Source organism: Netta rufina (genome assembly GCF_964035555.1).
Source record: "Netta rufina genome assembly, chromosome: 5".
NCBI lineage: Eukaryota > Metazoa > Chordata > Aves > Anseriformes > Anatidae > Netta > Netta rufina.
Window position 1 is genome coordinate 25,867,636 of NC_140128.1, and position 72,089 is coordinate 25,939,724.

Consider the following 72,089-nt stretch of genomic DNA (forward strand, 5'->3'; position numbering starts at 1 on the left):
GTGATTTGGATTCTCTATCTCATAGTGCTCCTGTGTTTGTAAGGAAGAATTCCAGCTGGCAATTTGCAGTAATGATGAAACTTGCTTTTTATGACCATGACCAAAATAGACAAGGCAGATAACAATACAGGAAAATTTCACCAGACAGGACAGATTCCAGATACATCCCAATTGTATTGTCTCATTTGAAAGTGTCGGTGTCCAAAAGAATTGGACAAAAAGCATAGGCCTACATGACTGTTACTACTGTCTTTATGTAAATTAAGGAAATAACTTCTAATTACTTGTGAAACTTTAAATTTTTAACTTCTGTAATTCTGAAATAGAACAGAACTTGTCTCCCCTTTCAGATATTTTGATGTTCAGTACCTCACATAAAAAACACCTTTAAGATACAGTATTTTGAGTTTTGCTGTAAGGTAAATAGCAAATTTTCAGGCTGCTGTGATGCTGTCTGTGTAATAGCCAGCCTTAGTAGAAAGGTTCTTTGTCATGCTGTTAAATCTATTCAGAATTAGTAGAAGATCGTGCTTTGCAATACTTGGAACATTAGAGTGGCAGAAACAGTGTCTGCAGTGTCTCAACCACTAAAATACTGAAAGAATAATCTGCACAGGCCTAGCTTCCTGAGCATTCTCAATATTCTCAGGTGCAAGAGAGAGTAGAGACTCAGACACTAGGTTAGTCCAGCAGAAGTGTCACAGATAACAGAATCAAGGGAAATGAATTTAGGTTAAGATTTTTCAGATACAAACACAGAGGTAATGTGCAATTTTAATATTTTTTCAATTATAAATATTAAACGAAAATCTTACACTTTTATATATAAATCTTTACAATCTGTACACTTTTTCAATCTTCTTTAATATCATTAAAACAAAAACTTTTCAAGTTGCTGCAGAGAACAGGTACAACAGAATAACAGACTGCTTCTATAATAAAGAGTTCCAAAGGGTAGCTTTGTTATTTTCAGAAGCTACTTTAAATGCGGTTGTCTTTAATTTGAATATTAAAAGTAGCTCTGCCATTTTAACTTTCATATTATTCAGTCTACTTTATCTTTAGAAGATCAGAATTTATACTTAAAAATAAACAGTAGTTGGGGCAGGAGTGTTCATTTTTTCTTCCTTCCCATACTTACATGAAACACAGCTGAGCCTGGTGAGAGCATGAAGGTAAGTGCTTTTCATTTTTATTAACAAGATAAATGGTAAGTGGTGTTCAATATCACTGTTTGCTGATAAGACTTAAACAGCATTTGGTAGTTTAACTCTATTTTTTTCCTAGCATAGAGCATTAAGATTAACAGAGATGCATGTGATGTTTGCTCATAGCTTAGTCTGTTTCAGCAGTATCCCACTACAGTCTGTTTTTGCTATTAGCACAAGTCTTTCATGCATCAAAATTGAAGTTCCAAAAGTAATAAGAAGGAACTATCACCAAAACAGAACAAAACAGACAACATTGTAAAGGGATTTTGGCAAACAAAGAACCTGAAGGTAGTTGAAGAGCTCTCAAGTTTTCCAGGTATCAACCAAGTCATTTGAAGCAGGAAGCTTTCAGCACACATGAAGCACCACTTGTGATGTCAGATGTTCCTGCAAATAGGTGTTGTTTGTACATTTAAGCTGTTTGTAGGAACAATAGGATGACAAAGAGAAACATTAACATTTACAAATATGGTCTTAACTCAATTTTAAGCATTAAGCACTAAAAAAAACCCTTAGTACTCTTAACGTAATAATGCTGGTCTTTGGGCCAGCTGTTGACATTAGCTTGTCTACTTTGGAGAGGGAGGGAAGGAAATGAACAAAGTATATATATGTATATACACATACAGAAATTCTATTAGAATCCAGAGTTCAGAGCATAAGCAAGCAGTTAGCTGCACAACAGGATTTACCAGTCTTTGTTGCTCTTTTTAGCTATTTTCCAAATACATGAAAATACATTCAGTATTTACCCTGTTTTATTTGTTGCAGAAGTAGACTTTTGTTTGCTAAATGCATATCAGAAGTTCTTGCTGTAGTCCTGCATAGAGGACAAATATCAAGAAGCTTACAGAAAATTGGCAAAGCAAATTTACAAACATGATCTGAAAGCCATTTCGACTGCTTCACTAATCAAAGTGCAATTACGTGTTAACTGTTAATAATTCAGGTTTAGTGTATGAGGAACAAAAGTTGCACAATCTTCACAGCTGCTATATGCATTTCAATTTTTTACATACCATATTTATTTACGGTAAATAACAAACTCCATTATTACTACTGTCTCCTTCCAGTCATGGAGGTACAAGCACAATCCAAATGCTAAACAAGGATTTAGAACCACTAAACTTCAAAGTAGTTTCCAATGTTGTCTTTTTTTTTTTAAACAATAATTAAACCATTCATATACTTGACAATTAATGACTGTAAACTAGAGATAGAACATACACTTATGCCACTTTGAACACAAAGCACGCATGCTATTATAATGGGTCAACTAAAAATTCAATCTATAATGGAGTTTGTAAAGTAACTTGCAAGTTTTGAAGAGCATTAAGTATAATTTATTAGTAAATATATTAATTTTAACTTTCTGCTGTTTACATGTTTGATGAGAAATGCCTGCTTGATAAATGCAAGTGAGTTTTATACAGCTGTAAGTGTAAGAATTACCTTGAAATGCAAATGCAATTTTAAAATTGACTATTTTGACAAATATACCAGTAACTTGAAAGACTGTTTTGTCATCTTTTGCCAGTATGAACACTTAATAGCATTAAGAAAACTAAGTTAACTCCCTAGCACCTTTTGCTATACAAAATTTATACACATGAGAGCATGGTCATCTTGACTCTTTATCTAAAGTGCATGTGAAAACTGAGAAAGATAATGGAGAAATCCTGGTTAGAGCTTTAAGATGTTAGAAGCTCCAAAATACATTATCTGTTGCACTGGGATTACTATACAGTTTCCCTCATAATATGGCCTTTAAGGTTTTACTCAGATGTTGCAACACTGGTGTCATTTGACATTATAAAAAAAATAATCAACTTTGTCCCATATTTATGGTAAAGGAACAGCAAGCTATCCTTTAAGCTGAATAAGTAGGGCTGATTTCCACAAAAGTGGAAGCAGTGTTCACTCTAAACTCTCAAGTCTTATATATTACCTTAACAAAGGTAAGCATTTGAGCAGCAGGACTACAAAGCTCTGAAGGAGTTTTAAAACATCTGTCAGTTTATCCTAACAAAGCCTAAAGAATCAAGTAATCAAATATCATTAGCTTTACTTATTTTAATATTTTTGCTAAACTTCAGAAATACAAGTCACAGTCCATGTAATGATTTTAATTGTTTTCAGACACAATGAGAAGGAACTCTCTCTCAATGAAATATTTCTGCAGTTTTACTTAAATGCTTAGCTTTATGGACCATGTTTCTACAAACCTGAATTTGGACCAAATCTGACGTGACAGTCTTATGAATAGCTATGTTGTCAGAACACTTGTAGAGTAATGTGTGCTGCCTGCAGCCAACTCACTGTGGAATCCATCACGAACATAAACTTCAGGAACAGTGTTGCTCCTTTTAAAAGCAATCCCAGAAGATTGGATTTTCATTGTGCAGATGGTGCTAAATTACCTTAAAAAGGTCAAAGGAATTCATTGATACACTTGAAAGTGTATTTCTAATACAGAAGTGTACAGAATAGAGAGCATTTCCATTTAAAATCCTTTGGACTAGCTCTCCAGATCACTTGGTAAAGCAGCTTTGTCACACCTTCAGTCTTTCATTCTTCCATAGGGATCTTCCCCTTTTCTGCTAGGAGCAGTCTCTGTGCTGTAGGTCATCAACTACATGATTTCTTCTCTGGATTGTAAGAGATTCGATTGTTTTATGTGCCTGCTCCAGCTGGATCTTTAAACCTTCATTGTCTGCCTTTAGAATATTTCTTTCCTAGACAAACAAACAAACAAAAAAAAGAGAGAATGGGATTTGATTTTAAATCTGTTTCAGGATTGTCTGGTTGTATATTTAGGTTGATTGGCTTAAACATAAGTTGAAGGTGTCTCTTAAAGATAGAAAAGATACTGCATGTAAGCTAGTAACATTAAAAGGATGAGACATTTTAGCTAACAATCAGTTAATGTATTAAGACTTAATCATTTGCAAATCATATATATATGCATATATACACAAAGCTATCTATAAGATGTGTTATCAGTCATTAACAAGAAGTTCCTCTTACAATCCAAAGCAGAGTCTAAATTAAGACATGTTTTAGAAATGTGTCTCTTTACAGTGCTTGATTACATAGTGAGAATCAACACATGCAAGAGATAACAGTAGACACTACAAATTTTGGAGCTTGTACACAGAGCTGATTTACCAGCATTGTAATCCATGAGGAAAGAAATACAGAAAACTTCTCTATGCATTGTTCATAACAGTTGTCTCCAAGGCAGGCTGGGATATTTACATTATTATTTTTTTTAATTTTAAGAAAATGTTAAAGCTTTGAACAGATTTCTAATTCCTTGTTTAGTAATAGCTGATGTGCATCTCACTGTATGCTTTCTGTTTATTCTATATTCTCTGTACTTCTAGGAATTATTATTATTTTTTTTTGACTAACATTGTTGTCTTAAACTTGTAGTAGAAGTCATTTTCTTTAGCCATAAATACTTTTGTTAAGGTAAGTGTTACACTGGTTTCAATGTAATGCCTTACATAAATAGTATTCTGTCAAAGTTATGTTAAAACACTAATTCAAGTTTCCCAGTCCTGTATTACATGTGCAGAAGGCTGTTCCTTAAAATAACATTTTGTGGAGTAACATCCTGTCCTAAGCAATTGGATTACAGTCACATTCTTACTTGTCACTTATAAGGCTACAGGGATGAATGTAACCATAACAAAGGCTTCAAAATATATTCCCTAAGCCCTGTACCACTACTAAAATTTACATTTGAAGTGAAACATCACTGATGTGGTTAAAGCGGCTAAGAATTCATTATACCTCTCATAGATTATTCTGGCGATTATACTGGAGTACAGTGGTAGTGTGACATCTTCCCACTCAGCCACCCCACTCTTACCACTTTACAGTACTGTTGTACAAAGACAATTTTGTTTCACTATGTACATACCTGCTCAAGTTCATGGTATGAGGGTTTATAGCTGTGATGCTCCTTCATTTTCTGGCTGGAGTCCTTGTTTTCCCATTTAACATATGCCTTTTTGCGGCTTAGTAGTGGGCTTGGACATGGGGATGATGGGGTAGGCTGGAGATAAGGATTTTCTGGCATCCTTTCTTTCTTCTCTGTCTGCCTATGAGATACATCACCAACCAGCAGTACAGAATCAGTCTGTGTACCTTTATGAACCACAGCTGGTTTCAGTCTTACTGAGATTTTCTGAGCTGAGGAACCCATCAGCATAATGGTTCGGTCCTTGCTGCCTTCATTGTGTTCCACTACTTCTCCATTAGGAAACGTGAATGGTCCTTCTTCTTGTCCTATAGAACATGCATCATAAATTGAGTCAAGATTTTATCCCAGGAAAGGAGCACAACAGGTACAGTAATTAAATATTATTTTAATGAATAAATAAAACAATATTTGTTCTTTATTTTTACATTAGTAAATGCAAAATTGGTGCCATGGGACATCTTTCAATATCATGTTTCTTGGAACAATGCTGTGCCCTATCTCAGTAGCCTAAATATGGATTATAAAGAGGAAAACACGAGTCTTCTATCACAATCAGAGCATACCTGTCATTAAGCTCAGAGAAAAACCTCTAGCTATTTATATGTTAATAAATTTTATACAGACCATTGATCTTACTGCTTGGGCTGGAGGTCTACTGGTTCTAGTTACTATGTTGGTAAAACTCTGCAATTAAATTAACCAAACCCTAAACAATACTGTACAACTCATCTTTAAAAGAAAAAGGAACAAAACAAAAATTATCTAGATATTTTGATCTTTTTAACATGACCTTTCCTCACCGTGGAGTTGCTCTTTGACCCCTAGTGTGCAGAGGTTTGAAGCAAGAGCAGATGTTGGGCTGCTGTCTGGAACTGAAGTTTTGGGTCTTCTTTTGCACTCTATCACAACCAGGTCTTTGCATTGCTTGTGGCAATTCATTCCACAATCTGTAAACAAAACAAACTTTGCATGATTCAGTGGCTCTGTTGTAGTATTTCAGGTCAGCTCTCACACTGTGTTGCTTCCAAAGGAAGCAGGAAAGTTTCTTTAAGATTCTCTACATGCCTTACCTGAAACATATGCTTAGTAACAACTCAACTATATCCCCTTGCTATATACACCTCAAACTCCTTTTCAATATAAAAATATCAAATAGCAACATATGGTTGTAACAGTTCTGACTGTAGAAGTTGCAGAGAAAGCAGATGCATGAGGTGGAAAACTGCAAAATACTTGTGAATCTGTTATGTTACATGGTTTTCAGAGAATTTGTATTGCACTCATCAGAAGAGAAGGGTCTGTTTATCAACCCTTGGGATTCAGTGAAGGTTTGCAAAAGTTTAGGGCTATCAGTTCCTTCACCTTTGCATTTCTTTTGGAGCATGCCTGTCATCCTATTCTTGTCACCTTCTCCCTGAGAGGCCAGATTAAATAGGTCCATAGACATAGCAATGGATCTTGGAAAAAATCAAGATGGTTTTTTGTTTGGTTGTTTTGCCATTCACCATTGGTTATAGATTAAATTTAACAAAGAATAAAGTATCTTACCTTTGCATCTGTATCCTTGTTTTATGACTCCCCAAAGCTGAAATTGAAACAAACAGAATAATATATTAACATATGTCTGTGCACATTTGATACCTCTAGATAAAAATATTCACTAAACACTCCACTCACATCTGAGATTTGAGCACCTGCAGAGTACTTTGCTTTCATATCCTTTTAATGGTAAAAATCAAAATATGAACTATCTACACATCTTCAGAGTAAGGTAAACAGAATATTTGTATGCATGTTCCTTAATCACAAACAAAATAGCTTAACTGAGTCTCTAATGAATACATCAGCAGATCTAACAGCTCCCACTGAAGGTGTAAAACTAGAGTGGATGTAGAATTGTGCATCAGCATTCTTGTTTGATCCCAGCTAAGCCAGGTAGTGGTTGGAGTCAGTTTTACTAAACCTTCCTGTGCCAGGCACAGGGCTTGTGTGTACCAGGACATGAGTTCATATAATCATAGAATACCTCAAGTTGAAAGGAACCCACAAGTCCAACGCCTGGCTCTGCACACGACCACCCAAAACTAAAGCCATATTTCTGAGAGCATTTTCCAAACACTTCTTGAACTCCAGTAGGCTCAGATCCATGAATATTTACAGATATACATACATACAAATATTCTCAGTGCCACTTTCCTGGGGAATCTACTCCAGTGCCCAACCACAGAACCTTTTCCTAACACCCAGCCTGACCCTCCCCTGTCCCAGCTCCATGCCATTCCCTCAGGTCCTGTCACTGTCCCCAGAGAGCAGAGCTCTCTGGATTTAGAAAGTCTTCTCGGAGAGTGGCACAGCCAAATACCACAAGGTAGGAGCCATGTTTAAACAAATAATAGCACTGCCAAGAGGGATCTAAAGGGTACATTAAATAGCTACACAGGCAATAGCCTGATGGTTGTAGTTTCACTGGTGTTTTAAGCAGATTCGTTTCTGTATGTGACACAAAGTAATTATGAGATAAAAATAGGCATTTTTCTAGACAATATTAACATAGTTTACTAAAAAGTGAACTTACAAATCCAGCACAGTTGTCGCAGAAAGTAGGCCTTAAATAAGTGGTTTCTTGGAAGTTGTGAGCAAACCCAAGTCCTAATTTGGAATAGATTGAGCTAGCCCTCATAAAGTAAGCAGTTATTTCATCCCTGCTAATCAGACCTTCCCTGAAAATAAACAAGAAAAGGTGTTTGTGAGGCACCTCTTTTCTTAAAAACAATAAGGAGAGCTAAACATACCTTCACAATTTATAGTAGCAATACTTTAATTGGCCAAGAACTACAGCGATATCAGTAATTTTGTCAACAATTAACAAAGTCTACAGAAGCTTTTCTACACATTACAATTGCAGCTTGTAAGGATAAATGAACTACTTGTATATGAGGTGCAACCTCAAAACTATTTTAAAACTTTGAAATAACCATGTTTGCATTTTTCCATGCTTTAATGTGTTGAGAGAAATATTTTTAATTTGGCCAAAATAGACATTTACCAATTCTCTCTCTCTATTTTTTTTTTTTTTTTTTTTTTTTTTTTTTTTTTTTTTTTTACAAACAGGCCATCTTTGGAAAGTTCCTCAGTAGTATATACTGCATATCATTCTAAAAATATTTCTTCTTCTATTATCTCTGTTCTTACGATGCTTTTGTCAGTTATGTTTTCATTTCCATTTGTTGGTGAAGAGGATGATTTTACCATTCTAGTGACAGAAGTAAAAAAAAGGAAACAAACAAAACCACCACCAACAAAACAACAGAATAACACACACAGGACCTACAAAGTTGATAAGCAGAACTAGGTTAAGAGGTTTGTAAGTACTTACCAGTCTTTAGTCATTACACAAAATGAGAATGGAAAACTGGCTGCTATCTTTTCAAATTCTTCCTGAGAAATGTATCCATCCTGATCATGGTCATAATTTTTGAAGACAGACTGTGTAAAATAATAGTAGAATAGTTTATAACATGGACAGAAACTATTGAATTACCACTTCAGAAAGTCTTCACAGTATTCAGAGGATTCCTCTCCCACTTTCCCTCAATATCTATTCAACAGTACAACAGTTTTTTTTAATTGTTTTTCTTGCTTGAGTCTGAAGAAGCATTATGATTTCTTGATTTGTAGGAAGGTATAGATAAACCAACATAAAACAGACTGAACACTTCACAACACTAGCTCTTATTTCATCAGTCTTTAAGATCATCATTAAGGCACAACTTGTACTAATACACTCAGTTAATGCTGTCAGTGATGCTCTAGCCAAATCCGTGCAGCTGCCTGGGTTATTTGGTCAGTTTAATGTTATGTGAGAAGCAGCTGTATGACAGACCTATTTTCACTTACAGAGTGACATCACTGATTGTGTCTGGCCCTATTTTTTTCCCTGCTTTGTGTCTTTTCATACCTAAACATTGAGACTATAATTGAGGTGTAAGGTAAGTCCAACTGTACTTACATCCACCATCCTCTGAACATGTTTGCTGATGGTTTTTGGATCGGGTTTTGGGGCTACTCCTGAGGCCCAGTCTGCAACTACTGGTGGTCTGGAAGGTGTCAAAGGCTACAATAAATTGAATGGAACTTTATTAGTACTATGTTAAAATATTTTCAGTGTAATGCTTCCTCAATTTGTGATGGTGAACTGTGTGATACAGGACTGCAGAAATGGCTTATCTGACCCGACATCATACTTTTGATAATTATGTGGTACTTCAGAGCAAGCTTTTCCCTCAACTGTCCAAAACAATGGTTTAAATTCTCACAGTTCACTGGCAACCCTGCAAATTCCCTCTTTTCCATGTTTATAAAACAAGAACAAAAACTGCACTCATAGGTTTGATCATTTGAGTCATGTAAGAATTCTTAACTTAAAAGAACCAATATGGTTTGTCAAGGTTGAGCCTGATGTCTCTATAAAAGTAACTGCATTTTTGTTTGTACTGTGAAAACCAACATTGGTGTCGTCTCACATATGCTCTCATTTATGCTTCATCATCATCCTATTCAACCATCAAACTATTTATGCTTTAACAGATTTTGCTCAGTCTATGAAGTTTATGCTAAGCCAAAAACATATAAAATAAAATGAATGCAAGGGATAAAATTTAATTGCTCAAAATTTGTTTTGTTAAGGATCTGGAAAGGCTCTTACTGCCGCTCGGTGACTTCTTGGCTCTCGTGCATATGAAAGCTCATAAATTTCATCTTCTGTGTAGTACAGATCAAGGGACAGCTGAAAACAAACACAATATTAGTTTAATCCCAAAGCATTTGCTGCTACTTGATTCATTTCTTCCTGGCACACATTAGTATATTATGGTGGGCTATTTTTTAATTTAGGTTGCACCACAGGAAAAAAATGCATTTGAGCTGTGTAGGCATTGACCATGATTTGAAATAGGCACATTTCTATATTCCAGTATGTTGCTGCTGTTATCTGGAAATCTGTAACATTACACAGCTACAGCCACTAACAGGCAAGTGACTGAAGGCATAACTAGCTGTGTGTTAATAAGTAACCTGAAAAAAAAACCTGTTACTCCCATGATATACAGATAGTCTACCATACAACTAAGCACAATTCCAATGAAACTGTCTGTCAACCATAATTCTCAGAAAATTCTCATTTCAAAATGTCAGGGGACCACACTGAACCAACGAGTATATGACGAGGATAAAAGATGGACTCTCATATGTTTAGTGAGAACTTAGCTGTCAACTGCAGTTATGTAAAACAAGAAACTTTACACATGGATAAATAAAGGAATTTGAAAAAGTTATCAAATTTATCTCTTTGCTTATGGGTGTGCCCCAGAAAATGGTATAGCAAATAATTGGAAACAATTTCAAGTTAAGTTTTTAAGACTGGCAACATGACGCTTTTTGACTGTATGAAAATATTCACATTAGAAATGTGAACAGAAAAGCCACAGCTAAATGTGTTACAAGCCTCCATCCAAGGCAAGTCTGAAGAAAATATAATGTTGAAATACTCTCTCCGTAACAAAATTAGTTTCAAGTTATCCTAGTATATCAATCCAGATGGTGGCACTCACATATATATAAAATAAGAAACCAATATACTGCGGAATGCAAATAACACATCAGACCAAAGCTGAATAATGTGGCTTAAATTTTATATGTGCAACAACTTTCTTGTGAATGACTAAAAGATTGCTGTTGTAGTAAAAGTAGTGAATAATTTTTGATTCCTGGGGAAATATTAAAGTACTTTCTAACACTCAAAAACTAGTGCAAATGTCAAGATATTTCTATTAATTATTGATTCATGTATGTAATCACTACTACCTCTTCAAACTGATTTGGCTGTTGTTAGGAACACATAGGAGAAAGAGTGTTGAGAGAAAAAAAAAAAAAAAAAAGGGAACAAACAAGAAAATCATACAGCCTGGAATATTAGCAGTTGAGAAACTCCTGCTTTGAAATGAAGAAGTATTTCTTTTATGTTATGTCCTGTAATATATAGTTACATGAACTTGTGGCCAAAGTTCTACAAGCTTGTAATAGGCACTTTTATAAAATGTTAGTGAAAAAGATCTACTTCTAATCATTTGAGACAAAGCATTTAAAACATTTTACAGGAAGAAATTCACCACTTTATGTAGCTGTATGGGAAGTACTGAATAGCCTGTTTCAGGCCCTGGGCACAAGACCTTATACAAGTGTTCCCAGAGAGGACAAATAACCTTAAGCACATGAACATTCTAACTATCAGGTTTTCCTGAAACAGGGCATATAACCAGAAAGAGTCAGCAGGCTATCTAGCTTTTCCAATCTGTGAGACTTGTTAGGGCCAAACAAAACTGAGAAACAAGAAAATATTAATTTTGTTCGTAACATGTACTGACTAGAGATTACTAGAAGCACAATACAACTACACTTGACTGATCTTTATGTCAAACAGTTTTATTAGTATCAGAAGAAACTTGGCTAGAAGTGTGGTATGTTTAACCCTACACATCTTGAGGAACCCCTTTTATGTGCAGGTTTATATGTTCAACACGAGCAAGCATTATATGCAATCTTCTGCCTCCAAGGTGCACCCTAAGGAAGCTTTCCACCTTTTTCCCTATTTAGGCTTAATCAGCAGAGGAGTCAGGGTGCTTCCGTAGGGAAAGTACACACAGAATGTATGGTACCATAGTGAAATGTAAATAAATGTTTCCTTTCCTTATGTAAGTAATTGGGAGCAAATTTCAATAAACTTTAAAATAATAGTGCTCATGAGGCACCTCTACCCTTGCTGCCAGGTAAACTAACTTTTTCTCCTCTTCTGTTATTTTACACTTCTTTAAGGAAAAAAAAAAAAAAAAAAAAAAGTCTTAACAGTGTTATAATTAATGGAATTCTCTACTTAGTTTAATTTGAGAGGTACTTGAAAATCATTTTTTAAACAGAGGTATTTATCTCATCCAATAGACTTACTGTAAGCAAATGAACAAGGTCCATATTAGCCTCCAGGGGAAGTGGCATTTCCTGGAGTTGTATCAGCTCATTTATGTGGTTATACAGAGAGTACAGTTTGTATATGTTAATTTTCTTGTCTTCTAAGTAGTCTGGCATGGCCTCATGAAGTGATATCAAGTCTTTCAGGTGAACCCCAAGGATTGGGATCTTAAAGTTAGTGCACTCATTATAGGCACGTCGATAACTGTCATAGTTTTTGTAAGACGAAAGCAATTCTGTCATTTCATTAAACACCTAAAAAGAAGAGAACACAAATAATCAAAAGTGGTTCCTCCTTCTGTTCTGGGCATATATCACAAGAATTTTCCATACTCTTAAGTGGTTTGCTCACTGTGACTCTCAACATTGATTTAAAAATGTAAGGCTCCAAATGAAATCTAGTTATTTACCTTGTTTAAATTAATAATACATCTTATGTGCCTCATTTATAATGCCTTCCTACATTCCCTATTAAGTCAATTAAAAGAAAGAATCTTCTCAAATCAAGGGAATGCTTCTGCAGATAAAGCAGCTGTCACGTCTCTGACCTTCCTAAAATCAAGCATCCTCACCTTACAATGTGGAATGTAATTCTCCAAATTCCAGGTCACCAGCCGGAATGGACTGGCAGAGAAACCCTACACTGTGCTGTGATTCTATCACAACATGACCAGAACTCTTGCAGTTCAAAGTGGCACATCTGTGTCACTTTAAGAAGACTTTCTTCCTTGATAAGGATGGTAAATATATCATAACTTGTTGCAAAGACCAAACAAATCTTACGTCTAGCAATATAAACACCTTCCTTGCTTATAACTGTACAGGCACAAAACTGACTTTTAATGTTATAAAGTCACTGGAGCATTTATTTTATTTGCTTAGTTGGTTGGTTTGGGTTTTTTTTTTGGTTGGTTGGTTGGCTTTTTTGTGGAAGTTCCTGTCTAACCACTTGATTTTTAACCTTCACAAGTTAATCTTTTTAGTTAAAATTTAATTACTTTAGTAGTGTAAAGTTTATTTAATTACCAACCTTAATTTACTTGGTTTTTATTAGTGCTTATATACAATTTCTTGATGCAAAAAGTTACTCAAATCATAGGCACGTGCAGTACACTCCTCACAACGAGGAAATTTGTAAAACAACATGCTTCTAAAATAAGCTTGCTAAACTGGATCTATAGATCCTGAGATCTGCACCAGTGGAAAGTCATTTCAGTTCTATACTCCAGATATGCACTGTTCATTAAAGCTGTTTAAATATACCGTGATCAAAACAAATTCTTTAGATAACTTTATGAAACCTTTCAGGACACAAATAAGATAAAATAAAGTGTATTAGTCTCTTAAGACCAAGTGACTAAAGCCATTTCATAAAACCAAACCAAACCAAAACAAACAAGCAAAAAATCTTCACAGTTTTAGTAGCTGGAATCACAGCAAAAATATGTCCATTCTACAACTCACATGAATTAAAATGAATATATCAACTAATTCCCAATGTTACACTGTATTACAATATATGTGTCTTGGAGTTAAGTTTGTTCAAGTCTCAAATAGGTAAAATCTGTCATAGGGAAAGATCAGATGAACAAAACTGGTCTTTTCAGGTTTAAAGTGCAAACGTCTGTGCTAGCATTTTATAGACTCAGGCTGGTGAGTGTTGCTATGGATAGCAAAGTTTTGTTCTCAAATATTCTAGGATCTAATTGTCTGCATTTGTATTTGAACGCTATTCTGTGCTACTCCATGTAAATGAAAATGCATCTTCTCAAACTCAAACAAAAAAATTGAGAAAGCTCTACAAATCTCTAAGAGAGGGTTGAAAGCATAGGACTAACTGGTGTTTGTAAAGATGAAATGACAACCAAAAAAAAAAAAAAAAAAAAAAAGAACAGAGAGAACAGAGGGAGTCTTCCTTTTTCTTTTTTTTTTTTTTTCTCCTCTTTCTATCTGTCAGATTTAACAAAGTAAGCTTGTTTTTTTGCATGTGCGTGTAGGCAATGACAAAAAAACCCTTAAAGTTATCTCATTTATAAATCAATACCAACCTTAGTTACATCATGAGGAACACATGAGCTTGTTTCCTTGAGTCTGGAAATGGAACTGTGACAGAGACCTCCTATCACTGCCATTAATGTATTGAAATTCTGCAACTGGTGAAGCTTCTGTGTTGACATAAAAACAGTCAGTATTTATTATTTAAAGGGTGAAATTGTTCTACATGAATACCCAAATTCTACATTTCCTCTATTGTTCAGGGACAAGTTTAATATTGTTCTTACAAGTTTTGTCCCATAATCCATAGCAATTCATACAGTAGAAAGATAAGCAGTTTCAGCTTCAGATCTCACCAGCTGATTGAAAAGGAATTCTAGTTTGTCAGTGCAGTTTCTTCAGAATAGATATGAGAAAGCCATAGTGCCATTGAAGATAATGTAACTGAATACGTGGTATGAACTTACACATATGCACACTGTATATATGAATCAGAAGACCACTGCCACCACCTCTTTCCTAGCTGACCCCCCACTAGTAGCGTGGGAAGAGCATCTAAAGGGCTGTTACAGAGAAAGACAAAATAAATAACTGTAGTTATTTATTTATGTAGGGTTTATGTGGCAAGGTTTTGGTAGCAGGGGGTCATAGGGATGGTTTCTGTGAGAAGGATCTAGAAGCTGCCCCATGTTTGGTAAGGGCCCCACTGCTGACCAGAGCCAAGCTAATAAGCAATGTTGCTTTGCGCCTCTGTGAGAGCATATTTAAGACAGGGAAAAAAACGCAGCACCACACAGCAGCTGGGAGACTGAGAGGAGTGAGGAACAGCCTTGCAGGCACCAAGATCAGTGAAGAAGGAGGGGGAGAGGTGCTCCAGGCACTGGAGCAGAAGTCCCCTGCAGCCTGTGGTGGGGATCATGGTGAAGCAGGCTGTCCCCCTGCAGCCCATGGAGTACCACAGTGGAGCAGGGTTCCACGCTGCAGCCCGTGGAGGAGACCACAGTGGAGCAGGTGGACCTGCACTGATGGGAGGCTGTCGCCTGTCGAAGACCGCTGCCGGAGCAGATTCCGGGCCGGACCTGTAGCCTGTGGAGAGGAGACCACACAGGAGCAGGTGACCTGGCAGGAGCTGCTGCCCTTGGGGGACCCTGGTTGGAGCAATTTGCTCCTGAGGGATAGATCCTGTGGTACAGACCCATATCTGGAGCAGTTCTGAAAGAGCTGCTGCCTGTGGGAAGCCCACGCTGGATCAGTTCATCAAGGACTGCATCCTGTGGGAGGGACCCCACAGCACAGAGGATGACAGTGACTGAGAAGGAGCGGCAGAGAAGAAGCGCTGTAGACTGACCATAACCCCCATTCCCGCGTTCCCCTGCGCCGCTTGGGGGGGGGGGAGGAGGTGGAAGATGGTGAATGGGGGGGGGAGGTGCTTTTGGTTTCTTTCCTTTGTTTCTCACTTCTCTAGCTTCTTAGTAATAAGCAATAAATCTTACTTTCTCCCTATGCCGAGTCTGTTTTGCCTGTTACAATAATTACTGTGTGATCTCCTTGTCCTTATTTCAACCTTTGAGCCCTTTTCATCGTATTGTCTCCCCATTCCTCTTTGAGGAGGTCCCCCTCCTCAAAGTGAGAGAGGTTGTGGTGGAGCTCAGCTGCCCACTCAAGCGGAACCACCACAATAACACGTGTCAAAATTTAACTGACCTGTGCAACATGAATGAACTTGATGAACACTTCAGCTCGAAGCTGTGGTGTTGGTCTACTGAGAACCATTAGCTGCACCCACTGAGAGATACCATTGCAAAGAGCAATTGATCTTTCCATCGTTGGATTCTCCTTCACACAACTATTCACAATGTAGTTTTGATAATCTGAGAACTTAAAAGAAAAAAAAAGTATATTAAAATTCATCTTCCATTTCATACACCTTGTGATCTGTTTGCAAATAAAGGTGCGCTTTACAAGTTAAATACTAAAGAACAAGATCTATCTTGCACTTTAAATATCCATAAGACTCTACTTTGTCAAAGCTATGTTCAGCTTTCTTTAAAGCAGACCTGCAGTAATTAACTGCAGAATGCAGAAATTAACTGAAAGCATCTTTTCTTGATGATTTGTATCACATCACTTGCATCATGTATATCCCACAAGCTTTGACTCTTATAAACCCTAGGATGAGCAAAGTTGGGGTTTTCCTCTCCAGTGGCTCCACAGATTGGTACATTACATTTAACTAACATTTGCCATAGAAACCTAGATTCAATCAATCTAGTAATTCAGTAATGGTTTATGTTCAAATTATGTATCTACATCACACTTCTGAATTAAGCTGTACAAAAACAAAGAAGCAAGTTCAATCATATTTATATAAAACTGTGATTAAACCCATTAAGAAATAAGAAAGGCTATGGACTCCTTAATATTTTGATATGGGTTGTGAGATTGTTGTCTTTTACCAAAATGATCCAAAATTGTTTAGGGGACAAACAGTTTAAACATTCTTTGAAGCCATTCTTCCCATTAAGATTAAAAAGAAGCAATCATTTGTTTTTGTTGATGCAACATTTATCTGTTCTCTTGATATATCCATTAACAGGAATGCACAGAAATGTAACTAATCAGAAGATTTGACAGGAGATTTATATACTCATTCTTTACTATGGGTACTAATACTGACATCTTACCAAAAACTTTTGTAGCCATAGTAGATATGTATTCCTTTCTTAATGTCAGAGAAATACATGTATATACTGAATGGCACTGATCCTTAAGGAAAGGTCATAAATTGTAATACTGCTATGTTTCTTGCCCATTCTCTCTGTGTTTTTAACTTTGTTTCCCCCCACCCATTTAATGAGAACTATTAACACTAAAAAGCAGAGACAACAGCAGACACCTGGATTCATCTTATGAAATTAAAAATGGAAGAAATACTATGAGTAATAAGTAGAGCTCTCTCTAAGATTTCATAGCATGCACTTACAGTTATTGTTTGAATGGTGAACCATAGCCAGATTTGGCTGGATGTTGAAATTTAAGCAACCACTCTCTACTGATAATTAATTTTTCAACATCTGACTACATAATTATCAACTTTGTAGCAGTTTCAGTGCAATTATAAATCAGTTTGATTAATTTATATTTTGTTGTCACCAGCTCTCTCCTTCAGAAAATGATTTTTTTTTTTTTTTTAATGCTGAACAAGTTTATATTTAATACTACTTAAAGGCTCAAGATAGCTGTAAAAGAACTGTAAGCGGCATATACTGTAAAGAAGTTCAGGTACTTAAATAATGCAAGGGTCTGGTATTGTAATGACTAATTAAAGAGCCTCAACAGTAAAGCAGGTTCTTATAAGAGAGCATAGGATCCTTGTATTTTATAGCTATGCATTAAAATGATTTCCAAGTGCAAGCATACCTGCAGTCATTACTTTGTGAACACCACTCCCTGCATTTTTTGCTGCAAGATACAAGGTGTCTCCTGGAAGATTTTGCTATGTGCTGTATATGTGTAGGGGATCAAGTATTCCTTTCTCATTTTCAAATGACTGAGTCTATAAGTAGTTATGCCAATGACTGATAACATAACAGGCCATTTGCAGTCTCGTTCCTGCTATATTCTGCCCTGTTAGAAAAGGATTCTGTGGCTTAGCATATTGTGAATACATTCTGCAAAGAGTTAATGATTAAAGCTATTTCTTAATTACACACTTTTTTCCTGATCTGAGGTTTCAGTAAACTCAATTTATACCAAAATGCATGCAGGTATGTAACTGTAATTTGGAGTACTACGACAAATCCAAGACTCTGACAGCAATCATACTTGCTATGTTCATTAATCACTAATTATTTTATGTCTGCACAAAGCCTTGAAAGCATTAAGACTTGTATAAGCTTTAAGTATTAGTACTGCCTACAGGCAGCATGTCTATGCATGACTTTGGTTGCACAGCTCTTTGAATTTAGCACAATACTTGAAGAGTCACGTGCAGTCAGCTCAAAATAAACTACACATAAACTACACTAACACATGACTGAAATTTGCAATCTACTGAGAGCCACCTTCCTTACTAGACCTCATTTTCAAATTCTGCTATTTTGAGAAAAAAAGTGTCTGATTTTTTCTCTGCTTTCAGTGTTATCACATTGACTTTGCAGCTCAATTACATTTTGGTGTCTAATGTTTACTATTCTGTTTCATCTGTGAACTGTACCATGTTTGAATAAAAATAACAGATCATAAAAGGATGCAAGTGAGGCCAAAGTGTGTAGGGAAACTAGCATCTTAAAATGCTGTTTTCTCGACTGCTTACTTATCCTTGGTTTTTTGTTACACACACACACACAAAAAAAAAAAAAAAAAAAAAAAAAGGGAAAAAAGGCAAGCACAGTCCAGTGACTGCTTATGCAGAAAAGTCCTTAGTCACTGTATGAGAATGATGCATTGTTTCCTACTTTCCTATTGCCACAGGAAATTAACACTCTGGGAGCTTTCCAAGTTTCCTTCATACCTTTTCAGCTTGACTGATGATTTGAGTCAAAGGATGATGTTTGTTTCTGTGCCCAATTATACCAGTTGTTCTAATAGGGACAGATTATTTGGAAGAAGATTGTTTATTCCTCTTCCTTCCAATGGACCCTGCCCTGACTCTCTTGCATAGCTACCATAGCTACTTAAAAGCTTCTACTCTCCCTCCCCCCCCCCCCCCCCAACTGTAGGGAAAAGAAAGGTACTCAGAATAAGTATCACTGGCCAATTCAATTCCAGTAAGACAAGAAGGGCCTGGACACAGACATAGGCATATATTTGTCCATACATATAATTGTTAGCATAAAATTGAAAAAATTTCAACTCATGACACTAACACTCTCTCAACAACAGTTGGATTTGGTCCATGCATATATCTGTATGGATATGGACAGCACAGACCAAGGAATATTCTTAACACACAGCATGCATCAGTATCCTTCTCTAGAAGACATGATAGTTTAGCCCTGCATATGCAAGTTGAGCTGTAATCAGTCTGCTTGATTTCAGGGCCAGGGAACAGGCCTTAACTACTTCATTTTGTTGTACTGATACACAGATAACAGTTTTCTCAGCTGGTTCTGTAATTGACCTCGACGTTACTAGCTCTCCAGCAAAACTGTTTTACTTGCACTGCAGGGTTAATCTTGTAATACTATTCCTCTCACATCTTTTCTACATCATTCCTGCTTTTGTTTTAAAATATGAAACAAAATAAATTACTTACTGATATTCTTCTGAAAGACTTAAATTCCAGATAGGTAAGGTGGTCTGACAGCTCCTCTGGCTCAAGGTGATCAAAAAGAAGTGAAACTTTCCGTTTCTTGCTGGTGTTAGCCTTTACACGCTGTGTCAGCTTTCTAGACCAGTCCCTGGAATTTCTTTTAGAGAAATTTTAAAAACAGAATTACCCCGAGTTATCTTCTGAAGATAATTTTTTTTTCTTCTCTTTATAATACAAAATTTACATTGTTTTCATGTTTTACTGCATTAAAAAGTTGATTACCTGAATTTCTAAACAGCAAGTTTCTGTCACATATTACAGATTATATAAGAATACATTAGTATTACATTAATGAAGCACATAAGTACAGTACAACTATATTACTAAACAAAACAAGATCATATACTGCACTTTCCGAACTGCTGTCCTAACTTTGGCTTTATGGAACGTGTACAGTGTTCTTCGATTTATTAGGTCTTAACATATTTCATTGACCTGCATCTGAATAAGAATTATTCCTCCTATGATAGTTGTCTTCAGAGTAATAAAATTTACTTGAGTATGAAAAACTAAATATCATCTTTCATAAACAGATATAAAATGCATGCCAAGTTCTGCTTTGTGTTTGCCTGTGTATTTCCAAAGTACGAATTTATAGTTAGGCAGTTCCACAGTTGTCTTACCCTAACATAACAAGGAAGGTTCCCTTCCCAAGACAGAACTATGCTGTAGAGTTTTATGTACAGATGTAGGGTTTGTTCATGACAGTATAAGTCATCCTACAGCTAGAAATCACACAAAATAAAGAGTCTGACAATGCAATAAACTGTATCTTCTATCTTACCTTTGGCTTTAAAATGCAAACACATTTTACCTCCTTTATTACCCAATTAAAGTTTACTTTCCTTTTTCATCAACTGAGTCAGTAAGACCTTCCAAAACCATTAGGCCTCTACAAATTTTCTAAGTTCCCTGGATAGAATAAAATTTATCTGGTACAGAGCACAGTCTACACAACAGTTCAACTGAACGTCAGCCATTCTTGAAAGGCATTCTATTCTTCTATGTAATATATATTTTGACTATAATAAGGTATACATTCTTCTAGGATAAATAACAGTCAACTTATCTTATTACAGACTAAACCTAACCCACTGTAGGATCATGACCCTGTTGTACTGGAAAGATATTATATTTGAATAAAGGAAATTCAGAACAAAAGCTTGTTTTCTAAGCATACTGAAAATTCTGCACTCACATTTGAGTTGTGTCAATTAGACGACAGTGTAACTCCTCACCATTAGCTTTAACCAGTTCTTGAAATTCCTCCATAGTTGCGGATAGTTTAGAGTCCATTTTGAACATAACCCAAAACTCTGTAATCCAATATCTATTGTATGGTGAAAAAACAGAAATACAAAAATAAAGATGTTGCTTTACCATGAGTAAGGCTGAAACTTAGATAGTTGCTATAGATGCTCCAGTTTATCATTTGTTTTTGATCAACTTTTTGATCAACTTCAGGGGATAAACCATGCTTTTAAATGCTTCTGCTTTATTCTATCAGAAATCAAATATTCAAGGTTAAAAAAGAAGCTACTTATTTCTGTATATAGAAATTCTGTATAAAACTATAGTACATTTTTGAATGGAATTCAGTAATTCAATATTAAATCTTCTGTTTTCACATTAAATTTAGGTAATATGCATGCTGATTATTTTCTTCATGATCTCACAAATATCTTCTATATTCCTTTAGAACTTGAAATAATTCAGTCTGAAAACGCACTGCACTAGTCAGAATTTTAACTATTAACTGAAGAAAAATTTACTATTTAAATTTATTTGTTTGGTGGTGCACCAAATATCTTCTGAGAACTACACTTTTCTGTGTTGGGCATTCAAAATGTTTCTGTCATGTATTTTATATTTCAGTTCCCATATGTGAATTGTCACCCATTGTGGTAAGTTGAACCTGGTCAGCAACTAAACAGCGACCCAGTCACTCACTCATTCCTCCCTCCTGCAGCAGGACCAGGAGAGAATAGAAAGGGCACAAGTGAGAAAAACTTGTGGGTTAAGATAAAAAGAGTTTAACAATCGAATAAAAGAAGAAGAAAAAAAAAAGAAAAAAAAAAAAAAGAATGAAAAAACACCACCAAACAAGTGTTGCAATGGCAATCACTCACAATCTCTCATGAGCAGACCGAAGCCCGTGCATTATTCAAGGTATAGCTACTTTGGAATGGCAACTCAATTTTTATTGTTGAGCATGTTGTTATATGGCATGGAATATCCCATTGTTCAGTCTCGTTCAGCTGTCCCAGCTTTGTCCCCTCCCAACCTCTTGTTCACTCCTTGCCTACTCTCTGGGGTGCAGGGTGGGAAACTGAGCAAGCCTTGATGCTATGCAAACCTGTGCAAACACTGTTCACCACAGCAACATTTTACCTGTTATTGTAAACACCATTTTAGTCATAAATTCGAAACACAGCACCATACAGGCAGGTACGAAGACAATTAATACAATCCCAGCCAGACCCAGTACACCCATACACATAAAGATCTGTGCTTGTTGGAAAAATGGAAATGCATGCTCTCATGGATGCATACATGTATATATATCAGTCTGGCAGGAAGCAAAAATGTTCCCTGACCACACACAATAGCAAAGCACTCTGACCTAACAATCTACTTTGAGATTCTAGAATCACCATTTAAACAAACAAACACTTTCATAACTGATGCTAGTTATTTCCTATTTCACGTAAAGAAGAATTATCATATGCTAATCTGTTACCAGAGCTGTATCTTTATTTCCTCCTTTTTGTTTTCTCTACACTAAGATATCAAATTTTATCACATTTAGTCCAAAAGAAAAAAAAAAAGTGATAAGCAATCCAGGATATTTCAAGTGACTAAGAACAGTTACTAGGGAAAATTACCTAATAAATACAATGGTGTATTTATTAGGTAATGGTGTATTTATTATGTATTTTGCTTAGTATTAAAGTAGCTGCAATATCCTACATCATTTTTTTTTTTTTAAATAGACCTATATAATAATATTAGACACAACGCTACTGATTCCTGAACACTGTCAATTCTCACTGATGTTCAAGGTACAGCCTTATACAGAATCAGTTTGAAACTGACCCAGTAATTCATGCACTGACTTTAATGGATCTACACAAGGCTACCTGGACATTTTTTAAGTTGCTAAAGTGAAATTTGAAAAGATGAAGAAATGCAACTCTTTCTCTTTCAATGTCATCTTAAGATATGCAAAAGCATTCTTCTATATGGTACAGGAACAACTGCAGACTAATAGCTACCATATGAGAATATTCTTACCTCACAAAATAGCATATCTTTACACATAGCATGGAAGATTTCTTTTCTAAAGCACTAAGATAGGTAGAAAACTGTTAAGGAAAATCATATTTATTCACATGATATGAAATGTAGCATGCTTAATATTTCCCTACCTTTAAGTATAGTAGGAATCATTCTCATGGCATATTATAGTTTTATACAAAGGTATAGAAATTATGTTCCAAGATCACTAGCAAATGTTTGCTGTAAATATGACAACTCTGAGTAATACTGATGTAACTTCCCAAGTATAGACTGTTAAATACTGAAATGACTGCTTTGTACACATACTTCACAATTTCTCATAAAAATCACTTGCATATCTCACTAAAATTTGAAACAATACCAAATATATCAATTATGTTTAATTAATAAATACTCCAGTTTAGTATGAGTCACTGAAGCTTTTCAAAAAAGAAAAAAAAAAAAAAGGAGTATATTTTCTTTTAAATATAAACAGCTATATAAAATACTCCTTGCTAATCTCACCCCTCTGACTGCAATAGTTTTCATTTGACATGCTCTGGTACCTAGAAAGAAACATCCATACTTTTAGTCTATTAGCTCTGTAAAACACATATTCTTATATTGTAACCAATACCTTATGAAGACATGGAAGATACATTTGGAAAAAATATATTATATGTATCTTCAGTATTCTGCTGTAGATAATACATATATTTTCAGTACTACAAAAAATAATTTAATGAAAACACCTTGTAGATTCTCTCACAGATTGATTGAGATTAACTGCAGCTGAAATCTTCCCCAAATGAGGAGAGAAAATCCTCAAAATGTACCTGTATTAAGTGCTTAAATGAGACTGACAGTAGAGTTCATGAAGTCTGAAAAGATTTTCCAAGTATTTTGAAGTGCTCTGAACAAACCACCTGAAATTAAATCATTCCTAACTATCCAAAATCACTCATGAAATTTGTGGGAAAATTTGCACGAGAAAGAATACTTGTAGAAAATTGTCATCTCCAGGTGATAAAATCAGACTATTTAAAAAAAAAAAAAATATGCTTTTGTGCCTTTTTCTTCTACTTGTATAGAGGAGAGAAAAATAAAGAGAAATCTGGACCAGTCCCAGGTTCATAGTATCTAACTAAGGTGCCTAATTTAATCTAACACCTGTTAGATATTCCCTAGGTATTTCTTCCACAGCTAATGGAGGGTGATTTATCCTACTTAAAATCTGAACTGGAATTTCATCTCTCTCTGTAGATCATAAACTAAACCAAACAGACAAAAACAAACAAAAAACAAAACAAAACAACACTAAAACAAACCAAACAAACAAAAAAACATTATACAGCCACAAAATTTGTAAGGAGCAAATCCATTGTTTTATTAGCGAAACAGTAGTATACCCCTAAATTAAGTATTCTACACTTACCTATTTTAAAATTGTCAAGTATATCTAATTTTACCTTAACAACAGTTGGATATTACAAAGGATATAGATCAACAAGTTTCTGGAGCATGTCTGCAGAGGAGATGAAAAACTGATGCATGGTCAGAATCATCTTTAGCAGCTGGTTGTTCTGATAAGCATTTCCTTCTAAATCTGAAAAATAAATAAATATATATATATATATATAGGAATCTTGATACAATTTCATAAACAACATGCAAGAGGCTTCTTCAGAACAATAATTTTAATCATGCCTGTTTGTCTATGCTGTTTGACAGACAGCAGTTACGTACTGACTTAGGAAGTCCATCTTTTTTGTGATAAGAGCTATATAACATTTAAAAAACAAAAAGCTTTGTCTCAAAAACAGTCAAGTATTTAGACAAGTATACATAATGATCTGAGCCCAGCAACAATAACTTAAATAGTTAGCTTTAGGCAGGTGAGATAACCTTTGAATCAATGAATTGAGGAGCAAGAGAGTTAAGGCTACCGAATCATATAAGTCAGTGGCATGACTGAACTCATGAAAGGGAATTGAGATATTCTTAAGTGCTTGTGAACCTTTTTCTGTTGCTGACACATATAATCCTGAAGTATACACACAGGTTAGGACCTATACCTAGAAATGCATGGAATGAGACACAATGTATACAGAAGTCTAGGGGTTAACTGATGCATACTTAGCAGTGGACCTAGAAGCCGTAATGAATTTCCTTGAACTGTGTATTACAAGGATTTCACTTGAAGGACATTTTTAGACTACATTTGTCTTCTGGGTATTGTATTTTTTTTCCATATTTGGAAAAGATCAAGGACATCAAATATATCAGAATGTTTTACAACGTTTCCATTTCTGTTACACACACTTTAACTACTTTGTTAATATTAACAGGCAATGGTTGTGTACAGACTGCCATGAGACAAACTAGGTAGCTTGAAGTGGAATTAGACACCTTTTCAAAATGTATTTTTCAATAATTTTTAAATATTTAGTCCTCTATCAGGACAAATGCAGTTGCCATTTAACAAGAGCAGTATGCAGAAGTACAGTAAGGCAAAACAGAAGAGGCGGGTGAAACAGCAGATCTGGAACATAAGAAGTGGAATATAATGGTAGAGGAAAAAAAAATAATAAATCGCACAGCACAGAAAAAGGAACATTAAGCTGAGTCCACTCACAAGACAACATAATCTGTGTTAGTCACTGAGCAACAATTGCCATGCCCTTATACAGGGAGGTACCAAATGTGAAGAGAGGACCCCAAAACCCAGGGCTTTCCTTTTGATCAATACATTGGATCTTTGGTAGAACTAACAAAGCCTGATAGCTTCTAGATGTGTCTCCTCTATTCTTCACAACAGCCCTATTCACACCCTTTACTGCCCCCTGGAAATCTTTGCCTTCTCTTCCCTGTATCAATGCCACAAATCCCCACTCATGCTTACAGAGAGCCAACACAGGGCAGTACATGCTGTGACAGGACCCTTACAGTCAAATCCAGCCATACACACAGGAGGCTCACCCCACTGCCCCTACACCAACTTGGGCACCAAGCTGGATGTCTCCCTTCTGCACAGTCAATTCTTTACAGAGTCCTGTCTTTCCATCAAATTTTTGCATTGTATGATCATTTTAAGCTTCTTTGATAAATTCAGCAATTCCATCACTTTTTACAAATTTCGGTCAAAACAAGTTCATGAAATCTTTTCAGGTAAGGGGGGTATGGGTGGGAGAGGTGGTTTATGGTTTTTTGTTTGTTTGGTTGGTTGGTTGGTTTTTTAAAACAGCTGATGCAATACATACTAGCCCAATATTTTAAGGCAAACAGAAATGTTTGCAGCATCACAACAGAGCACACCACAACTGAGTCAGTGGGCAGTAGCATCTCTTAGTGACTCAGTTAGAAAGGCTCTAACTGAAAAATTTAGGTGTGTAGAAAACATGGCTGTACGTATAACCTCAGTCTGATAAACTTACAGAGAGAAAGCACTGGAGAGTTAGGAGAATAAGTTGCAGAAAATTTCCTATGAGCAATTGCTATCAATGCAGAATTTAAGGCTAAGCTTTTCAAAAGCCAAACCTCCCTGCGCTTACACTAAGAAAACAAGTAAGATGATAAAAGTCCTGAAGACTAATCTCTGTAGTGTTATTCTCAGCCTCTTTTAATAGAGTGACAGGTTTAAGTTAACAGAAGCACTTGCAGATATGTTTAGAGATTTGTGTGCTCTTTGCCACACTTCCAATTTTGTTTTCACGTGTTAGCTGAGCTCCAAGGTCGTGACAGTGCATTCACCACTCAAGAAATACAGAAGACTCTGCTTAGCATATGATTCAACTAAGATGATACGAAGAGCTTAAAAATACCCTGTTACCAACCACAGGCACATCCTTAAACGTCTAGGGCTTTTTGGTAGCAATGTACAGGAACTGTTAGTACTCCTGCACTACAACAACAGTATAAAGGTTTAGTTTCCTTTCAGGGAATCAAGTAGAGCTAAAGAATAATAAGCATTTTGAACTGTATAAATACATGTTCTCTCAGTGTAGCAGATAGAAACCAGTCATTTTCTGTAGTATGGGATATACTAATTGTATTTAACTACCCACTGTTTGCACAGATAAGAGAGAAACAGGCCATCTGGAAAGGCTACACTGGAAATCAGTTGAGTCAGGACTCTTAATTGATGGCATAAGAAATTGCAATTGGGCGAAGAGAGTTGAGTAACTGGAAAGAGAATACTAACCAGCAATCTCCAAAAAGGGACATAAACTAAATAAAAATATTGACTTCTTAAATACAGAAGTTACTCTAACAGATCAATGTAAAATAAAAATTAACGTTGGTGAATAGTCATCTGCATCACGCTTAAAAAGTTCTTGAGCCGACTTTTGACTTTTACTACAAGTTCTCAATTTTACAGCATGAACCAAAGTTTACACATCTCCTGTTCATGTTCTCACGTAATTTCATTCATTACTCAACAGAACCTATTACAACATTCATTATACAACAGATTTTTTCTGTTCTTATTTCTACTAGAACTATAAACAGTTTCTATTTCTACTAGAGTATAAACAGTCTGGTAGAGCAGGTGTTGTGTGCCAAGGCACTGAGGACAAAACAGCAAGTTTTGCCAGAGAAGTAGGGAATTCACAGGAGAAGGCTGGGACATCAGGAATCATAACGTGTTTTCAACTCTTTAGTATCTGGCTTTTTGTACTATTCCAAGTGTTTTCAACAAGAGTAAAGTTCTTTCAGGTCTATCACATAGAGGTTGGTATCAATTTTCATCTTTTTTTTTTTTTTTTTTTTTTTTTTTTACAAAACTTTTTGTTTTGCTATGGCTTACATCTAATGGGTCTTGTTTAACCAGAAAAGCAGTTCAATGTATCCTTAACTTGAAAGCTGAAATGATTACATGCACAACTATTATTAAGTATGTAGAGCTGTAGTTAAATTACCTGCTTTTAAGACATGCTCAATATAGGTCACACCCTGCTGACAAGGACAGCAAATAACTATCTTAGCAGCTTCTCCTCTGTGCATATTCCAAACTCTTCTATCAAGACGTACAACAGGTACCACTTGGTACCATGTTCCAAAATGCACTTTTATCCTTTTTTTAGTCTTTTTAATTTTCTTTTTCTTTTTTTTCCTCCATATTATAAAGGTGCACAGAAAAATAGCACATTCTGCTTAATGTTAGGTCAATACACTTAATGGAACTGTCTTGCATAACAGAAGTGGATTTTTGCTTCAAAACATCCAGATCTAACTATCTTACAAGAGAGGTGGACTTTACAATATTTTACAGTAACATATAATTATTTTGCACACTCTAATGCATTACCGTTTTGTGCTATCCATTCCTCCACTGCACCAATAATTAAAAGGTTCAATCTACACAAAGAAAAACATTGTATTACTGATGGTTTAAAAAACAAACACACACTGCAGCCACAAATCTGAAGGTTCCCAGTACCGTCCAGCACTGAACAGCAAACTTGTATGGGATTGTAACAGCACACAATTTTACAAACACATCTGATACCAAATATGTAATGTCATATTCCTGCCAGATCTATGAAAGAAGCACTTTTCAAGTAATGCACTATGACTCCAGCTCAGTTGCAGAATTGTCACTGGTTATTTCACACCTCTGACCACTAGATCACTTCTTTTTAGAAGAGCTAACCTGCTAAACATAGCCATGTGTAAGGAAGTTACAAAAGTCGTGGTAAACTATCTTTGTGCAAATGCTGAAGCCAATAAGAGGGCTTTCCTGACTCTCTTGCAAGACTGTCTCTGACTGCCTCTACAGCATTCTCTTGAACCTCCAGCAGTGCTTTTTTTTTTTTTAAAAAAAAAAAAAAAAAAAAAGTTTGAGACTCATTTTCATTTCCGTTTGTATACCTGTTTCTAACCACACACCCTGCTGAGCAGAAACCACTAAGTGAACATTAAATAAAGTGGCATGGGTGTGTTTCAGTTAGTCAATTTACCTTAACAGAATGCTACAAAATACTGTATAAGCCTTAGCTTTGTTTCACTGCAGAAAAATGTAAGTAGTCCATCGGTTACATTCTTTTTCTCCTGTAAATACCCTTAATGTGTTGTTTTAATAAATAATCTCTGAAGCAAACAAGAAAGCAGGAAATGAAAATACTTTTCCAGTATTTAACTACATGAGTACAAAGAGCACAAAGAAATATAGGGCTGAATATTTTAGTATCCATACAGTAACAGAATGCCACTAAAATTATAGCTATGAAAGTTCCATTGCATATGTTACACTTAGAACAAATGAGAGTAAAAACATCCCAACCTAGGTGTATCAGCCACTCTACTGCATGGAGCCACCGGTTGGAGCATGTGATCTGTGATTTAGAAATAGGTGAACTATATCACTTGTTCCTAGAATAATTAGAAGAATCAAAGTACTCAAAAGCTAATAAGCAAGGCTGTAACAGTTGCCTGTTTTTCACCATCTCCTGGCAGCCACCAAGCCTACAGTAAATGTGCTTACTAGAAAAAGTATGTTCTATAGGCTGTATCGTTGTACTAGGACCTTCCCACTCATGAGGGCAATCATTAGGCAACAGGAAGAATGCCAAAATGTCTTAACTGAACTTAATTTTGGAAGAAAGAAGTTAGTTTTTCCTAGGTCTGAGAGGCCTTTATTTCATAAGCATTTCTTTACCAGCCAGTTCTAACTCTATCACCTACTGTACAATTTGAAATGAATCAGAAGTGAATCACAGAACCCTGACATCACATGAATAGTGATTATACTACTAAGAATACAAATAACTTCTTGTAAGCTACCTGAAGTCTTCCAGTCATTATCAAAAGCTACCATCAAAAACAACACAACACAAGAAAGCATCAAGCAATTGCCAAGTAGTCCAGCAAAATGCAAAGCTGAAACTCATGGGTTGCTATATTAACGTTGCTGTATAATATTCTTCAAGACTTCTGCAAAGTGTTTTTTCATTTTGTTATTTTCCTGGTAACTTAAAGAAGATGGTGTGAGGACAGTGTTATAAATGTCTGTAAAGATTATTAAAGCAGCATCTGATAGCAAAACTGGGGCAAGTGATGTTTTTAAGGTTTAGCAGCAGGAAAACTTAATGAAACATACAGACCTGTGTTAAATAAAGAGCTACATGTGGAAGTACCATGCTAGGGTTTAGTGGCTGAATTGAAATAGCTGTAAGACAGTATCGCTGCCCCAAATATTATGAGATAACTTAGAAAGGCTAGAAGGAGCTGAAACTGAACAAAATATTTCCTGAATACTTCATGGATACTTTCTGGAACTTTACCTCACAGATTGGAACACTATTCCCTGCAATCATTCTGTTTCAATTCAGTTAAAAACTTATACAACACATAATAACCTTACTATGGGCTTATTATTCCCTTTTAGCAAGGGAATTTGCTACCCTGCTAAGGAGGCAGTCATTTAACTCTGTTTGTTCAACTGATCAAATTTGGACAGAATCAGATTCTTAAGAAGCCATCCTCCCAACTATTAGTTATGACTGTAATATCATAGAACAGAATCACAGAATGGGCTGGGTTGGAAGGATCCTTAAGGACCACCCAGTTCCAACTCCCTGCCATGTGCAGGAAAACTCCCACCAGACCAGGCTGCCCAAAGCCCCATCCAGCCTGGTCTTGAACACCTCTAGGGATGGGGCATCTAGAGGTTCTCTGGGCAACCTGCTCCAGTGCCTCACCACCCTCTGAGTAAAGAATTTCTTTCTAATGCCTAATCTAAATCTACCCTCTTTTACAGCCATTAGTCCTTGTCGTATCACTGCACCCCCTCAAAGAGTCCCTCCCCAGCTTTCCTGTATGCCCCCTTTAGGCCCTGGAAAGCTGCTATAACGTCTCCCCAGAGCCTTCTCTTCTCCAGACTGAACAGCCCCAGCTCTCTCAGCCTCTCTTCATAGGAGAGGTGTTCCAGCCCTCTGATCATCCTTATGGCCTTCCTCTGGACTCACTCCAAAAGTTCCATGTCCTTTTTATGTTGGGTAATGCCATCACCAAGAGCTGAGAAACAGATTCAAACTAAACTAGGGTGTTTACTTTTTGAGTCATAAATAGCCTTATTTGTTACAGGCAGGTGAAAGCTCAGTTAACGTAGACATCAGGACTAGAGGCTAATGTTCCCATTCCAATGCAGAATTGGTTTTCTGTAAGCCAGTGTGTTTCAGAACCAGTTTAATTTGTTGCTAAATTGACCAGTGATGAAGATACCAGTCTCTGTAGGTGACTTATTCCAGCACTTGACCATCTGTGTCAGAGTTCTTCCTGTTGCCTTAAGTTTTTGATTAGAAAATGTGAGCAGCTTCAGGATATTACATCCAACCCCCAGTAGAGAGAAAAAATACTCTGTTTTCCTTAGCAATGTATTTTTTTCTATTTAAAGATTTCTTCCCTCATCTCTTTTCTCTATTAGGAAACATTAATATTGTCTTTTTTAATTTTTCCTTAGAAGCCAGACTTTCTAGATCTCTGGTCAACTTTAATGTTTTCTGAACCTTCAGCAATTTACCCACTTATGAAGAGAACTTGAACGAAGTAATCCAGAAGACATCTTAGCATCAGAGTTAGCATATTATTTTGAATATATATGTATATATATATAAAGCTATGGCACACAGGATAACTGTATATATATGTTATAAATAATAAAAATAAGCATATGCACTCCTCTATGCGTACATATATTCCCTTAGAGTTTTTGCCTTTTCTGCAGTACTAAAATACCATTACATCCTTTTCAGTTTTAAAGTCTGCCTTCATGTTGATATTCTTTCTTGTGGAACAGCTGTATATCAAGTTCACTGTACTCTGCTTTTACAACTGATTTTTACAACTGATTACTCTAAGTGTACCCTAAGAACTTAGTACTTGTTCTTAGAGAATTCTTCTTCATTTCAAATTATTATTTTAGATGGTTAATGTCTTTCAGAAATGGTGTAAGCTAATTACTATGACCTTACAAAGATGATGCATCAATTAGGTAAAAGAATGGTACTCAGAGTGAACCAAAGCATTCAGGGAATTATTGCATTAAAGGGTTTTTTTTTTTTTTTTTTTTTTTTAATTTGGCTTAGTCTGCATAAATGCTTGTAGCCACTAGGTGAGTAATATATAAACTTATTTACACAAGCAATTGGACTTATGGGAAAAACCTCCAAAATTAAAATGAGAACAAATCAGTATTTTTACAGAGAGGAAAGAACCATACTATATTGTGATCAGTTGTGCACTAGCAGAACCCTAAATGAGCCAAATAAACAGAAATGCTGAAAGAAATGCTATAAATGTGACAGTTCCCCAAGTCTAATTCCCACTTCAAACTCCCTATAGAATGGGAAGGAAAAAAAAAGAAAGCAGAAAAAAAAAAGTTCTTCCAAATACTCATTAACAATGCAGATATATCCAAGACACATGTGAGTCTAATATGCATCCAAGAAGGATAATAAGACTGTTCTGTGTGCAGGTAGGGAACATTAGGGGCTAAAAGCCTCAAGGGAAAGCCATTATTCTCTCTCAGAAACAGCTTTTGGAAAGCTAAATCTTGCAGAAAGCTCTGGGTGGATAATTCTTTAAAATGAAAACAAGAGGATAAAAGCTCTTGTCAAGGGGAAATGGGATGATTCTGAGAAATTAAAATGTTCTTCAAGAGAAACCAAATGAAATGTGGGTGGAAAGCATTCCATTAGCCTTGGAAATTCATATCAAGTACACAGAACAAGGTAAAAAGTTAACACGCCCCTACACACGCTAATATTCATTGTTCTACAGTATGGTTAAAGCATTGATCTTGGCGAGTGTAGATGAAAACTTTTAAATCAAGTACTTTTTTTCTATAGAGCCTAACAATTGTAATTTGAGAGTTCAAGTTTTTTCAAAACTTGAAGTCATCATACTAAAGGAGCCATGTGAAGTTTTTCAGCTACAGACAACTTCTGAATAATTCAGGTGTAATGCCTGGCAACACAGCTGTGCTGGTATAAACACAGGTAGCTAAGACAAACCAGACTTCCAGAACAGAAACAGAAAATTCTCAAGATGGTACCACTAGGTGACCACTCACCTCAGCTGCATGCTTCACACTTACTCATCCCACAGCAACAGTGTTTTTACAATGAGCTTCTATCTAACTACATGATTGATCCTGGTGCATCCAGTTATCAAACCCACAGAAGCATGAAGTCGGCTTCATTTGAAAGTGTGAACTGTAACAGAGCAGCAGACACAAGCAGCTTTCTTTTAGGTCCCTAAGAGATGTTACAGGTAGCTTAGACCCCAGTTTCTGGCCTCGACTTTCATTGCTTACTCGTACTTCTACCCTAACTATAAAGTTGCTCTAGTATAGTATTTCTGACTTAGTTTTAAATTTCTCTTAAATACCTCAGCTTCCCAGTCTTCAGTCTAACTTCTAGATATATTTCTGGAATTAACATTTACACACTACCAGGCAAGCTATCTTCTAACCCAGCAGATGCGGACATGCCTTTGTCCCTTCCTCAGGCTGGGACATATCTTATTCTGTAAACAGGGAAAAAAAAAAAAAAAAAAAAGTTTCCAAAAAGCTTTCAGCTTCACTACTGACTTAAAACACACCTAAGCACCATGCACCACTATCAAATACTTACATACAGAAGCTTCCCAATTGCTGATTCAAGCTAGCTGCAGTATGTCAAGTTTTCACCAGAGAAATTTTCTCGTATGTTCATGTGTAAGCTTTATTGGCCCCACAGCAGCAGTTGCTCTAGCACAGAAAGTGTCTCATGCCTCCCAAGTACTGTTGTAGTACATTTCTTAATATTAATAACAGAGGTATCTGATCATTTTCTTATTCAAAGTAAACACTGTTGTTTGTTTTTTTTCTAGTGTACATTATTTAAAAGAATAACACTACATAGTGGAGACCAACATTAGATAGAGCTGATTAAATATAGCCGAGGAACAGAGCTGACAACCTCATCCTTATCCAAACCATAAATTTGGAAGGTGAAATATTTTCAAGAAAACGTAAAGGTTAACATAGAAAAAAATCATCTCACACTACAGTTCTCTGCCAGAGGATTCTGTATTTCAAAAGAAAGGAATTATGGCATATTGCTAAATGACCACAATATAGGTGACACTAAGCACTTTATTCTTCTTAACATGACCTCTATATACACATGAACATTAAAGCTGCAGTGTTTGAGGATTTCTGAAGTTATTTCCAATGCAAATACAATCTTAATAGCTATTAATGGGTGCTCTCTTACCTTTGCCTTTTCCCAGCTTTTGCACTTTCACATTCTGACCTCTTTAATGCGAGGAAAAAAGTGTTATCATGTTTAGAAAATTATCTTTTTTTATAAATTTTAGAAAATTATCCTGGGTAACAGAAACATCTACTGAACTGTGTAATACTTCATGGGAAGCCCCTTCTTTCTCAGACTTATAAAGAGCATTGCCAAAGTATGTATTTGTACCTGGCAATAAACAGCAGAATACTGAAAGACTCAACATTAAAGCATACACAAACCAAACAAGTAAAACACACGGGGAAGCCTAAAGAGCAAGTGACTGATTTCTTGCTTCTACTTCATACATATGCTGTAGAGAAGAAAGAATTGAAATTCATGAAACATTCTCAAGAGAATGAATTATTTTCTATTGCTATCTAAGCTTTTGTGCACTGCAAATTAGAAGTTATATTGTTTTTCTGAAGTTACATTTACAGGTATGAAGATATAATTTTCTGTCATAGCCCTATGGTAACTATCAGTAAATGGGAGGCAGCTTTGTAAAGCAAGATGTCTAAGTTCTATGTATTTTCTTTTATTGTTTATTTCATGACTCAGACAACTATATTGAAAAGACCGAAGTCAAATTAGCTAATTGGAACTTTAAAACACACACAAAGAAATCCAGTTTAATTTCTTTGGGAAAAAAAAACACAGACATCAGTTTAAAAAAAAAAAAAATCATTTTCTTTTTGGTACTATCACAATTACCATTAATAGTTAGCTAAATGGCACTTAGCTTTCTACAGAGCAACAGCTGCTCTTCTGTTCCCACAATGTCATTAATTGATCATTAACATAGTTTCTGTTGCCAAGCAATACTAAATTTTCTGCGCTGTATTTGACCAAATCACACCCAAATTACTAAACACATAATCATTGATGCCATTGTAACACAGTATAACACTGTGAACAAACTTTAATCACTTTTTGGGGGGGATCAGGGACTTCAACATTCACTCTAGACTTTGGGAGCAGAAGGGACAAACATGAGACAAACAAACAAATGACTGGCTAGGCAATGCTAACAAAAAAAAAAAAAAGCCAGAATTCTGACTAAAAGGCAATTATATTCTATAATTTGGTATATTTGGTAAAAGAGTAAAGATAAACTTGATAAACTTGGTACTTGAACTGTGATTGTTTTATTAGTTATTGCATATTGCAACTAGACTAGAAGAATGTATTTATGTTGAGTAGAATTTTTTTCTTAGAAGACTCATTATGTTTTTGCATGATACTGATACAAAAGTGAGCTATAGAAATATGAGTTCACAGAACTAGACAACACTGCTAACATAGGTTTTTTTTTTTTTTTTAAATAATTATTTATTTTTGAAAACATGAATTATGATCAACTTGTTGATCACCTACAGAGACAACCAGCTCCTTTGACAGATGGTCTCAATTCTATCACATATTTATCTGGCATCTTTCATCCGGATCAGTCCTGAAGCAGTTTCCCAGATTTCTAAGGTTAGTTTACAAACACTCTCTTTATCCCACACTGAGTCAACAAGCTGGTTTAATAAGCTGATCATATACTGCAAAACAATTTGCATCACAGCCTAAGATTAGTATGACCATTAGAAACTGCAAATTGCACTAGGTTCACATGAATTCTATTAACATTACTAATTTATCAAGTTAAAATAATAGCTTTTTAGAAAAGTGGATTGCGGGTTTAAATCTTTTTTAAAATACAATTTTTTTCCCTACTGAAGACTGACAAACAATTAATTCCACTGCAAACAGTTTTTCATGACTGAGTTTCTACATAGAATTACAATACATAAAACATGTATTAATGTATGTGTATTATGTACACGTATAGATGTACATGTACTCTGGGGAAGAGAAAAAAACAAAAACAACAAGAACAACCAGTTGCTTCCCTAAAACCCTTTACTTACATCTCTCAAGAAACCACGCACAGGGACACTGCATGGTGACAGACACTTAAAAGAAGTTTCATATTTCTTTTTTCCACTGAGCATGCTCATCTTGCCCAGCAGTAACTGAAGTGCCTGAATAAGCAGGCACAGGTTAAGCATAGCTCTTCTATGTGCTACAGCAAGTATGCTTGTAGTGCTTAGACACAGAGGCAAATATATAAGATCCACACTCAAAGGCTGAAGACATAAATACTTCATAATATTAAAATTGTGACATCTTAGGGATTTCTTAGCTCCTTCGTGACCCTCTGATGTTTTCAGGAAGCATTTGTAGAAATTAGGACTGTCAAGTATGCTCTTAGGAGTGTTTGTTAGGTAATTTTAAGTAAAATTTCAGGACTTTGCTGTAGACAAAGCAGGGAGGTAGAAAAATGACAATATGCTGTAGATACATTTTGTCCCAATTGCTACAGACTTTATAAACATTTGTAAAAATGATTTAAACAAATGTATTGTGTGCTCAGGAGAAAGACCCTTTAACTCTATATGGCCTATAAGCTTTAATGCACATTAAAATGGTTCATTGAATCTTCAAAAGATGTATTTAAAAAAAATAAAAAATCAGCACACTTCAACATTAAATTCAACATTTACATGGTAAGATAGAAGTTTACAGTCAAAGAAAGAAATTGGGATCTCTTACCCTACACAGTGAATGTATAAATAGGGGGAAAGAAAACATCTGCTAGAACAGAAACTGACTTACTACAAACAGTCAAAACATCAAGCTCGCAGTAGCATTAGAATAGCCATGGATAAAACGTATGATGAAGTATTGTTATTTCACTTCTATATGTAGCAGATACAGAGTTTAAAAAATTAAGATATAATTATTCAGTGAAGTGAACACTGCTGAAATATTTTTACTAATTTGTAACACTTTCTGGACTAAATATATGTCAACATGCATTTATGCAGTCTTGCAAAGATTATTATAAAGAAGAACTAGCAAAAATAGAGCTCCGCTACTGAGCGTACGCTTCCTGTGTTCTACTGAACTGTCAGCATTAAATAGTCGATGTGGCCATGGAACAGCGAGCTACTATGGTGGTTTTGACAACAAAGCTGATAGTACTAGTGTCTTTACAACCAAGCAGTGATGTAGGAGACAAAGTAGTACTGACTTCCAGAGACCGGTCTGACCATCAAATAGTTTTATATACTACATAATAGGAAAACATGGATACGAGGAGTTAAAGCCACTTTTATAATTGTTTTATCTACAATTTCACTACAGAATCACAGTCACTAGCAAAGACTTCCTCCAGAATAAATTAACTCCCTCCTGAAGTTGTCATATTCTAAGCCAAGATTTATTAATTACTTTTTTTCCATGAATTCACAGCTTCAGCCATCTTGTTGCCAATTAAAAGAGGAAATTAAAAGTAGGTGTTAGTTAAAAGTAGGAGACCTTTCTGTTCCAAATTAACATCTCCGATGGAGAGGTTCCACCAAATCTAGCCCTTCCTTATGCAAGCTACATTTTCTAGTCTTTTCAATCACCTTACCCTACCTCCTGCTCTTCCCCTCTATCCACTCCCCTCCCTCCTTTGATTTCTCTTTTCCTCTATTATGACTTCTTTCCTTCCATACAACCTTGGTTTTTTTTTAATCCATAAATGTTATTGTCAGCTCCTACACTTCCCCTTCTTTTCAAAGGCAATCAAATGTAATGCATTCATTTACACTCTGCAGCTCTTGTCAATCTAGATCATAGCAGTAACAGCATCCTGCAGGTACTTGTAAAGCTGAAAGGTTTTCCCAGTCACATAGAAAATGTTTTAATCCCTGTCCTATCTAATCACATTTTTTCCTCTTTGCACTGTTGAGAGCTGTTTCAAGCCTCTACAAGCCTCTACATAGACTAAAAACAGGACCAATGTCCCTTTCTGAGAAACTACCTGCCTTCATTCTCTCATCGTACTCTTCTTTTCCTGAATTCTTGTCCTAGTCCATGTCCTGGCTTTTCTATTGCCTTTACTTTTGGCAATTCTTTTTTGGAACTCATCTTACTCATCCTGACGCAACCTTTCCATGGCTTGAAGAAGCCTCTTTCAGCATCTCCTTCTATCTTTGTTAATAAAAATCATGCTGTTGAATAAAATAAGCACTGGTGCTACACTCTTCTCTCAGATGTAGTTATCCACATGACTTCACACTACCTCATATGACCCTTCCTGTTCAAGCTAAAGATGGCCAGATTTGAGAGGGGAGAGAGAGAATACATTAATCATTCTAAAGTACGTGTTCAAGTTGATTACACTGAATAAGATTTTGGTCTTTTCTAAAAAAGAAAATGAAAGTCCACCTAACTCTCAACTTTTGGAAACAGCAGGTAACCACCACCTTGTTGATTTTGGACTCACTACCTTGTAAATCAAGGTGTTAAATCCACATTCTACTGTCATTTTCTAACCAGCACTTTTGCAGACCCACAGACAATATCACAAACTCCAAGATCCAATCTTTGCTTCTTACCTCCTTAGCATAGGTTTTAGATTATCTCAGCTCTCTTGAGCTTTCTCTTGAAAGTTGCCTTTTTACAAAACATCCTGGAATTGTTTACAACACTGTGGCAAAATTTTCTCACTCATTATTTGAGCTTCACACATCCCACTTTCTCATTTTTCCCCTTATCCATACTGTAAGACAAATTATGAATACTTGTGCCCTCCACAGTTTTAAGTGTGGGTTAATTCTTAATGCCTTCTTGGTTAGGCCATCTTTCTGCTATTCCTCACATAAATGGCAGAAGGCTGCCAACTTCCCTTTACACACCATTTTTGACAGCAGCCTCTCTTACACATAATGTGTTTTTTTTTTTTTCCAAGCTTTTATAATTGATTTCAGGAATATAAATTTGGCAACATACTTTATAGAAAAACTGTATTTATAATTGTATACATAATACTAGCAAGTGCTGTATAGTATTAACATGATTAAGTACATATTCTGAAGTGTGACACATCAACATCTCTATCTACTACATACTGTATTTCTTAACCCTAGACAGTAAATACATCAAGGGCTTTTTTCCAGAAAGCAAATTAAAAATGTAGTAAGAAGATCTGTGCTTAAGTCTTGGAGGATTCAGCATTTTTAATATTGAAGTAACACTTGTTCAGATTACAATAATCAATTTCCGGAATAATATACAAAATAACACACAGCAGCATATTTGAAACTGAGAATACAACTTTAATCTGATTAGAATAAAGGGTAGTAGCTTTACTTAATACACTTAATATTATGCATGGGAATAAACTTGCTTAATCATTCAATATACTTGTAATAATTCAGCCTTTTTTTTACCCACTCTTTTTCTCCCTACTCCTCCTCAGTCTCCCAGATTAAAGTTTTTCCATTGCTTCCTTTGTTGGCATGACAAAATAAACATATTTTCCACAGCACTTTTGTTGATGGCTACAAAAACCTTCTCTAAGCAACCTTGTTAAATAGGTTATCTATAGTTTTAAGTTGCATTTTACAGTTACCTTAAATACTCAGCTTGGAAATTCCAACATATTTTAAGAATATGCATAATGTCATAGAAGACACACAAATACAGACACACACAAAAAAGAGTCTCAGTGTCTACAGTGCACATCATGACTGTAGCAGTCCTTAATGAGCTTAAGTATGAAACCCTTTTGAAAGATTCACATGCACTGACAACTGAACTGGACAGGTACACTTCTTATCTCTGTCACCTTAGTCCTTATAACACATGGATGCCCAGGAATCTGAGAGCACATGCTGATTTATATACTTCGAATATGAAAAAGTTATTAAAATAAAGCTAAGCAAAATAAATCAACCATTCAGTGTTTTACATATCGTACTTAAAATCAACCACATAAAAATAGATACAAGTTAGTATTGGTTAAAAAATCTCAATATTTTAACTGTACAAAGGTCTTACACGTGCTTTAGATGTCTTGTCTCACTCCCAGTGAATCAAAACTTATAACTGATGTTTGTTTAAAACCTGGGGCTTTGTAGCAGTTCAATGAATACGTTATTTACAATAATTAAACGGAGGAGGAAAGGAGCCAGAAAGAAACAAAACAGTATTGATAATTGCATGTTTTATCAACTTTTCCCAGACACGTTTCTCTGTACAAGTTTTAAGTATATTAAAAAAAAAAAAAATCATTTCCAATGGATGCTAAAGATTAGTCATTGTTTATACAGTATTTATGTGCTGCAGTACTACATCAACGCTGTGTTACTATCTAACTGCACAGATTAATTATTTTTAGAGGTGAGTGGGTGTTTGAGAGCATTCAGTGTCTAAGGACTACTCTGCAAGTAAACTTTGCAAGATGCTTTCAGAGTAGTTCACATTACTGAAAGATACAGTGTTAAACAAATTACCTACAAAGTATTTGGAACCCTTCTGAGTGCTTCAGTACTAGTATATTTTAATCATATAAAAAAATGAACATGTTTACTAATGAAAAAGATCGGAAAAGTAGACTAAGGATACAGGGTTACTGCAATAATCATCCATGTACTACAATTCTTATGGCAGAAAGAGAAATTAATGGCTTGAAAAAGAATTCAGCTGTGATTTTTATTAGGATTTTTTCTCACTACTGAGATACAACTTAAAATCTATACAGGTAATGTAAGAGGCAATCCAACGTTAGTTTACTCATCTTAAAAATAGCTCTGCTCATTTCAAAATATTTAACATAAACACATCATTGACACATTATGAACATATTACAGTAACATAATGACTACTTGTTAAAGTTTACCAAACTGATATTCAAAGAACCAAATAAAAAAAAAAAAAAAAGAGGGAAAAAAAGCACAAACATAAGGAAGTATGAATGACTGGGGTTTGTCCTATTCTCTCAAGATAAAAAAAAATAAATAATCACATCAATCTCTTGGCATATATTAACATGCATACAAAGATCAACAAACCCATAAAATATCCATTTACCTACTGAATGCATAACAATCAGTTAAGCCTTTCTAACTCTCTAGTAAATCAATGTAATTCACTAGTAAATGACCTAGAAATAACCAGTACAGAAACATATTCATACCATTCCAAAAACTCCCAGACACTCACCAAAAGACTGAATGCAGGTTTCAAGAAGATCTTCCAAAGTCGCCCCCTTGGCCAGGTGTCCCAGTGGCACCATTGTGACTTGGGTAAGGTTTGAAAGGCTGTGACAATGACTGATCTGCTTCAGCTCAAGTGCTGATTCAGGAACAGTGCTGCATCCTTGGGCAGGTTGCCTAGAAGAAAACACAGTAGCGAAGTAAGTACAAGATGAGTGAGTGGCAAATTTTATGCTACATGGAAAAGGGGGAGAGATTTAAAGGGCAATTAATTCCCTGAAGCTAGGTTGATGAAATACATAGCCCTCCCACTTAATAAGTACACCAAAGAGACTACTCAGTAAATTATTTTTTCTTCCTTCTAAACATGGATTGTAGAGCACACAGTTATAGAGCTCCTTGAATGATCTCTCAGGTTAACTCTCAAGCAAAGCAATAAGACTTCTGGTATGTTTACATTACTGTTTTAGCACAAGTTTAAAAAACAGCAGCAAAACTTTAAACTGTGTATACAAGCCATGTAACAGGAACATCATTATGCATTAGTGTACCACATATTTTTGTGGTTACCAAAAGTAAAGGAGAAAAAAAATATAACTATAATCAAATATTACACATTGAAAAAACACAGACGAGCTTTATTAATAGTGATTTTCCAAGTGATTTTCTAAGTCCCCAAAATATCAGTGCAACTTTACAGTGGAGCATTTCACTAAATAAATAAATAAATAAATAAATAAATAAATAAAAATTGCTGGTGAGTTTGTATCCATTCTATACTATTATTTCCTACTAAATTGTTTTAAGAGTGCATACATGACTGAATTAATGGTTTTATTATGAAAGGCTTACAACTATAAATGAGGCCAAATATAAAGCTAGTATCTAGTTCTAGGCTTGTATTTTGCTCATATTATCGTTTCTCAGAGCCTAAGAATGCATTAGTTACAGATAGTATTAAAATATGTTCATTACTTGTGGACATGTTCTTCTTTCTGTATGAAACATTAAAGAAGAACAAATATCATGAAGAGTGCTGAAACATTTTCGCCTGCAAATAACAGGAACCACTTCAAAATCTGACTTGAGAGCATGACAGCACGGCTCCCAAAAGGGCAACAGTCACTACTGTTTCCATAAATCTCAGGATTATTTTGAGACAATTCACACTCCACAATCTCCCTAAGGAAGCTACTGCAGCATCTTTAAGTTGCTATCTTAAGCTTTCATACAATTTTTCTTTGACAGAGCACTATGCAAAACTTTTTATTAATACACTGACAATCCTGAGAAGAAAAGGCATAGAAACGCATCCAGTGTGCATACCACATACAGGCAGAGACTGCAGTAACGACGCCAGCATCCCATACAGGTGGTCCCGAACAAATATGGAAATACAGATGCCTGGCGAAGACAGACTGGACCCTACCTCATGTCAGCGACTTTCAAGACTTCGCTTAAGTTTCTGACTCATTTCCACGCTGGAAAAGCCACAGAACTCCACGTGATGTCACTCCTCGCCCACCGCCAGCAGAGCGCAGCCCTGACCCCGCAGAGCCAGCGACCATCGCTCAGCTCTCCTGCGCTCAATCTGGCACTAGCTATGCAAAGAATTTTCTGTTCCCTTCCCCCTTTCTCTAAATTTCCCTCGTCGCTCTGTGATCTGACTTCCTGTTCTCTCATAAAGCAGAGCGAGGGCCCGATCAGCTTTCAGGGTTCTCTTTTTACATGCTCGGCCACCACCCCTCCTAGCTTCGTGCCGGGCCCCCGCAGCTCAGGGCAGAGGATGCTCGGGACGCGGTGGCGGCGAAGCCCGAGTTTTAGTGGGGGATATTTTCGGTCTGGTCATCCGAGCCGGCACCGAACAGCGCACAAAAGCAAAGTTCACGGCCCCAGATAGGGTCGGAGCAACGCCGCGGCCCGCTCGGCGGACCCCGGCGGGAGAGGCACCCCAAAACTGGCCAGGCGGTAGCGCAGCGCCCGGGGGCCGCGGAGGGGACCCCTCAGGGACCTCCGCAACACCCGCAGGTTCCCCGGGGGCAGAGGCGCCCCCCGGCGGAGCCCTGTCCCCCCCAGGTTCCGAGCGCCCCGCGGCGAGACCGGCGCTGGGAAGGGTGAAAGCGGGTCCTGCCCGCCGCCTCCTGCCCCCCTGCCCCGCAGCCCCCGGCCCGAGCGGACTCACCGGTTCTCCCTCCTCTTGCCCAGGGTCCCCATGTCGCCGCTAGCCTCGGCTCCGCCGCCCGGCCGGCGCAGCGGGGCGCGGGGCTGCGCGGGACGGAGGGGGTCGGGGCAGCGGGGCGGCCCCGCGCATCGCCCGCTCCCGCCTCGCCTCGCCTTAGCAGCTCGCAGCCGAGCGAGCGGGGCAGCCGCCGCCCGTGACGAGCGAAGGCGAAGATCTTATCGGCAGAAGGAAGTCCCGAGCCGCCAGGCTGCTCTTCTTTGAAGCCGCCGCGTTTACCAGGTACTGAAGCGCCCGCTCCTGTCTGGCTCCGATGCCGGCCGCGACCCTGCCTTGGGGGCAGCCCCCGGGGGCCGGCCCTGGCGGAGCCCACGCGTGCCTCCAGGCAAACGCTGCGGCCCTGCACGCCTGCGCCCCGCCTGCGGGACGTCCCGCGTGGGGGCCGGGGGCCGCCGCAGCCCCTGGGAGGTCCCGGGGGACCAAACCCTCAGCCCCGAGGGAGCGGCGCAGGGCGTATTCAGCGTGGGTGAGCACCCGCGGGGAGCTGCTCCGTGGGGCCGTGGCTTGGCTTTCCCCGAGGTGCTGGCGGCTGGAAGTGGAGGCTGAGATGCCTTTGTGCAGCTCCTGTTGGCTGCCACCTCACGCTGCCTCGCCGGATGAGATGTGATGTACCCCAGGCGTCTGCACTGCTGACTGTCCCGTTCTGGCCACTGATAGAAAAGAGAAAGAAACTCCTTCGCTTCTGAGAAGAAAAGGCCGGGCAGGAAATCTGAAAGGTCAGGCTCGTTGCACGTAGCACAGTTTGACTAAATGGGCTTGCGTTTAGAAGTATGACCATCTGAGCCGTGCAAAAGTCACAGGTCACTTAGGCTCCACCACTTTGAGAGCTCAGTTTACATTACAGAAGGCTACTTGGGCATCACATGCCATTGTACTGAGATCCACACCGTTTCTTTGACCAGTAAGATTCAGATATTCTGAATAATTTGATACCAACAACCTGGGCACATTCTTCTTTAGGTCTCCAAGATGATCAAATTCACAAATGCACTCATGGGCATTTTCTCAGGTGAACTGCCACTATCACCGTGAGTTGCATAAACCTGCCTGACCGTGCACAAGACCTGCAGGTGAAAGGAAAAGCCCTGCATGCAACTGGAAATCACATTAGTGATTCAGCAGGTGCCATTCCCCTGAGTGATACTGAGCTCATTCCCAGCTTGAAGATCACTGTGGTTTATGGAACACAAATGCACAATATATATTCAAGACCACTAGTCATGTAATCTGTGATATTCTCTGTAACACCTAAATTGTTAAGCCAATATCCTGGCCTAATTCTACTTCAGACAAGCCCATCCTAGCTATCTTTGCTTTTTCTTTAACTGTAGTTTTCTTGAGAAGTTCATGTGCATGTGTATACACACACAAATAAATGGGGGGTTGAGAGAAAGAACACTGTCCAGATTTGTAGTTAGAAGGTAACCATCAGTAAGTCTTACACAATCTCATACAAAAATGCAATTGTATCTTACACACCTGTATGGCAGCCTGACATACTGACCCTTGAATGTAATGTGTTCCAGGTGAAATGGTCTCCTGCTGTAAAGTACATTCACACCTGTTTTGTGTCCTCAGAAGATCAGAGACCTGTGGAAAGGGAAGGTAATTCTCTTTTCTGAGAGTTTCTATCAGTAGATGATTGTTTTACAGTGAAACTTACAGAGCCATGCTAACAGAGTTGTAAGAAGACTGTTATGCCTAGGATAGGCCATATTGATCCTGAGGGAACACTTCTGATTCAGAAATTTTAAACCATTTTGTTCCGATCTCTGGGATATCTTGCAGCAGTCAAACTCACAAAATGAATTTTACCATTGGAACTGAGTGAAGGGATCTAGTTTTTGCCTCAGAGTAAGTCAGATCTTTGAAGTTCTGCTGTACCTTTTCCCCTTCAAGTTAGTGTGAGTTCACAAACCTAGCTTGCCCTCAAAGTGGAGTAAAAATAATTTTCTGAAGCCAATGGGCCAGCTAGTAGAGCTCTATAAGCATACGAGTCTGCATGCAAAAAATTAATCAAGGAAAAAACCCCACCCCAACTAAAAACGATGCATGTTCTGCCATACCAATTCTTTCATTTCCCCACCCACTCATATTAGTTCAAGTGCTGCCACAGCCAATTAATGGTAAAAGAGCAAGACCGCACGTTTTTCCAGTAGCATTCACTTAGATCTGTTTTACTTAGATCGTTGTGAAATCACAGCATGAGTGCGAAGGCTCTTAGGTGTTCTCGTGGGATAATGAATGAGGTGGCTTCCTGCACTGATAGAGGACCCTGTTGGGTCATGGGGTCAGCAGACAACATCAAGAAGGCAAGCTAGACAATCTACTGTGGAAACTAATTCCAGAGAAGGAGAAAAGATTACTAATACAATTGGAAAGAAGGAAGATACAAAGAACTACTGCTGGCTTAACATATGTTATGCAAATAAGTAGTAATCAGAATCACTAGTTCTCTTCAGTTAGGGCCTGCTACCAATTGCATGTGAAAAAAAAAAAGAATAAAATCTTTTATCTGAGTTGTGATATGCCAAAGGTGTGGCTATGTGTGTGATCAGCTGATACAAATAGCAGCTGTAATGAAGACTCCATCTGAATGTGCTTACCTATTATAACTTAAATTTATAGCTGTTAGAACAGTTTGCCTTAATATGAATGCCGACTTCAGCTGTAGCTAGTAGAGCATTTCTAGTGTCTTGTTCCAAGCCTGGGTCATAACTTTTCATCAGGATTATCTAGAGTTTGGTGTTTCTCTTTTTGTAAAAGTTGCAGTGTTAGTGGAGATTTTCATCCAATAATCCTGTTGAGGTTATCAGACAATAGTAATCCCCTTAGCTATTTTTCTCCTGGTGCAGCTTTGCTAAAGGGGCCAGAGATGAAATGTCCACTTTCTGAAACAATGTGGCATATAGCAACGTTAGTTTTTTTGTCTTTAGCACATACATTGCAATAGCAATATCTTCCTTTGTAAGGTACCTGTAAGGCCCCCATTTTCTGAGAGAACAGAGGGAACTAAGCACCCAGTTGTTGCTGCTTGTACTTAAGGGCCATAGATTTGTATACAGTATATGTAAGACATCTTAAAAAAATCAGTAGCTGTGCTACTAATAGGTCTATCTATTCAATCTATCTCTATACTGAGGTTTCTGCTGTAAAGGCTGCTTCTGTCAAACCCTTCAACATCCAGTAGTCAGCCTTAAGTAAAGCCTCCACTGTGAGGGCTTAACTCAAAGAAAGTCAGTACAAATTAATTGATTGTCCACATGTCTTTAGAGAGCTTGAAAATATACAGGTAATATTACTTTTAGCATTGAAGATGTATGACAAACTAAATACAACTGATTTTCCTTTATCTGTGTACCTTTGAACATAAGGCGGAGGAAGGTCAGTGGAAAATGTGTAAAATTATATAAAGCAGTGTTGTACACCCATCCCATGCTTAACAGTGTATGTATGTTTTATTGCAGTTCTCATACAGAAAATGTTCTTGTATCATCTAGGTGAACAAGTGCTGAAAAAGATGAAAGTTTTTGATATCAGTGTGAAGATAAACTAGTCCCCTAGCATTCTGTTACTGGAAATTCTTTTTTTCTGTTATAGCAGAATGTTTTAAAATAAAGATTCTGTATTATTCACGCTTCGGGTCTGGTATGGTACTTCACTCATCTGAGGCAAAGTTGAATGCCAGAGAAGTAGTGTATGTGCAATAGGCATTTTAAATTATCACGGTGCATAGGAAAAAGCTAAGAATTACCCTGCTTGAGTAGACACCATGTTTAGGTCTGTGGTATCTCTCATGTAAGATAGTTTGTGTGTAAAATCTTCTGAATCCTTCATGTTTTTAAGGATGTCTCTTGTGCTTTTTTTAAAGATAGTAAAAGTAAGATAGTAAAATGTGAGGCTTGCTTTTTGTGAAAATACCTCTGGGATAATAGCATAAGCAACTGACTACAGCAGTTTAATAGAGCCCAGTCTTACTTAAACTGGACTTGATTTTTTTTTTTTAAAAGCTTGCAAACACACATTGTTCATAAGAAGTGTCAAATAAATATTCTCTTCTATGGCCGAGTTTATGTCCACATCATTTCACTATTACATAGTAAAATTCCATACTGCTGCAGGTTTCTGATAAGAAAAGTGATAAGGCACTTAAAATGTCTTTAAATGATTTAGTATCCCAGGTCAGCGAATAGGAATATACAGCATGTAGATTTTCTGAAACAACTTGAAAATCAGTACCAAATTGTCTTAAAATGCTTCAAGTAAATTCTGTATTCCTTCAAAGGGCAAATAAAGGAACACTGGCTTAGTTTCATTATTCTTAAATTTGTGTCTGATTACCATATACATTGTATAACTCCTGAATATTCAGCAGATTTCTTTGATAAGAACTGATGATTTCAGTAATTTCTTATGGCTTATGTTTTTTCAGAGTTACTCCAAAACAAAACCTACTAATGATTTCAGTAATTTATTGTGGCTGATGTTTTTTCAGAGTTACCCCGAAACAAAACCTATGCTCTGTGTTTGGATTACACTGTTTTCTTGAAATTAGGTCTGCTGGGGGAGGACGGGGGGATGGGGACAAAACAAACAAACAAACACTAAAACAATGGCAACCTTTTCTTTCCTGTTCTCAGCATACACAGCTACTTCCATAACCAAGTAACTAACAAGCCACCTGCCTGTGTACATCATGCTTAGAGGACTGGAGCACCTGTTGTACAAGGACAGGCTGAGAGAGCTGGACCTGTTTAGTCTGGAAAAGAGAAGACTAAGGGGAGACCTCATTGAAGTGTATAAATATCTGAGGGGAGGGTGTCGAGAGGATGGAGCTAGTCTCTTTCTGGTTGTGCCCAGCAACAGGTTGAGAGGCCCTGGGCACAAACTGAAGCATGGGAAATTCTGGCTGAGTATGAGGGGGCACTTCTTTACTGTGAGGGTGACAGAGCACTGGAAGAGGTTGCCCATAAAGGTTGTGGAGTCTCCTTCTCTGGAGATATTCAAAACCTGCCTGGATGTCATCCTATGCAATGTGCTTTAGGTGATCCTGTTCAGCAGGGAATTGGACTAGATGACCTCTAGAGGTCCCTTCCAACCTCGGCCATTCTGTGATCAGGAAAGGGTAAGTGATTCCTGCTAACAGGACCATGGCATACAAAAGGCTTCTTTAAGGCAAACATAACACGATTGTAAAAGATCTTTTAGGGTCTGGCATTTAAAGTAAATGACGTTAAACAAGATGGAAAAGAGACAAGACAGGAATTCATGTAAAATCAAAAGAAGATCAGGAAAATTGTCAGATGGATCTCAAACTACTAGCAAACACTTCTTTGCAGAACACAGAGTAGAACATGTAGCACTGGGATCTTGCTGGTTTGGGATTCTGCCAGAGCATTTCATAGGTATTAGCCAGCCATGAATTCCCCACCATGCTCAGTGAACACTCAGGCTGATCATTACAGCTCCTGTGAGTCATTTTGTCAGTTCAGGTGCCACAGGTCCGTGGGATGCATTGAATGATTCCAGTCCTAGTAATGATCCATGTGGGTGTGAGCACGCCACATGATGGAATGTCTGTGGTTTTGAGTCTTGGAAATTATAGGCAAGACAGTTTGTAGGTAAAGGCAGCATTTTCTATCAGGCCAACTAGCACAGCTGGAAGGCAAGGTTTGGGGTAGACTTGGAACTCAGGTAGTCTGTATTCCAACTTCCTGCCCAAAGCATGACCAGCTGTGGGACCAGACTTGGTTGTGAAGGGCTTTATCTGGTTGAGTCTTGAAAGATTGGAAGTCTGAAGACTGCACAGTCTCTGTGGATAATGTGTTGCAATGTTTGACTATTCTCATGTTTTGCTTTTGTTAAATAATAATAATAATAATTAAAAAAATATACATGTTTCCTTATACCAAATTAGATCTTCTCTTGTTTCAGTTTGTCTCAAAGTCCTGCCATACACCGGTGTGAAGAGCCTGGTTCCTTCTCAATAAGCTTCTCAGAAGCATTGTCAGTCTGTAGTTACATTGGTAATTACTCACATCACACACATTGATGTGAGTCCTCTTGGACACCTCGAGGTGCAGGATTCTGCCTTTGTCCTTGATGAGTTTCATAAAAGTTCTTGTCAGTGCATTCCTTCATTCTGGCTAAGGCTTTCTGGGTGGCAGTCCTGCCCTCAAGCACACTGGCTTGTCCTCCTGGTTTGATGCTGCTTGCGAACTTGATAAGAATGCACTCTTGGACTGCTGAGGACAGTGTTAAAAAGGGCTGGTCCCAGGATAGACCACTGTGCTACTCACTGCCAGACTTGTTAGTGTACAACATGTACCCTCTGAGTCTAACCATTCAAATGGCTTTTTACCCATCTAGTTGTACACCCTTCCAGATCTCAGTGTCACAAAGTGAACACAAAGATATCGTGGGAAACAGTGTTGAAAGCTTTATTAAAGCTAAGAAATAGCAACATCTGGAAATCTGTCTACTTTATCCTTTATTATACTAGTTTGCCTAATAAAAGGCATTATCTCTACCTACAGATCTTGTCTTACTTATGTCTGTAAGCCATTGCAGTTATGACAGTGTTACTATGCAGAGATGCCCATTGGAGAACTGTAATCCAAAATGAAGAGATTGATTTGTGTCATTGCGTTTATGGATGTCTATTGCCTTTAACTATAAAGCAAGATACAATTTCCATCATAGCACCTCTGCTTCATTCGGATCATAGTGTGGATATGTAAAAAGAGCAAATAAGGAAGCATATTGATGAGAGTTATTTTCAACAGCTTTGGCTCCAGAAGTTGGATTGCATGTGATCATTAAGGAAGGAGGAATGTACAAGTAAAAACATGGTCTGATGGCTGAGATAAATGTGATTTATCATTAGTTGTTCGTGCAGATAATTTGCAAGTTGCTAGTGGACAAGTCTTGCACTTTCAGCTATATATAACTAAACGATTGAAACAGGTGGTTTTGGTTTTAATCTGGAAGACTTTAGATAATGGAGTAAAATGACTTGTTCCAGCAAGGAGAGCAATGAACATATATGTTGATAATATAGGGAGACATCAAGTCTAGTAAGTTAGAAAATGCAATTAGCTGGTGGCATTCTGAGTAGGAGCATGCTTTGATTTTTGTTTGTCTCAGTCCTACAAGTAATATCTTGGCCTTTCTATTGAGTAAAGATTTTGTTTTCCTATTTAGAAGAATGCTGAAATACAGTCAGCACTGGTCATCAGCCTAGAAGGAAGACTTGACTACCTTGCATCAACGTGCAGCTGTTTCAGAAGTAGCACAAAGTGGGTTTGTCTTTGAGATATTATGATATTGCAATACAGAGTGAGAGGTAATGATATTGCTAACTGCAGTCTGTTCTGCATCACCAAAACCAAAAGTAGGTTTAATTCTAGCAACAAGGAAATACAAAGCTCATATTTACTGTAAGTGAGTCCAAGAACAGTGTCGTCATAACTTCTACTTTATGTCTTACAGCAGCCCATAGCGCTTACTTTTATTGTCTTTCAGAAGTAAAATATTTCATCAGTTTTGATTCAGGTCACCGAGATGCTTATGTGTGCGTACAATTTATGAATTGATTTTGGTAAGAATTGTACAAAAATGCCACCTCCCCCCCCCCCCCAAGCAAACAAACAAACAAACAAAACCCACTAAAAATACTGCAACATCTTTTTTCTTAAAATGCATGCAAGTGAAATATGGGAAGAAAAAGTGATAAACATGTGGTACCTTGAAACAAATTATGTCCAGAAACTGTGAGAATCAAGGTACAGAAAGGAAAAGCATAACAGTGCCACTGAGAATGCCTCTTTTTCGTTTACCATCTGCTTTAATAGAACAAAACAGCTGCTTGAACAGGATGTAGATAACATCATCCTCAATGTTCCTTTGTAAACATTTTCCAAGGAGACAGTGATTAGCTACTTCCTTCACAGGATATTTCCTGGTCAGCAGCAAGAGGCAAGACACCATTCACTAGAAATATATAAGTGTATTGTTTTAACATTTTTAAAGTGGTTTCACAGATAAATTGTTGTGGATCTGACAGTACATTTGAAAGTTTGACAGGATGAAAGTCAGGCTATGTGAAATGTATTTTTATTTTAATATATTTATAGCTTAATGTAATACTTCCTTTAAAAATCTGTTTAGCAAATAACAACTAAAATTGCAGTGATCCTTTGAGCTGGAAAGAAATGTAGATACATGATTTCCATCAGAGACAGCTGCTTCAAAATTTGCAAACAGTGCAAAATTTCATTTTGCTGCTGCAGGCTTGAAGGCCAGTCTTAATGATATTGCCTTCTTTATTAGCAGTGACAAAAGTAAGAGGTGTTGTGTGAAGAAACAAGAGTGAAAGATGAGGAGAAATAAGGAGTAATCACAGGGGTTTCACAGGATGTGGGTGTGTAGGGAGTGGTATTTCTCTTTGCTGCCTTTTCTGACTGATCTAATCTGCAGGGCAGAAAAGTTTTCCAAGGGGATTTCACCCTGAAGTGCAAGGTGGTGCTGATTTGAACCAAACACTGGATTAAGTGCTGAAAATGTAGGTGGACATGATACACCACATAGATAAGGGCCAGACTCTTCCTCTCCCAGGGGACTTTCTTTCCTTTTGTATTGCTTTAGGGGAAATGCTCTTTTCCCTTCTAACCTGGTTTTGCTTGCCCATCTCTCTCCTCTCAGTATGCTCAGTATGTGAGTCAGCTGGGGAAGAGAGGAGGTGAGAGGACAGGAGAGGAGGAGCAGCATCCCTCAAACCTGTTCCAGCCACCCATGGAGCTCCTGGTGCTGGAGGATCAGTAGGAAGCACAACAGGGCTGGGAACAAAGGCAGGGTGGATGCAGCTAGTGGCAGCCCAAGGTTTTCTGTCTTCTGTTGCTATTGATACAAGAATTAATGTAAGTTGGATGTTATTTAAAATAAAAGAATCATAGAATGGCTTGGGTTGGAAGAGACCTTAAAGATCACCTAGTTTCAACTCCCCTGCCATGGCAGTGTCTTATCTGTGGGCTGAACATGGTAAGCTTACCAGCCATATGTATAAATAAAGAGAAAGATTAATCTTTCCAGGACTCCACTTGTCTGTTATGTTCTCAGGAAGAGAATGTAAGACTTGTTCCTCAATTTGTTGGACTCAAACAAACCTTGGCAATAAATTAGGTTGGGAACAGAATCAGGCAGATAAATGCAGTAAGGAAATTTTTGAGTAAGCTCAGAGATAATGGGCCACCTTCATTTGTGGTCCATTGTGGCTAGATATAAAATGAATACAGGCAAATTGTTAACTACCTAGACCTAAAATCATGCAAGTTTTTTTCTTAACTCCTAAGACCTTTTCCTTCTCCTCTCAGTTTTGTCTCTCCTCACCTTCCCTGCTTTGAAACAACATGTATTGTTTCCTGTTTTAAAGGACCGCTCAGAATAGCAATATTGTCAAGCATTGCTGTTGCTTTCTGAATTAGAAACATTATCAGTTGCTGGCTTCAGTTTTAATCAGGGAGAGTAGTTGAAACAATTCTGAACAGAATGTAATTGCAAACATCTACCAAAAACGATATTCAATACCATATCAATAGTTGTATGATTTGAAAGTATTTAGGCACCAGTTCAACAAACACATTTAAACCCAATTATTTTAAAATTACAGGCAGGGAGAGACTTAGTCATATGCAGAAAATTAAACTGGTTTAAAAGAAGTCCGTACTTGCTAGGAGCAATATAAGGGGTTCTTATGAAGACCTCACCCTTCTTATGAAGACCTAGACATTGTTAGCTTCAGGAACTTAGACTCTATTTATTGGTGTCTCTGTGAACATCCAACCTAGAAAGCAAGGTACAGCTATCAAGATGTGCTGCACATGTCTAGTGCTAAGATGTCTGCCAGTCAGGTTACAAGAGGGTTAGGTAAAGTACCCAAGACTTCTTGTAGATTCAACTGGATGGGATTATGGAAATAGTTAGTTTGCAACTTTTTATTTTGTCAATGTCAAAATTTTATCAATGTCAAATTTTGTCAATAAAAAACAGTTAATAGTGCCCTTCTATAATATCTTTGAAAGCTTTTAAAATCCTGTGTTAGGAACATGAACAATGAAGTCTTATGACAATATGAAAATAGTTTGGTAGTGAAAGTTAGAGATTCCATCGCTGTCTAAAAGTGGTAGTTTGGGTGGGTTTTCTCTTCTCGCATCTACTTGTCCTATTTCATTGCTTCTTTGGAATTTTGAAGGCAAGGGTTGCTAATGGTTTTTTAGGGTGACTCACAGGTTAAAAAAAATGATTTGTGCCATTTCCTTGTCAAATACAAGCATATTTTAAAAATTGAGTTTAAAGTTAGTGGTATCTATCTTTGAAAAGTCAGAAAACCAAAGGGGAAGGGGGAAAAACATTGTCAGTAAATTGTGTAAATAACAAGTCAGAGTAACTTGAACTAATATTTTAAATGTAGGGTGGTCTGCATCACTTTTAAGAACATGACATACATTATGATTTTTAGTGCTAATTGCATCAGTTATAGAGTATTATTTAAAAATAGGGACAAAAAAATTTAAAGTTCTTTTCTACGGTAGAGGGAAATTACAAAAATGAAGGAAAATTGTGCTTAAGTGGACATGTCAGATTCTACCAATATTCAAATCACTATTTTTTATAAGGTGCAAACTGTGTACAGACAGGAAAGCTACTTAGGTGCTTTTGTCTCAGTCTGTGGTTGTGGCAATGAAAAAACAGTTCAGGCTCTAAAACAAAATAAGTTTTCTAGTCTGTAGATCCCTCAGCTTTTTTGCAGGATAGATAGCAAAAAATAGACAGCAGCACCATGTAGGAGTAATCGCTGATTGAAATTCAGAACCTGATACCTCTTTTACCTGGGTGTAGATCAGAATAGCTTTTCTGACTTGTCTGAGGCACTCTTGTATTTACACAGTAGTTACTGAGGCTTCAGTTTGACCCATCAGTGGGAAGCATTCACATACCACAGTAACTTCACAACATTGTCAGGACCAACGGAAGTCATGCATATGTAGATGTGCTAAACCATTTCATTTTCATACAGATTTTCAGCACTGTGCTATGCTGATAATTGCGGTGATAATGCCAAGATAAGCAGATGCAATGTGAATATGTTTGACATGGTTAAATAGGAAGTTGTTCCATTTTTGCTGCATAGATTGCAGAACATAGTTAGGGACTGAAAGGAGCACTTGATTTATTTTTTTGTTTTCTTTTCATGTTCTACTTTATCTGCCATACTTACATCTATGCAGTTCAACTTAATATGCAGCCACTTTTTCAAGCATTGCATGTATCCCTCAAAACTGCTTATACCATTTACCTGATCCTCCTGTTTCCTGAAATATCATCTCAGTATTTTTGGTAATTTTGGGGAAAAGAGATGATTCAGATCACCCCAGCTATCTAACAAGCCTATTTCAAACATGGGCCTTCTATCTTTCATTTTTCTGCCATTTACCAAAAGATGGTGTTTTCTGTTTGTTTTAATTTTATTTTTAATTTCATCTGTTGTGAAAAGATCACCTTTTCCCTTTTTATTTTCTTTATATTTCATGTGTCTTTTTGGCATTCACAAACAAATTGTTTAACAAGACAATTATTCTAACACGATTAGCTTATAGACTATATTTTGGAAAACAACAAAAATGTCTCACTATACAAAGTCCTTGTGCTACTTTTTGACATACTATGCATTTTGCAAGCTTAATCCTTTTAATTTGTTGATACTTGCAAAAAATGCATAAAGGAATCTTTTAAATTGAAGCTTTTAAACTTAGTTAAATAAATGTCCATTGTATCTTTCTCTCACTTGTTTATGGGATGATAATTTCTGATCTTCTCACAGCTTTAATGTAGTTAATCCCACAGGACCTGGGGCAGGTAGGAAACTACCAACATCATCATTGTACTAATGGACATCTCAGTCCACAGAGTGTTTTATATTTCAAACTCTTTAGATACAATTTAAAATTCTTAATACCCTGGAATAGCTGCTTCCTCACCCTGGTGGCATCTAAAGCTCCGTTATGAGACGGGTTGTAAGCACTCAGCAATGCTGATGCATCTAAGCCTCATCATAATCCATAGGCTGTTTGGTCCTCTGGCTATGTTACCTTAAAAACTTGATCCAAGCACTACTTAATACTTAATATAACAGAAATGGAACTCAATTTTCTCCCTTTCCTAATAAACTGTTTTGGTAGTTGGCCATGTTCATGTTTGTTGTTTGTAGTCTCTGTGGTTCAGTGGTTCTTTAATTATTGAATAGGAGAGATTGAGAGCACCCTTTCCTTTTAAATATCCTGTAGCCTGCCATTTAAGATATTTTTTCCAGTGAGATGTGGGAGTTAAGATTTGAATTTCCACGGACAGTGGAAGGAATTGAACCGAGGCATCTCATACCCTAGGAGAGTGCTGTGGCATGTTAGGCATTGAATTTAAATGCATTACAAATGTATTAAGAAAAGTGCTGCCTTCTCTGCCCTTTGAAAGGAAAGTCTCAAGAAGCTACCCATGGAGAGATTCCAAGCCTCAAGTAAAGGAAGTGCTTGCTTTCAACAGAGACTATGTATGTACCTCACATGAAGTAATTTAAGATATGGTATCTCAGTAGGAGTTATTTACCTACATTAAGCTGCTCCCAGCTCAGGATGCAGCCTATTGTAAATGAGTCGTTTAAGGTTCTCAGTTCTGGTTCCTTGGCCAAGCACCTAAACTTGCTTGTTATTGCTCCTAACTTCTAGTCAACACCACGTTTCAGTGGATCTAAACTGGGAGACACACACTCATGGTCACAAAAAAAAAGCTGTGGAAGAGCAAAACACTGAATTTAGATGTCAAAAATCTTAACCAAAAGCCAGCCTTCCTCTCTCAAATATTTCATCATAATTTAATAAACATGTCTGAAGCATGCTATTGACCTATGTGTTCATCTTTCCCTGATTACATCACTTCCTTGCATTGCAGTTGTATTACTCGTCTGAAACTACCACTCTTTATAAATGTGTAATTGCAGTGATTGTGCAATCATCATCTGTATGCATTACTATAGCAACCAGCATAAATATATTCCCTAGCCCAGCCCATATAAAAAGATCTTAGAGTTTCAGCTTCTCTCCTTCAATTTTATGCATATGCTGAGTGAATGTGTGTGACACAATGGAAATTACATGCTTTGAAGGCTGCTCACATATGTGAGGGTGGAAAGTTAAATTCTACTGAAACTCTTGTCTCAAAAAAGGGAAGAAAAACTTCTGACCTGCTCAGCAGGACTCAAATGAAGCACATGTATCCTCTCTCCAGCTTCCTTCACGTACTGCTGGCAGGGTACTCACCAGCTAGGAAGAACAGCAATGCTTGTGGTTAGCAAAACAAGTTCCAATACGAGGCAGATGCTCAAATTTCATATTCTAACATGAGAAGAAGTCTTTGCCCTCCTTGAGCCTTAATGAGGCCTTGCTTACGCTGATATTTTTGTAATGACAACCCCTAAGCCTTGCCTAATTTTAACATCTGATATCACTAACATAAATATTCTGAGTCATGAACACAGCTTTGCCCCAGATTTTGTCTCTCTTCCTTCCTTCCTTCCCCCTTTGAATACAGTATCAGGTAGTCAGCCTTGCACCTTGTGTTCCAGAGCTTTCTCCAGAGGTTCACCCTCCAAAGCACAGAAGAAATTTGAATGGTCTTGAAGGCTTTTCGTAAAAACATGATACGTGCAAATTGAAGGGAGAAATCCACATAATTTATGCATGTGCAGTTATTCTAGTTAATTATTTCATTATAAATACTGTCATATTTATTTGTCTTCCTTTAAGCCCCCATTACTGCTGTTGTATTGTTTCATGAGATTCTGTTTTGTTCTTGGCTTTTTTAATAATACATTTCTTAATACAGAAGAAAACTTGAAAACCTGGCTGAAGGGGTCTGCGCATTGTTCTGTTAATAACTAAATGGAAGTAATATTATTTCTACCACATACATTTTTAAGGGTCTATGATATTTACTCCCAGGCTATGGGCTGGCATTTACAATTGTCTCCCTATTTCCACAGTTTATGTAAGAATTACATTATGTTTGACACTACTACTCTGTGTCAAATTTCGATAACGTTTGCCAGCAGGCTCAAAACTTACTACTTCAACTCATGTGCATGTACCCATACACACCCACTGTGATTGCAGAAGTTTCATTTCCTTAGGGAACAAGACTGAAAACAAAAGGCAAAAATAAAGAACTCAGAATTGTGCAACATGCCACATAGATTCTAACAAGTGAATAGATTTAGTGTTTGGTCTCCCCTGCAAATTCTACAGGTAAAATGCAGCATGAGCCACACTGCCTCTTGGACTTAAATGCAGTTAATGTTGATTTCATTGTTTGCTATTAGTCACTTGTGTAATTTTGGACATATTCTCCTCTCCCGTTTCCCTTTTTGCCTGCTTAGACAAAGTTTGGTCAGGCAGGAGCACTTTCTTCATGCTTTAAAGTGCTTAGCCCGCTTCTGCCCACAAGAGACTGAAAATCAATTCAGATATGTAGTGCTGCAGCTCTCTAGTTGATTGCTATATGAATAACCAGAACAGACACGACATCTGAGGATTTCAGTAACCAGTACACCAGTGAAGAGAGATGGTCACAGCTAGATTTTTGAAATCTGCCTGCAGATCAAAGGAAATTTGTTCATTGACTTTGTGGACAATTTTAAACTGGGATATTTTTTTTTTTCTGGATCATTTAAAAGCAGGAAACAAACAAACAAACAAATAATAAATTGTTCCTTATGAAGAATGAGTCCAAGTTAGTAGTTGCATCTACTCTTAACCACTCTTCTTAAGGATCCTTCTGTTAAGCAGCCATTTCTTCATCTATTTAGAAAATGTGAGAATCCTGTGAGTGAATGATACTCTTGCTTATTACTTCTCCTTTTTCTAAATGGAAAATGAAAACAACATTGAGAAATTATGTCTAGTTTTGATGTCGCTGGTGGTGCAATTGAAGACAGCTGTAGTAGAGATTTTTAAGTGAGTTAAAAAGAGTTATAAAAGCCTGGCTTGTGCTGCACCTTACTGTAAACAGCTCAAGGGAGGGGCTCCGCAATAAGATAGTAAGCCTACACCACACCCTGCGTTCAGTTACTTGAGAAACACTGACAGGTTTTCATTCACACTGCCCACCTGACATGCTGTTTACTTCTGCTTTCCTTTCAGTACAGTTAGTCTGTACTGAATGATGGATTAAGTTTAATGGCTATAAATAAGCATCCTAAGTTGTTAAAAAGCCATCCGTGGCTTAACTGTAACTGGGATGGTCTCATTGGGCATGAAAATTACGTGCTGTGCTTTGAACTAATATAATGATGATCCCCCCCAGTCCTGTGCAAATTTTGAGGAACAGTGAAACTTGAGCTTAGATGTCTACCACTCTCAATTTGTATTAAATCAGTACTAAGTTCTGTATTGGCAAAGCCACCTCCTCCCCCCAGTTACTTAGATTTTCTTCACACACAGTGTATTTACAAAGGTCTGCTTCACTTTCATGCACTATTCTAGGAATTTCCAATACTCAAACTTCTGATAAATTTTTCTACCTGTTTGATAACTGATCAGAATTTGTTCTTGATCCATAGAAGGAACTTTAAGAAAAAACTTTGACAGCAAGATATGCTTATTACTTGGAGTATCAATTAGCAAAATACTTTAAAAATACCAACACCTATGCAAATCAGCCTGAAACAGTAGTGATGAGTACAGTTAAGCTGATGAATAAAGGTTGGAATAGTACAGAAAAGCAAACAGTTTGTCTGTGCTAGGAATGTGAGAACTGTCATTGAACAATGCATCAATGCTCTTTCATTTCAACCTGGAACTTTGTATTTATATGATACATTGCTTGAACATCTTCAAGCAAGATGTTAAGAGAAAGAAAAAAGTTTTTACTTATTGCTTAAGCAATTACTTCTATAATGTGTTTTTGTAGACTTTATAATACAATATTTTATACTCAGACTGCAACTTAGAAAAAAACAACACCCAAGTAGCTGGAATTCAACCTTGTAATGAATGCAACAATACTGTCACAAAACAGGATCTGTTTAGATTCCCTAGGTGGAAAGAAATTTTACTTTGAGGGATAATTCTAATCCCACTTGTTTTATTTTGTTTGTTTGTTTGTTTGTTTACTTGTTTGTTTAATGAGTTGTGATGAACTGTAAAGCAGCGTATTGTGCAAACTTTGTGCAGCTGTTAGAACACTTTTTTGCAAGATTGGGTAATTCCTTATATATTGAAGATCAGAGCAAAAGCATCAAGAAACTGGTGTCAAAGAAGGCATTTAAAAACAGAAGATTAAACAAACAGCAATAAAACCAAATAAAGTGGCTTTGGGAGGCATATGCCTTCCTTGACAGTTTCTGTAACTTAGATAAATGATATTTACACAGACAGTTTTATGTGGAGCAGAGAAGACTCTTTCAGGTTCTGGGCAGGCTGAGATAGATATAATGTATTTTTAGAATAAATCTTTACAACAGAGATAAATGAGCTTACTGTATAAAAAGCTTCAGATGATGAATAAAGGAAATAACAAAATAGAATATATCACTGACTCAAAAAAAAAATGCATGGAGATTTATCCTTTCTTATCAGTACATTAATGAACAAAATTAATTTACTGAGCTTTGCACATTTATAAAATCCAGCTTGTAGCCTCCTGCCATTCATTAAACTTTCCTTATTAGACCTACTACATCTCTTAAAATGACCCATGCACTTGTATGTAGAATTTCAGTAACATCCTGGTTGCTAGGGGACATGTGATCACTCTGACATATAAAGTATCTGCTAGAAATAGTTTTTAACTATATAAGGAACAAATCTGTAGGGTTTTTTATTAAATAAATATTTCTGCCATTAGTTAATTATGCAAAACAGGATGCTATTTTAAGCCTTCAAATACATTTTGAGTATATTCAAATATATTTCAAGTATATTTTGAACATTGTACACAATCCCTAGTTAATAAATATGACTTTATTTTTTTCTTCCATTTCCTTAAACTTTTTAGTTCTGCCATATGTGAGTGATACAATATTTTCACACTGGGCGATTTTCCTTGACTTACTTTTTTCCCCACTGGCCTACTCTGTCTACATTGTTCCTTGCCCATAACTAGTTTTTATCTTTTTTTCAAGACCAACACATAAGCATTACCCCGTGTTTGCATATGGCTTTTAATATGTGGTTTTATGTCTTCATCTTAGAACTAAAGCCTTGCTTACGCACTTGGCACTATGCTTGTCCCTGCATGAAATGCTTTCCTTCAGAAAATGGCAAGAATTGCAGGACTGATCAATTCTCCATTAGTGCAGCTTTCTCCAGAATTTATGTTCATGGATCCTGTGACATAATCACTTTAAGACCAGGGCTTTGTCTGTCACACTGCTATTTAATTTTAAATTGTGTCCTGAAATAATATGTTAAAGGAACATTAAACCTGTGAAGTGCTCCCTAAATTTATACAAATCCTTACCTCAGTCTCTAGGTGAACATGCATCATTAGACTTAGATAAGAATGTGTTAACTCTGCAGGATTCCTATCTGATGGCTGTGCCTTCAGCACACACGATAATCAACACTCTCTAATTGGTAAATGGACTATGATGTGATGGAGGAAACTAGCTAAAAGGAAGATAACAAGTGGCACTGAAAGGGAAAGTGCTCTGTTACCAGAGCATGACTGGTGGAGCTCTTCAGGGCTGAGTCTTTAAACAATTTTTGTTTCATCATTTTATAAGTTTAGTCTGTAGAGAAAAGTGCATGGTGATTGAATTTGCCAATAGCAAAAAATATGTCTATTGTTAATAGAGAAGAAAGCTGCAAGGTTTGGGAAGAAATGAATGACTGTAAGGACTGCAATAATGTATAAGGGATAAAATTTGATAGTATGAAGTGCAAATACAATGCAGGACTAAGAGCTGCTGTTGTTTGCTCACTGACTGGAAACAACTGTGGTGGGGACAACTGCAGAGAGTGGTTGATCACAGTGATTTATGAGTCACCAGTATGATATGGCTGCAGAAAAGACAAGTGTACTAGATGAAATTGGATACAGTAGTGCCAGAAAGCAGTTGTACTATTTGATGTGCAGCAGATTCCTCATCTATGATAGTCATTGGAATCCAAGCTCAATGAGATGAATTCAGTGTGCAACACACACTAAGAAGTGTTATGGAATGAGGCGCTCCATTTTTATGCTATATTCTATCTGTCATAAAATCTTTGTTCCTTTAGCTGAATTATGAAAATCTGTTCTAAAGGAAGATTAGCACAAGAACAGACACAATCTATCCATGAATAAATTCAGATTGAGCATTAGAAGTTTTCTGGCAAAATGGTGAGTGAAATCCAGAGATGGCTGGGTTGTGGCTTCTCATATTCTGGGCAAGCAATCCAATAAGCTTTAAGACAAATTTTGAGCATTAGGAAAAAGATTAGAGTATGTGGTTGGCTGCAATTGCAGGAAATTAGATTTTGTGACCCATAGCATAATTTAGGTCTGATTGTTGTATGGTCTTACGAACAGTTTGCAATTTTCTGCAGCATGTTGCTCTGTGAATTATTTACAGCTTATTGCAGTCTGTACTGAGTTCAGAATAATTAGCTTCCTTTTTGCAATTTCTGTTGCTATTACTTACTTAATTTTATTAAGGATTGAAAGAAAGACTGTTCATGTTGTATGCATGTAATACCAAAATACTGAGAGTAAAACCCAGACAAATAAATGAGGTAATGTTGGGTATCCAATCTGAGATACCTACAATCTGATCTTCCAAGTATTTAAAAATATATATTCAAATCTTACTTATCACCAAATTTAATTGAAGAAACTCAGCTCTGCTGCAAGTCAGACCACAGCTGCCTTTTTTGTATATGTCCTGATTGATACTTAAACTGAGGAACTGTATGGAAGAGGCAAATTAATATAAAATTAAAAAAGAGGCAAATTAATAGAAAATTCTCTGTTGTGTTCTATAACATTAGCTTAAGCTGTAGCAAAAGATCCATTGCTTTGCACCTGAGCTGTTCCTAGCAAGCAGAGGTGTTTATCCAAGCAGTGTTTTAGCACAAGGTGACTGTTAAAACGGTTGAAACTGAAATGATGTTGATACGCAGCTTATGCAAAATATTTAACTGTACCACATGGTTGAATTGACACCATTCTTTTTTAGATGCTCTGCCCGTCATGGTTGTTATCCCCCAGAGCTTCGGTTTAGAGGAGAACCCCGCCAGGCTCTAATCCCACTGTGCAGCACCTCAGTGGTAGGGCCAGTCTGAGGCATTTCAGTCTTTCCTATCCAGCACTGACTACTCCAGTGCTGCACCTCACATCCCCTGCCTTGTAACTGCCACTGGTGGTGGGGCTGTGTTGTGAACCAAGTCACTCAACTGATCTGACCTATTTGTGCATGTTTTCTTTCTTTCTAACTCAAGTCAGTTAAATCATCCAGTTCACAGAATGACTCACAAAGTGTTGCTCTGGCTTAATCTAGAAGGGGGGCATGCGCTACCACCTGAATGCAGGAGTAAGCAACCTGAAGAGCTCATTAAGCCACTGTATCATAGAACAAGGACTTCTTTGTATGTCTGTGTTGGACACCAAAAGTGTGACCACTGCTTGGTGAAAAGAATTCAACTGTGAATCAATGTGTGGTAAAAGTAACTGTATTCATTACAAAGTTATCAAATGAAACAAATTTTTATCAGTGCAGGCAAATCCACACCATCATCCTGGTGAATTTAACAAGGCATGACTGATTATTTGTCCCATAATATGGTTTACAGGTTGATCCCATAAGATTGTCATGAAGCTCAGACAATATAAAGTACTTGCTTTTAATTTTACTATAGGCAATGGTTCCATTAAAGCAGGTGAAATCTACAGAAATATCCAGCCAGTGGCAAACAGCAGCATGAAAAATTTCAGCCTAAATCATTGACATACACGATTTTTTACACAGGAGATAATAGAAATTTATAAAGATAACAACACTGACAAGATGTTTTAAGAAAAAAAAAAAAAAAAGGCAGGAATATTGTTTTTAAGCTGTCATTTTACCCTGTCCTTCAATGATCTGCTTTGATTTTGACATAGCTCATATAAGAGCTATTAAAATCTGTGAAATTATACATATTTTTAAAGTGTGCTTCTGGGAAATCTTCATGCTTGTCAGGTACTGATTTTGTAAAACTTGACAAAAAAAAGAGAGTATTAATCTCATCACCAGCTACCAGTTTCTTTAACTTTCTTTCTCAGTAATGTGCAAGGAGTTTCTATTTAGTCAGAATTCCTAAACAGTCAGACCTGAACTTTTCTCGCACTCGAAGGTGCTGCAGCTTGCACAGGTGCCTTTGAGAAGTGTTTTCTCTCAGATGTTTATTGAAGTCATGGGTTTAAGCTAGAACTTGTATGTTAATGAACTTCATGTTATGACATTCTATTAAGCTCACCTGCCATACAGTTTCACTAAGGGAATCATTCTGCTTTTCCTACTGCTCCTTCAACGTGAAGTTAAAAAATTATAAAAAGTAACTGGAAATTTTAGCAGATGGGTTAATTATAATCAAACAATTATATTTCTTTTTGCATTTGCTTCTCATAACTATCACGTAAGACATAAGTGTCCATATTCAGCTCTACCTGCTGTTGAACAGTGAGCAGTAAATGTAGCACTTCAAGTTACCTTAATTACAGAAACTCGGAATGACTTCTTAAGGATGAATCAGTGCTGTGATCTTTTTTATTCTGTCAGTTTAAATATCGCTCACTGTTGAGGGATTTTTGAAACAGCAAAAATCCCATGGCTTGCTGTAGCTGAGCAAACCAAGCTACCAGGGCAACTATGAGAAGTTCCCATGACAGTGTTCCCACATCGCCCAATTGAGGAATTCAGAAAAATATTGTTACCAGTAGCTGGCTTCAAGGACAAGGTCTATGTGACTGCTAATCACAAGGGGGTTGTTTTCTTGCAGATGGGGTTGTTTTCTTGTAGTTGTTTGTCTGAGTGCTTTTGACCAATAATCTTGTGTGAAATACTGTCCACCCTTGTTAAGTTCACTATAAAAGTTAGGCTATTCGGGCAATAAAATGGAGCATGATCTGACTCTACTGGTGTCTGTCGTGCTTTCGGCCGTGCTTCCTGCAACAGCTCACCAGCTTGCTTGCTAACTCAACTATGGCCTTATATTGAGTCCAAAAAAGGCACATATGACGGAGTGATTTCAAATTAGTTAATTAACTAACCTAATCTAACTCAATTGTAAATACTGTATGCTGTCAACATTGTGACAAGTTTTTAGCTCAGTTATAGCCTAGGTTTATGCTTTATAAAGTACTTGTTTCTGGTATGAAGTTGGGGAAAAACTTAAAGTAAGTAGATAGTGAAACATGAATTCTAAATGTGTTTTTAAAATCCTGAGTATCAGCTGAAGTCCCATTCTCAATCCAGGCTTTTGTGTATAGGAATAACACCTGTACTTTAAGTAGTATATCCATGGGATGAAAAGTTATTTCCCTCTTATTCTATCTAAAACTGCAGACAAGCCTTCCTATAAAGGGAAAATGTATCCAGTAAGGCAAGTGTCATTGAAAATTCACATTTCTTTAACAGTTAGACTCCAATTTTCACATTGTATGGCACCTGATGAGTAAGACTGGACATTTTGTAAAGAAATTGTACAATTGAGAAGTATATGAAAGTCATTGAACAACCTAGTTGTGGAGTAAAGTTTTGTGCTGCATCCATCACTGAGTATGGAATACAAAAGCACATTTCTTACTGAAAGAGTTCCCAGGCATTGGTTCACCTAATGCACATTTTTTCCTATTAAAAATGTTGCTTTGGTTTCAGTTTGTTTTTTTTTTTTTTTTTTTTTTTTTTTTGTAATGTTCTCCTTCTCTTGTCAGAGTAGAAATTTAATTGCTGTCTTTTAATTCACAAATGTGTCCCTTGCGATATAAACAAAGAAATGATATACTCTTTAGAGAAGGAAACAACATCACAGCAGAGGAGGAGGAAGAAACTACATGGCTTTTCTGCTGTGAGGTGGTATGCCACGTGTGCCTAATGGGAAACTGCAGCCCTTCCTCAGTCCATGCCTAAAAAATTCTTTACTTTGTAATTTCCATGATTCACTGGTTACTTTAAACTGATCCACCTATGCATATAAGTAATGCTTGTAATTGAAATTTTCAACTAAAAAATCAGCCTTACACTCTATCCTACTATCTAGGGTGACCTACTATCTAGGGCATTCTGATTTCTGCACCAATATTATATACAAGCATTCACATGAAAGACCAGGGATGTGGACCTCTACCCAGCTCTTGGTGGAACAGTGTAACCAGTTGGGTGCATCTTTTGCTGGATGCATGTGAGTGCACAGGCATGAATATTATTTTCTTACACAGTGTCAAAAACAAAGACAAGAACATTATCTTCCTATTTTGATCTACTTTCACCCTCACAAGAAAAAAATTAATGTATATATTTGTCACAGAAAAAAGTACCCATTTTAGTAAGAGCCTAAGTTGCATAGCATTCAATATTTAATTACTTATTCAATAGGCAACTTCCACTATGTACCTTTCAGCAGCAGTGCAAAGGAGTAATAACTTTAAAGAAGCAATTTTCAGAGATTACTATAGATAAGTGCATAGAGTTTCAGATGCAATCAGCAGTGTTTCTGAGCTTTGCAGTGATTGATTAAAGAAGCTCTGTTACTCAGCATTGACCCAAACAGGAATAAATATCCTCAGGCTCAGAAGAGATCTTAAGTAGACCTTCCATTTACAGCATGAGTACGTGTTGGAACTAAAATGGTAAGGGAGGAAAAGAACAAAAAGTTCTGTAAAGAAATGTCAAAAGCCATTAGAGGAAGAGGTATTAAAAAGGAAACTGTAACATATGGCAAAATGGTCAGGGACTGCTATGTAAAGAGAAATATTCAGCTATTAAATGAAAGTGACTGATTACATCTTAAAAGCAGTAGAAATTCAAAATTTATGAGACTTGTCTGTGAGGTGTTTTTGCTCTGGTTAAAAGCTGTTGTGTATAACAGTTACCAAAGCATGAACATTTGTTACTTATCTGAATTCAATTATTATTTTTAACTGGAAAAATACAAAACAAAACAAAACAACAACAACAAAAAAACATTGTTCATATATTGAATGTAGGCAATATCTGTTTTTTTGTTGGTGGTGGTGGTGTTGGTTTTTTTAAGCTGAAAAATATATATAAAAGTTGTTGAGCAGGTCTACCATTTTAATGAATTAGATTAAAAATACTAGAAACACCATGTGGTTTAGTAAATAAGAGAATATATTAATGAAATGGATGGTTGACATGAGAATGATCGCTTTTAGTCATATCACCTTAATGAGGTCATTTTACATTGATAACTCAAACCATTTAATACTGGATTAATTGATTTTTCTTTTCTTGAAGTTACTACTAAACAACATTCTTCTCTATTGAATCTAGTTAAATCTTTCTATATCCATCCTTATATCTCTATTTTATGTAAAAATGGCCTCTCTGAAAACTTACTATGTGGCAAGTTTTTAAGAACTGAAAAATTCTAAATGGCTTAAAATGCAAAATGTTTTTATGAACCTGAACCTACATCCTTGATTTTAGAAATGTTTTCTCTAGTAGAGAAGCAAGCACACAAGTTTATTCAATCACACAGTATAGTAAGAGAGAATTTGACATGCCGGTTCCTCTTAACCAAAATAGTCTTAGCATAATGCAAAGGGTAAACAACAAGGCTCATTTCAAAATGAAGTATGAAGTGCCCATTAGGCACTTAATTCCTGTAGACTCTTTAGAAAATTCAGTTACAAAGAGTATCTAGTCAGGCATATGATGTTTTCTATGTAGCATAACATCATCTGTTGGTGTTTGACCTAGTTCTTAATCTCATATACTATGCATTTGATATATTAAAAATAGGTTGATATATAGCTATGATTAATTGCATTGCATTTGTGGAACAAATACAAACACTGGGCTCATAATTGATTTTTAATTGTTTTTTGAAATTATTCCTAGATATTGCCAAATGTTTAATTTTGTATTCTGTCATGATCCATGTTTACGAATTATTTAGTCTGTAGATAAGAATCAACATATAATGACAAAAAGCGTAAAAATAAAAATGTAAAGAAGTAAGTTTCTAGTATATTTTTCTTAGTTCTGATGTCTGTTTTGTATTACTGTTTTAAAGGTACTTAGTATATATTGCCAGGGGAATAACAACTCCTGTTTTACTGAAAGAAATGAGTTGTTTTTCTAGTTGTTTTTCTAGAAAGCACATACACCCCATTGGATGGATTAGAAGCGATGTTTTGCAATACAGTGGTTGCACAAAGAAAAGAATCTTATTAATTTTGTCAATATTTTCATAATTTTGGTCTAAGTGGCATGTGGCTGGTAAGATACAAGACTGCTTTGTTCTTCTCAAGACTCATCCACATCACTGGATGGAGAGAATAGCTTGTCCTGTTGGAAGATCATGTCTTCACCTCATCTTCAGCTTGGTAAAAAGGTAAGGAGCAAAGTTGGACAAGCAGTGTAGGCAACAGATGCCTCAGCTGTGTTGGCCATGCCACATTGAGCAAAACTGATGAAATTTCTTTCCAAACTGACTCTTGGACTTGGAAGAAATGAATTGGAGTAAAAAATCTATAAACACACCTGTGATGTGCAGCATTGCATCCCTTGAGACATGCAAAGTAAAGGATTTACAGAGTATTTACAGTGATGCAGGAGTCTCAGGTAGTGAAGGCATTTAGAGTATATGTCATTCACTGCATGGTGCTCTCACACACAAATAAATGGAATCAGGCAGCTTAAACATTTAAGGAACAGTTTCTGGGAAATTACAAGGAAAATCAATTGGAAAAAATCAGGAAAATATATATTTACTAATCTAACTAAAAAGTCCAAAGTATAGTTACATGAATTAGGTAAGGGCAATAATGCCCAAACTGCTGCTCAGTAGCAGCAACTCAATCTTCAGTGCGATGCAATACTTCAAGAAGTTCTTGAAAAACTTTCCAAGCTCATGGACGTGAGAAATGAAACCCACAATAGAATGATCCCTTGGGTAGAACTGGGGTTGCACAACAACAACAACAACAACAACAACAAAAAGGTGAGCTTTCTTCTTGGTTAAACTTTTACAGAACAAGAATTCTCATATTGGAAATTTCTCAGACATGACCTGAAATGAATGCATTTCTGAGAGTAGTCTTTTATACTCAGACAACACTGGGTGGCGTTGTGCAATTTATAACATTAAAAATTATTAGAATTTATCCAGATTTTTAAAAAGTTTACCGTCTTCTACTCCTCCAGGCCCTAGATTGTAAAAAAGTTGGGAGTAACTCACTGCCAGCTTGGATACACACTTGTGCTGCAGTTACAGCTCCTGAACACACGGATGTGATTACATTATTGCTACCTCTCAAGGGAAGTGTTTATGTCTTTCTGCATAACTAGCTCCACTGAGAAGTCCTGAGAAGGAAAAGGCTTGGTTATCTTGTTAGACTTGTGGTTCAGCAGGGTTGGAGGTAGTGAGATAGAAGAGAGGGTTTTTCACTTAGTCATAAGCTGTGCTGGAGGCAAGTAAAATCATTAGTATCGACTGGCTGAGTGTGGGATTCCATTACCAGCAGAAAAGGAGAGATTCAAAACCTGACAGTGGTTTCAGAGAAATGCTGCTGGGTGGAAATTCCATCCCATCCTGAAATCTGGCCCTGAGGGAACATGAAAGAGAAATAAATTTCTGTGCAGAGAAACAACACCCATACATCAAATGACACAACTAGACAGAGATTTGAATGAGATTCCTGATTGTATTGAAATTTGTTTTCCTTTCAGTTATTCTGTGCTTTATAGTTTCTAGCAGGTAACATTTATTATGAAATGCTACTGAAGAGGCACATAAGCAAGGACAGTGTAAACACCTGTATTTAAGGAAATCAGTTGATAATATAGATAATTCAAAAGAAAAACTGAAATACAAATAAAATGTGTTGACTTACTGCCTTATACTGTCCCTGTTATCTCTCTGTATTCACCTCATTAAATTTTAATGTTTGAGACTTCTGTTCAACGTTCTGTCATTCTGTTCAATGTGAGCAAGTCTGCTCACCTATACAGGAATTTAATGTAAGTACATTAAAATTTCTTTCTACAAGACTAACAAAATAAGGATATGCACTTCACAGGTATGACATGATAAAGCCACTGTGTCATTATTACTGTTCTGTATTTATTTGCAGTTAAACCTGGTCTGTACATTCTCTTATAGCTCTCCTACATATTTATGCTTAGATGGCTGAGAGTATAAACACATTACTGTATTTATCTTTTAAAAATCTGACATAAAACTGAAGAATCAGTCTTCTATATAAACCCATCTGCTCCCCTGACATAGTTATACAATACTAATGTCTACAGGTGTTTCACTGATATTTTTTGAATCTTGTTTAGCTTAAATTGAAATGCTAATAAATGCGTGTATGAATATATATATGTATATGTAAAGAAAGACATTTAGATGGCATTTTATTCTATCTTATATCACTTTGAATATTACAAAGCCACAAGGATTTTAATTGAGTTGCTGTTGATTACAAGTTAATTAGTATCGTAATAAAAAAGAGAAAAATAAGCAAGAGTGCTGATCATAATGGATTAAAAGTGTTTGCATATCCACACCAAAAAGTTTCGAAAATCCTTAAATGGATGAAATCAGAGTATTTAAAACCTGAAATCTTTATCTGCACTTTGTTTCCAAAAGTGCCAGTCACTCTGGGTATTTCAGTTTTCTGTACACTTGGTTTGTAAATCCAGATCTCTGGGGGGTGCCCATTAGTGACTACATTGATTATTCTTAGTGCTAACTACTGCTGTGCATCAGGTCCTAGATATTTTGATCTGAATCTGTCAAAATGGCATTTAAATTCAAAGAGCTCATAAAAACTCTCAGCCCCTTTTTTTATTTATTAGGTACTTTTCCAGTCAACTGTGTGAGATCTGTTTAAATTAGCAGCCCAGGTCTTAGCGGTAGAAGCTGGGCTGTAACATTCTGACTACTCAGGATGGTTAGGTTGCCTTCAAGATCATTTTCAGCACCTGAAGCCCTGTAAGCCCTTTTTTTCTCTCCTGTGTGCACCTTATCTTTCTATCCTGTCCCTCAACTGGCTCTCCTTTGAAGCAGTCTTGGTCCTCACCCTAGTATTGTATTTCCTAGGTGCAGCATGTGAAGTGCAGAAGGATATGAAATCAGAGACAGCAAGCTCTGGAGCTACTTCTAGTTGGTTTCCTGTGCTCAAGCCTTTGACACACAGAAAAGCTGCAAACACACATAGAAGAGGAGGGGCTAGTGGAAAAGCAACACAACTGACTTCCAGCCCCAGCATGAAGGAAAATTCCTGGGTATTAAATTCAGAGCCTTTTAATGTGGATGGTTAGAAGGCCTGCGTTTAAGGGCATCCTATCATATCTCAGAAATGATATTCTCACCATTTTCACATAGACATGGGAGCAATGAACACTGCATAGCCTAAATACTGTTAAAAACTGCATACCTAAGATAACAAAGCAGTCTTCTGAGAATTTGTTTTTTAGATGTTAAAGTCTGAGCTATTTTCATTAATTAATCTTCATCATTTTCATTAAGGAAAAAAATGTTTAATTTGGACATTAAATACGCTGAAGATTTGGCTTTGAAAATTGAATAAGTAACAAGGAGTTATCACCCAACAATAAGTAAATAATAAATGAAATCTGCTAAATACCACAAGCTACCTGTTGCTCTCTGCACATCATTTTTTTTCATGTCAGTCATGTACAAGCAGTTATCCTGGCACCATGTGTTTGAACCTTGGTAACTGACTCAAAGAGAGTGGGAAGGATTTTAACTTTTCAAAAATCAGCAGGTGGAAAGTGAGTTGGTAAAGATGACAGTTGACTGAAAAAAAGCAGCTGCCTACTCTTTACCCAAATGCTCTTCAGAGCAGTTGAAAGTGAAAGATTTAACACTAAAGGATGGAGCTTGCTTTACTTCATGCTATATCATCACATCCAGCAGCATTAACAGCATACAAACGACAAGCAGATTATCTTCTTCACAGAACGTGCAAAAGACTTGCAACCCATTCTGCATCAGATAGGTTTTAACACAGTAACTGCTCTAAGCGGAGGATCTCTCAAAACGTAGCTTTTGTTCTGCAATTAGCTTACGGTTTTTCAAGCAGGAAATCAGCATCAGAGGTGGTGGTTTTTCTGCAGCTAACAAAACAAACGTAGGAATTGTTTGATCTTTGCAGGTTTTGAAACGGATATTTTTGTGCACAGTCAATGGAGAGAGTTAAGTATCTCTGTAGCTACCTGAAATTATCTCATAAAACTACAAGTAAATAGATGTAGAAGCTACTGAAACAAGAACTTATTCACATTCCAGTAATTTTGTTTGCCTATTTGCCTATTTTGAGAGCTTAAATATTTATGAAAGACAGAAAACAAATAGAAGAAATAATATGCTTGCATGATAATATGCAAATAACTTTGTTTCTTCTAAAACACGAAGGAGGGAAGTTTTGCTTTCCAGGGGGTT

The 72,089-nt window shown here is 36.8% G+C and overlaps 1 protein-coding gene across 1 annotated transcript; it reads right to left on the bottom strand.

Moving 5' to 3' along the window:
* Positions 1-3,811: 3,811 nt before the first annotated feature.
* RASGRP1 (RAS guanyl releasing protein 1) lies at positions 3,812-43,340 on the bottom strand (the record flags this gene model as incomplete). Its single annotated transcript, XM_084287891.1, has 17 exons — positions 3,812-3,946; positions 5,140-5,507; positions 6,003-6,149; positions 6,751-6,787; positions 7,778-7,922; positions 8,579-8,688; positions 9,212-9,316; positions 9,908-9,988; positions 12,202-12,477; positions 14,271-14,387; positions 15,922-16,095; positions 19,475-19,628; positions 20,730-20,861; positions 22,826-22,879; positions 24,302-24,416; positions 41,134-41,303; positions 43,309-43,340. The coding sequence occupies 17 exons, from the start codon at positions 43,338-43,340 to the stop codon at positions 3,812-3,814; spliced, it is 2,352 nt and encodes a 783-aa protein (XP_084144017.1).
* Between the last annotated feature and the right edge of the window lie 28,749 nt (positions 43,341-72,089).